At 44.1% G+C, this 72,089-nt stretch overlaps 3 protein-coding genes and 1 pseudogene across 3 annotated transcripts in view; all 4 read left to right on the forward strand.

Annotated features, from left to right (window-relative positions):
* Nucleotides 1-8,103, forward strand: part of adgrg6 (adhesion G protein-coupled receptor G6) — a 62,418-nt gene extending 54,315 nt beyond the window's left edge. The window contains exon 31 of the mRNA XM_076112129.1: nucleotides 7,892-8,103. Coding sequence (XP_075968244.1) covers nucleotides 7,892-8,103 — 212 coding nt within the window. The remainder of the gene's footprint in view (nucleotides 1-7,891) is intronic.
* A 37,042-nt stretch (nucleotides 8,104-45,145) lies between these two features.
* Nucleotides 45,146-49,950, forward strand: LOC142971540 (NLR family CARD domain-containing protein 3-like; annotated as a pseudogene).
* Nucleotides 49,951-50,433: 483 nt separating this feature from the next.
* On the forward strand, nucleotides 50,434-52,843 carry LOC142971562 (uncharacterized). Its single transcript, XM_076112130.1, has 5 exons — nucleotides 50,434-50,805; nucleotides 51,429-51,713; nucleotides 51,791-51,896; nucleotides 52,312-52,504; nucleotides 52,651-52,843. Exons 1-5 carry the CDS (start codon nucleotides 50,434-50,436, stop codon nucleotides 52,841-52,843), a joined length of 1,149 nt encoding a protein of 382 aa, XP_075968245.1.
* A 64-nt stretch (nucleotides 52,844-52,907) lies between these two features.
* Nucleotides 52,908-55,741, forward strand: LOC142971563 (transcription factor E2F6-like). The gene is made up of 4 exons (XM_076112131.1): nucleotides 52,908-52,959; nucleotides 53,095-53,204; nucleotides 53,452-53,584; nucleotides 55,387-55,741. The coding sequence occupies exons 1-4, from the start codon at nucleotides 52,908-52,910 to the stop codon at nucleotides 55,398-55,400; spliced, it is 309 nt and encodes a 102-aa protein (XP_075968246.1). The 3' UTR covers nucleotides 55,401-55,741.
* Nucleotides 55,742-72,089: the final 16,348 nt, after the last annotated feature.

Genomic DNA, 72,089 nt, shown 5'->3' on the forward strand with positions numbered 1-72,089 from the left:
GATACAGAGAAAGAGAGACAGGTGGGGTACGCAGAGAGACACACACGGGTGAGAAATACTTCATAATACTTCATAATACATCATAATACATCATAATACATGCTGTATATTCAGATAACACAATAGTGTTAAAGGTAACGATAGAGCTGATTGTTGAGTACTGTCTCTTTAAATCACAGATGACAGTAAACAATGTAAATATCTAATATGTAATATCTGCTCCCTGGTTGATGTCCGTGTGTCTACTCTGTGTCTGGTGTGTAGAAAGCTCTTCCATCCAATAGCGAGAGTGGAGGACCGACGGAGGTAAAGCTTAAAGCTGATTGGCTGATTGACTTCCTGCTTCCGGCATCATGTGATCCGCTCTGTTTCCCAAAATGTGTTGGTGGTCAAAGCGGATCTGGAGGGTTTCAAATTTAGCTTTCAAACGTTTAATCAGACGATTCAAAAAAGAACTTTGCCGGCAGACATTTTGGGAAAGCAGCCACTGTGTGCTGTGATTGGCTGGTCACTGTGATGTCATACACGGTCACGCTGTCTTGTTCTCAAGCCTGAGGCACGCCGGGGGGGAAGAAGCCATTGACACACCACTAAAGCTACAACTCCGCCCACCCGGAGTGCCCCAGGGTGCCAAAACAAGCGCGCCCCCGACAGACTGCAACCAGCTAACGCCCGCCGTGTTTAACTGTGTAACCGGCTACCGCTGAGCGTCAGTGACTCATCCGATCATCTGGGTTCATTAAGAATTAACACCAAATGTTGATGATGAACAAACGTGTCATTAAATCCTATTTTAGATGAAGGAGATTTATAAACAGCTTTAAGATAATCTGAGCAAAGTAATGAAACCGATCCATCAATGTTTGACATCTTTTCTGTTTTTTCTTCCTCTTTCATTCATTCATTCATTTCATTGACCTGTCGAGCTCATTCTAATGATTTGCATGCTTCATCTAGAATACATCTGCTCTGTAAATCACAAGTCTCTCTTCTCCTTTCAGAAATAATGAGAAACCAAGTAAAATACTACTACTAATAATAATAATAATCTATAATTATGAAGCCCAGTTCTTTATAAAATAAAGATTTAAAACAAGAATGAAATAAATAAAAATAAATGACAACAATAAATACAATATTTAATGAACACATAATAAAACAAATATAGCACCTAGCACAGCCCGTTGCTAGCTGTATTAAAGATAACTAACATGTCGCCCCCTATTGGTCGATGTTAATACAGCTTGGTTATCAACAGCTTGGTGATGTTTTATCATTAAAGCACATGTTTGGACCTGGTGACGCCCCCTATTGAGCCGGTTAAACATAGTTTTACACACCTGGTTCCACCATCATGGTTATCATGAAACACACAAAGCCAGTTCTGTAACCGGACAAACACTTTCTGATTGGTGACGTGCCACGCCCATTTGATTTGTATTTGTAGCGCCCCCTAGTGGGTGACTTGAAGGATACGTTCCAAGTTGTTATTGGAACATTCGTCTTTCGTGACGTTTGGCCCAACGGTTGTGAAGTTAGGTCTGTTGATGTGCTAAGCCACGCCCCTTTAAAGCTCATTGGTCAATCTGGTAGCAATCAGACCAATCATGTCTCAAAAAAAAAATTTCACTCAAAATGAATGGAGCTGGATATCAGGACTAAGTTTTTTCTAAATGTTATGAATCAATAAAGTTACGGTGCAGCAGGTATGACTTTTCAAAGTTGACCTTAACTATAGCGCCCCCATCAGGCCGATTTGGTTCATTTTTGTTGAGCAGCATTTGCACACAACTTCCAATAATTACAGAGAATTTCCCGTATCTATAATGTTTCATCTCACAGGAATGTTCCCAAACATTTCTGCAGAAGAACACTAGATCAACAGAAACACTAAAGGGTGTGAGCCTCTTCGGGGCTTGAACCTCTAAAGTACCAAAGACAGACAGAATACGATGAACTCAAAGCCAGATTCAAAATACAGTGTTTTGCGTTTGTATTTTCAGTCATGCACCTGTGCTGTGTGTGCTTTCGGGAGCCGAGGGTCATAAACTACCGTACCGTTCATGACGTGACCCGTGTTCACAATGAAGGAATACGACACCACGTGTCGCTTTATGACTTGTAATAGCTTCTTCTGGACGACAAACGGAGCTCTGTGGCCCACAGGTGAGCAACGACTGCGACTTGATTTAGCTCTCTCCATGAGATAATAAATCAATAGATGAATCACACCACGTCAGCCTGTAACTGAATTATGTTGTCAAGTCTGGCGAAGCTTCAGAGCTCCGACACCTTTACATGCTGAGATGGGCACTAATGCCCAGTTTGGCCTTTAATCTGCAGCGCCTTGTTCAGCAACCTTTTGAAGCCTTCTCAGAATCTCTGTTGGCCAGACAAACATTCCCCGTCATCGGATCAACAACTCTGCCAAAGAACTGAACATACCTGCTGAATGATTCATGCACCGTGCTCTGAGGCAGCACAGAGCTGGTGACAACAGTAATGTCAGGTCGAGGAGTTCATGAGCCGAGACGCGGTCCAGTCTATGAAACTCATACATCATGAGAGCATACACACATCATGTTATCAGACAGAGCGGCAGTGCAATAGATATATAAATGTACATATATTTGTATGTGAGTCTATGCACTGATCTGATATCATATTATCGTATCATTTAACAACTCGTGTCCTCACTACCCGATCCGTACTGAGCATGTGCAAACCAGTACGACACACCTGTCGAAATCTGTGTTAAAGTGGGCAGGAAGAGAGCTAGTTAAACGTTAGCCGTTAGCTACGTTAGCAGCCGGTGGGCAAGCACAGTCCTGCTTGGCTAAACAACGTAGCTAACAGCTAACGTTAACGGAGGCTACATTCAGTTCATGGACTGTACATAAGAAGTGGACGCAGTCGTGCTGACGTCACTCGTTGGTTCGTGGACTGAGGTATTTGGCCGTCGCCATCTTGTTTTTTTGCAACCAGTGAACAGGAAGTGACCATATCTGGACTGAGGAGGAGTGATGTAGAGACGCCGTATACGTCTCTGGTAGAGACCTGTCAATCACTGTGTAGCCCCGCCCTAAAGCATCCCCTGCTTCATGGTCTGTTTGACTCTAAATGGACCATAATGAGGAGAAACTTTACGCAGGAAATCATACGAACCGTTGTGTGACGATACGTTGGATTATTCTCCCTGTTTGTCGGTACGAGCGACCACGTTTCACAGGACGCTCGGCTGATACACTGTTAATATAAAACGCTTTAAAGTCTGAATTGAAATTTTAAGGAGTCCGAGCAAACAGTGTAAAACCAACATCAGTCCTGTTGTACCTCCTGAACACATGATTCTTTCTCTCTCTTTGTCTGTGCTCAGCGTCAGACTCTCATTGTACACTTTCCAGATGTTTGATGATTCCAGATGTCAGAGAGTCCGTAGTTCATGACCAGAGGTTGACCCTCACTTCCCCCCTCAGCTTCCATCTCTGTCCTAAAGTGCACTCTGGAGTGTATTTGAGGGGAAACACGGCACTAAAACGGGAACAGAAACACCCCGGCCATGTGCAGCCTGGAGCTTAATCAGGGTTAACAGGGAAAAGGAAGACAGGAAGCAGGGAAGTCGTGACCGCGGCCCACGCCAGCAGGATATCCGATCACTCATGTGGCTTCATGTTGCACAGAAGAGAAGCTTGTGAGTCATTGCTGCAAGTTGAGCAACACGCAACTTCATTCCTCTGTTGATTGATTAGGCTCCGATAGCAGGGACGGCAGCGAGCGGTGATGGAGCGTTTGGCTGGACGGTGTGATTCATAATCATATCCTGCTTCACACTAAACGCTGTGAGGCACCAGAGCACCAGACAGACTCGGCTCATCCATTCAGCCTGATTGCTTTGGCTCAGTTTCTATATGAAAGTCCAAACGTGTCAAACTCTGGTGTTGCTCCAAAACACATCGAAGACACGTGAAAAATCTAAAGCTGCAAACCTGAGCTGAGTTCACAGCTGGATGGACGTCTTCCACACGTCCTCACCTTAACAGCAGGGATCCTAGAGGTACAGTGGCGTTGGGTTGCAGATATTAGAGGAGATGAAATAACGTTAAAGATAAGGTCAGATAGACTGAGGAATGTTTTTGGTATTTTTACATTATGTCTGTAAGAGTGATGTCATTTCCCTCAGAATAGATCTTGTGTGTGTGAGAGTCAGACTGCTGTCATCACTTCCATGTATTTATCAGAGCATTCACACCATCAATACAAATCAGCAGCGCGAGGCTCATGTGTCCAAATGTTGGGACACATGCAGGACATCTACTGCTATATGTGGAGATATGATGTGATGACGGTGTATGAGCAGCAATGTGTTTGCATCAGTTGTTTTGAAGTAAATATTGATTCAATGTCCGTAGAATAATGACACCGTCAGTGTTTCGATTGGTTAAGTCTGGCTTTCACTCCGTAGTTCTGTCTGCCACAATCTCCCTGGAGAATACAGGCTTCTTATTCTACTAGTTTTATATTTGCCTTCATCACAGCACTGCTTCCTGCTCTGGACAGCAGCCTGGCTGCTAGCGCTACCGCTAACTAATGCTAGCAGCCAGAAAAGAAATCCGCTGGCGGGAAGTTTTAAATGACTGAACTTCAGGAAGTGAACACAGAGCAGAGAGGAGAGGAGGAGAGGAGGAGAGGTGAGGGGAGGAGAGGAGAGGAGAGGAGAGGAGGAGAGGTGAGGGGAGGAGAGGGGAGGGGAGGAGAGGAGAGGAGAGGAGAGGAGGAGAGGTGAGGGGAGGAGAGGGGGAGAGGTGAGGGGAGGGGAGGGGAGGAGAGGTGAGGGGAGGGGAGGGGAGGAGAGGAGAGGAGAGAGGAGAGGAGAGGAGAGGGGAGAGGAGGGGGGGACAGGAGGGGAGGAGAGGAGAGGAGGTGAGGGGAGGGGAGGGGAGGAGAGGAGAGAGGAGAGGAGAGGAGAGAGGAGGAGAGGGGAGGAGAGGGGAGAGGAGGGGGGGGGACAGGAGGGGAGGAGAGGAGAGGAGGTGAGGGGAGGGGAGGGGAGGAGAGGAGAGAGGAGAGGAGAGGAGAGAGGAGGAGAGGGGAGGAGAGGGGAGAGGAGGGGGGGGACAGGAGGGGAGGAGAGGAGAGGAGGAGAGGTGAGGGGAGGGGAGGAGAGGAGGAGAGGGGAGAGGAGAGGAGAGGAGGAGAGGAGGGGAGAGGAGGAGAGGAGAGGGGAGGAGAGGAGGAGAGGGGAGGAGGAGAGGTGAGGGGAGGGGAGGAGAGGAGGGGAGAGGAGAGGGGAGAGGAGAGGTGAGGGGAGGAGAGGGGAGGGGAGGGGAGGAGAGGAGGAGAGGAGGGGAGAGGGGAGAGGAGGAGAGGGGAGAGGAGGGGGGAGAGGAGAGGAGAGGTGAGGGGAGGAGAGGAGGGGAGAGGAGAGGGGAGAGGAGGAGAGGGGAGAGGAGGGGGGAGAGGAAAGGAGGAGGGGAGGAGAGGAGAGGGGAGGGGAGGAGAGGAGGAGAGGGGAGGGGAGGAGAGGAGAGGAGGGGAGAGGAGAGGGGAGAGGAGAGGAGAGGAGGAGAGGTGAGGGGAGGAGAGGGGAGAGGAGGGGGGAGAGGAGAGGACAGGAGGAGAGGTGAGGGGAGGAGAGGAGAGGGGAGAGGAGAGGGGAGAGGAGGAGAGGGGAGGAGAGGTGAGGGGAGAGGAGAGGAGGAGAGGGGAGGGGAGGAGAGGAGGAGAGGGGAGAGGAGGGGGGAGAGGAGAGGAGAGGACAGGAGGAGAGGTGAGGGGAGGAGAGGAGAGGGGAGAGGAGAGGAGGAGAGGGGAGGGGAGGAGAGGAGAGGAGGAGAGGTGAGGGGAGGGGAGGAGAGGGGAGAGGAGAGGAGAGGAGGAGAGGGGAGGAGAGGAGGAGAGGGGAGGAGAGGAGAGGAGGAGAGGTGAGGGGAGGAGAGGAGGGGAGAGGAGAGGGGAGAGGAGAGGAGGAGAGGTGAGGGGAGGAGAGGGGAGAGGAGGGAGGAGAGGAGAGGGGAGGAGAGGAGAGGACAGGAGGAGAGGTGAGGGGAGGAGAGGAGGGGAGAGGAGAGGAGAGGAGAGGGGAGAGGAGGGGGGGGACAGGAGGGGGGAGAGGAGAGGAGGAGGGGAGGAGAGGAGAGGACAGGAGGAGAGGTGAGGGGAGGAGAGGAGAGGGGAGAGGAGAGGGGAGAGGAGGAGAGGGGAGAGGAGGGGAGGAGAGGAGGAGAGGGGAGGGGAGGAGAGGAGAGGAGGAGAGGTGAGGGGAGGAGAGGAGAGGGGAGAGGAGAGGAGGGGAGAGGAGAGGGGAGAGGAGGAGAGGGGAGAGGAGGAGAGGGGAGAGGAGAGGAGAGGAGGAGAGGGGAGAGGAGGGGGGAGAGGACAGGAGGAGAGGCTGAAACATGTTAATAGTTTAATATTTATAACACCGGGACACTTGTAGACACTTGAACATATGTTATATATTTACAGTCGATTTTAGTTTCCCCCAATTTTTGTAAAAGAAATCAAAGAAATTCAACTTGTGTTTTTATCATTTTATGGTTGATGACATCATAACTGTGTTCTTCTGCACTGATGTTCTAGTTCTCTCTGCTTCTAGTCCTGATGGTTCTGTTTCTAGAGGAGCAGAACCTTATGTTACAGAGAACATCAACACAGGGAGTCACATGTGACGGAAGCGGAAACTGCTTTGAAGTTCAGAAGGTTAATGTGTTTAGAGGATCTGTTCAGCTTCCACCTGTAAGCAGAGCAGGTCTCCAGATGAACACACGGCATTACCTGAGAGCTTCAGGTCCTCACAGCGCTGCAGATCATATCCAAACACAACACTTCTGTGTAGTCGTCTTCCCTCATCAGGTATGCACGCATTCAGAGAAGTGATCTCGGGATCAAGTGGAAAATGAAATCAAAATAAGTGATTATGACTCAGCTGCTGCTGTGAAGCCTCAGCGTGACCTCGGTGATCTATTCGTTGGCTCTGTGAGCCTCTGGAGTCCTGAGGCTCTACTAGGGGACGAACATGTCAATACGAAGAATCAGCAGCAGGACACGAACACGTTACTCTGCTTAAAGTCGGAGGTTAAAACTGAGTCTGTACTCGGCCTCCTGAAACCAGCGCGTCACAGAAAGTGTTGTAATCCGGGCCAGCGTGTGGTCGTGCACAGCTTACATGTGTAGTGTTTATATGAAGACGGCCGGTTCATTTAAAATGCTTTAATAACAGGAAGTCTTAAAGATCTACATTAGAGTAAATATTTATCAGAATATTCAACCGTGTCTTTATAACACATGTAATACGTGACTTGCTTCTCTACAGGGTTTGTATGAAGGTAATAAAGTATTCATGAACATGAGATATGAGTTCACAGATGATTACAGTCCCTCCTCTCTGTAGTGGAGGTTACACCTTCAGTCTACCAGCAGATCTCTGAGTCAGACTCCTTGTCTTTCTCATTCTTCACACATTCCTCACATTTAGTTTGAGTATAAACGCGTCTGTTCATGCTGTCTACACATCTTAGATGTCCCCGCTGTGGGACTAATACAGGATTATCTTACATCTTATCTCTTATATCTTACATCATATTTACAGTTGTCTGCACATTTATTAATCTGATTACACAAACACGGACTGATACAGTCACAGCACTCTCCTCACACACACACACACATGTTATTCAAACCATATCTTGTTTTTCTTGCTGTGACATCTCTATAACGTCCTCTCCTGTGTGTTAATGTGTTAGAGCCTAAATGAACTCTGTAGTAGCGTCTCCACCGAGCGCTGCGAGGACGGCCTGATGCTCGCCCTTCATCCTTTAACTCAATGATTATTGCACCAAGTAATAGTCCCTCTGTGTACCTGTTCTCTTCCCTTCATGCTCCCTGGATGCAGATAAAAGTTACTCCAACCAGACCGGCCCCAAGTGCGTCTCCTCGTGCTCTTCATCATCAGAGGCGGAGCCCAACTCCTCTTCCTCCTCGTCCTCCATCCTCCCCGTCAGCCAGATGATCGACAAGGTGAGGGGCTACTGCTCCACGCGCTCCGACAACTTCTACAAGAACATCATCATGTCTGACAGCTTCGCCCACAGCACCAGGTTCTAGAGCTGTTCTAGAGCTTTGTTCTAGAAGGTGTTGTGACGTCATCCTCCCGGCAGCTTTAGTGACTGTTAAAGGTTCCAAATATGAAGCATAACACTGGAACCTGTCCCACTGTTCTGGAACTGCTCAACATGATATTTAATGCTTTGCTTTTGTTCTGGAACTGCCACCCAAGAACCTAGAATCTTTTGTGTTCTTGAAGAACTCCTGAACCCTCTAGAACCCTCTGGTTCTAGTTCTGGAACTTCCCCAAGTCTTCTAGATCTCTGTCCCAGCCTCAGCCAGAAAGGAGTTCAGAATTCTAACGGGTGCGTTCACACCAAACACAAATTAAACTTTCTGCACAAAGTCAATGTAAACACGATGCGTCGGAATTGACGCAAAGAAGTTGAATTAGCTCCACTGACGTCCTGACGCTGTTGAATCTCAGAAACTCTTGTGTATGAATGTACGAGTGTTTCCTAAGATATCTGGGACTTCCTCAACAAGTACAAAGCAGCACTAGTTAGTTATTTCATCTGGTTGATGAAACGTTGTTGGCGTCGACATGGAGGTAAGCCCCTCCTCCTCCTCTAATGAACAGAACATGGTCAGAAAGTTCCCTTTGCGTTTGGGTGTGAACACAGCAGCTCCTCTGACGTTCCTCCAGAGCAACAGTCACAGAGGTAGAAGGTGTTCTCCCCGCTGTGTGTCTCCTGATTTCATTTCTTTATAGTCATCAACATTCATGAACAGCTGGTTGGTTTGTGTGACAGGCTACTAACTGGCTCAGTTTAAACCAGAGCCCCTGACTCAATGTCTTTGCTTTGTATGAGATCGTCTGCTAATCAAGAGAAAATCTGCCTTTTTCTGCAAAATGTTCAAAAGGAAATCTGTGAACTTGCTGCAACTGACTGCTAAAAACCCGGAGCCCATTACCCCATAATCATGGACCAGGTCCCACCATTACCCCATAATCATGGACCAGGTCCCACCATTACCCCATAATCATGGACCAGGTCCCACATCCTGGTTCCACATCCCCGGGTCTCCTGGTGCATGAGTGTGTGTGTGTGTGTGTGTGTGTGTGAGAGCTCCGCGGTGGTCAGAGAACGGTGATGTGATTCTACTGTATCAAATCAAATTACAGGATCGGACCTGCCAGGATGGACAATGAAGAGGAAATGAAGGAGGGGCAGAGAGGGGAGGAAGGCAGATAAGAGGGGAGAAAGTTCTGGTAGAAATAAATAACTGTAGGTTTTGGTGTTTTTTTTAGGCTGTGATGTTTGTTCAAACTGTTTGTTTGTGCATGTGTGTGTGTGTGTGTGTGTGGAGCCTTATCCCATGTAAATATCTATTCTATGTGCCTTATTCTATATTCTATGTTGTCATCATGTATCCGGAATGTTGCTGATGTTCGTGCCTTCACGGGGTTCTGGAAGGTTCCTCGGCACCGAACATACAAACACACAAACATACAGCTCACCGTCACGCAGGCGGAGAGGCAGAAGGCCTGCGACAGATGAAGCACAGAAGAAGAGTTAGTCTTCATCGTGTGAGCTGCAGACCAGTTGTTTCTCAAACCAAAGAACAACATATTTACGTCACAATGTAATCTACACTATCATAAAAAACAAAGACCAAATGCCAAAGCATATTGTCACATATTATTTTGAATTATTGGAAATATGTTGACTCTGAAAATGTCCTCAAACTTTAAAAGTGTCCAAACAAATGTTGACAAACCGGTGTTTCAAAAATCATAACAATATTTAGCCCGTCTGTTGAGCCGAGCTCACCGCCGAGCTCACCGCAACGGCAGCCAACGTTTAGTAATCATAGAAGTCTCATCTATGGCCGCAGCCTTGTCCAGTGAGGATTCTTGTTCATGCTCGAATATGATTTTTTTTCCAACAGCTTTGTTTTTAAAACAAGTGGCGACAATCTTTCAATGAAGAACATTCAGCGTGATATTATATTATCTCTTTAAATGGTGCGTTTGTCCACAGTACTGAAGAACCCTGTTCCCATGTGGTGTCCAGCCGTGCACATAGATTTGGGTTTTATTCATCTGTGATTTGAGAACTCCACCCAAACACAACGGAGGGAGATTGAATTCCACTTGTGGGGCTTTAATAATCTGAAAAATGGCAACAAAACTCACCACAAACAATTTCCTGAATACTTTGAATAATCTACAGAATCTAGTTCACTTTGGAATCTGCTGACAGCGAGATCTTTGGATTATTCTGAGAAATCAGAACGTTTTATTTTTCATGTTTTATTATTGTAGCACCACAAGTGAAATGTTTACGTTGAATGTGAGGAATCAGAAATGTCAGCAGAGAGAATGTCTTCTGCACGGCTCGACACCACAAGCAGTGAGAAAATGTTCTAAAGCAACAGGCCCGTCCAGGAGCTCCTTTATTCCATAATCACCCAGTTATTTATCAAATATTACAAAAGATTGAGTCATCGGGCACGTCCCCATTATTCCACCACTTCGTGCTGCCGTGAAAGTCAAGACTTAAAGTTCAAACCAGCCTGTGAACAAGACCTGACGCGTGATTGATCTCTTATCTTTAAGGAAGCCAGAGAGGACGACTCTTTTCAAACAGCGTCTCCTAAAAATAAATTCTGTTTCAAACTGTTTCAATCTGCGACAAATCCATATCCCTTGAAACCTTGAGAGAATGCAGTTTATTTCTATGGGACCGTGATTGTTTCAAAGACAGGAGAGTTCTTGAACATCTGCTGTTGCAAGTCACAGTGAGAGTTTGTTCATGTAGGACATCCAGTCGTCAGCGTAGAGATTTATAAGCGTCACTGTTACTGTGAGCTGCAGTAGAACTTTCTCTCTGGAGCTGACCGGATATACTTTTAGTTTAAAAAAAAGTGTTTGACTGCCTTGTTTAAAACTTATAATTTAGCTTCAAACTTGGCATATTAAATATATTTCCAGCACTAAGGAGAACAGTTTGTTTTTTACCCTTTAATTAGAATGAATGGAGGACACCACACAACTTAATTCAACTTTTTTTGGGGGACAATATTTACCTAAATATACATAATATTCATTTTTAAAAGACTCACTGTTGCACTCTGTGTATAAGGCAGTGTTAATATTTATGATACATCATCCAGTTTCATGTTAATAAAAGAGAATAAAGGAATGATGTGTCCTTTCAGATCATTCTAAAATGTGGCGATTTGTCATTTTTAGGCTCGTTTTTCCTCCAAACATGAATGAATCATTTCAGAAGTTAAGTGGAGAGAAGATGAACTCAGCACGGCTTTAAGATGTTCTGTTGAAAAGGTTGTTTTTAAGAAGGAAAGAAAATGGGTTCATTGTTTGTAATATAGAGTTCATCAAGTCTTTATTCTTTTGTCTTTTTCCTTTCTTTGTGCTACACTTTAATTTATTTTCTGGATGTACAGTTTCTCAGCTCCTGTTTTAGTCCAGACGCTCATCCGTACTGAAAGGTGAAACTCAGAGATCCTTTTAGGAATGTTAGGATTTCGGATGACTCATCAAGTGTTGGCTACCTGGACCTCCATCGTCCCCGGGGAGCCAGCGGTGTTCACCAACAGAGCCTCGTTGTGGAGTGGAGCTCACATGTTTACTGACGTCCAAAAGAGCGGGTCGCATCCTTGATGTCCTAAAGAGCGGGTCGCATCCTTGACATCCTAGAGTGCGGGTCGCATCCTTGACGTCCTAAAGAGCGGGTCGCATCCTCGACGTCCTAATGAACGGGTCGCATCCTCGACGTCCTAAAGAACGTGTCGCATCCTCGACGTCCTAAAGAACGTGTCGCATCCTCGACGTCCTAAAGAACGTGTCGCATCCTCGATGTCCTAAAGAACGTGTCGCATCCTCGACGTCCTAAAGAGCGGGTCGCATCCTCGACGTCCTAAAGAGCGTGTCGCATCCTTGACGTCCTAGAGAGCGGGTCGCATCCTCGACGTCCTAAAGAGCGGGTCGCATCCTCGACGTCCTAAAGAGCGGGTCGCATCCTCGACGTCCTAAAGAACGTGTTGCATCCTCGACGTCCTAAAGAACGGGTCGCATCCTCGACGTCCTAAAGAACGCGTCGCATCCTCGACGTCCTAAAGAGCGCGTCGCATCCTCGACGTCCTAAAGAGCGCGTCGCATCCTCGACGTCCTAATGAACTGGTCGCATCCTCGACGTCCTAATGAACGGGTCGCATCCTCGACGTCCTAAAGAACGTGTCGCATCCTCGACGTCCTAAAGAGCGTGTCGCATCCTCGACGTCCTAATGAACTGGTCGCATCCTCGACGTCCTAAAGAACGTGTCGCATCCTCGGCGTCCTAAAGACCGGGTCGCATCCTCGACGTCCTAAAGAGCGTGTCGCATCCTCGACGTCCTAAAGAACGTGTCGCATCCTCGACGTCCTAAAGAGCGCGTCGCATCCTCGACGTCCTAAAGAGCGCGTCGCATCCTCGACGTCCTAAAGAGCGCGTCGCATCCTCGACGTCCTAAAGAGCACATCGCATCCTCGACGTCCTAAAGAGCGCGTCGCATCCTCGACGTCCTAAAGAGCGCGTCGCATCCTCGACGTCCTAATGAACTGGTCGCATCCTCGACGTCCTAAAGAACGTGTCGCATCCTCGACGTCCTAAAGAGCGTGTCGCATCCTCGACGTCCTAAAGAGCGTGTCGCATCCTCGACGTCCTAAAGAACGTGTCGCATCCTCGACGTCCTAAAGAACGTGTCGCATCCTCGACGTCCTAAAGAACGTGTCGCATCCTCGGCGTCCTAAAGAACGGGTCTCATCCTCGATGTCCTAAAGAACGGGTCGCATCCTCGACGTCCTAAAGAACGTGTCGCATCCTCGACGTCCTAAAGAGCGTGTCGCATCCTCGACGTCCTAAAGAGCGTGTCGCATCCTCGACGTCCTAATGAACTGGTCGCATCCTCGACGTCCTAAAGAACGTGTCGCATCCTCGACGTCCTAAAGAACGTGTCGCATTCTCGACGTCCTAAAGAACGTGTCGCATTCTCGACGTCCTAAAGAGCGTGTCGCATCCTCGACGTCCTAAAGAGTGTTTCGCATCCTCGACGTCCTAATGAACTGGTCACATCCTCGACGTCCTAATGAACTGGTCGCATCCTCGACGTCCTAAAGAGCGTGTCGCATCCTCGACGTCCTAAAGAGCGTGTCGCATCCTCGACGTCCTAAAGAACGTGTCGCATCCTCGACGTCCTAAAGAACGTGTCGCATCCTCGACGTCCTAAAGAACGTGTCGCATCCTCGACGTCCTAAAGAACGGGTCGCATCCTCGACGTCCTAAAGAACGGGTCGCATCCTCGACGTCCTAATGAACTGGTCGCATCCTCTACGTCCTAAAGAACGTGTCGCATCCTCGACGTCCTAAAGAACGTGTCGCATCCTCGACGTCCTAAAGAACGGGTCGCATTGGTCGTTAAGAGCGGGTCAGCCCTTACTCTGTTTACATTTATTTAATTTTATTAAAAGTCTTATATTCGCTCCTTCCATCTCACCCATAACCTCTCTGATTTAGTCTCACCCGTCTCCACTCTCCCACTTTCTTATCAGATCAGAGGAAGACAAATAAAGACGGCTTCATTCTGACGCTCCAGCAGGAGGACCATATGTGCCGTATGTGTGTGTTCACTGGACGTCAGGCCAGAATACATACTGTACATAATGAACAGCAGGCCTCCTCTGAATCTGGAACAATGCAGCCCGTCCATTCTCCTCACATCACCTCCTCCGTCCTCCCCTAACATCACATATCCTTCACTCTTCTCTAATGCTGATGAAACGCATACGGACGGCCATCAGCACAATGCATTCAATTATCTGTTTTGAGTTTAGAGTTTAAAACAGCGACCTGATCTGCCTTCTCATAAAACAGTGATGAAGGGAGGGAGGAGGGGTGAGGTCGACCACACATCAGACCTCATAAACCCGAATATACCGTCAGTATAAAGTGTGGTCGGAAGGAAGGGGAGACAGAGGAGGGAGGGAGGGAGGGAGGGTTACACATAATGTAGAGGTCGTTCGGGTAAACAGTCCGTTCCTCAGATTAAATTAAAGTGGAAGTATGGAAGTAACTTTTTCTCTTCACTTCAAGAAGATGAGAAACAAAGAAACTCACGTCAGTCATATTAAAGTGTTTAGACGTTATTTAGAACCTAACTTTCATTTATAGCTGCTTTTAGTCATATTTCTATTAGAAATGGCCGGAGATACTGAGCAGGTCTTTTTTTAATGGATCAATAAAATAAATCAAAATCTGGCCCATTCTTGACTGAACTTTACTGTTTTTCTTTATTTAACTTAACTGTTTCTTTCCCTTCTTTACTCAACTCTACTGTTTATTTACTCAACTTACTTATGTGTTTCTTTACTCCATTTTATAGTTTTTACTGTGTCTGTCCACTGAACTTTACTTGTGGCCTTCGAGGCCCGCTGCTCCCACATCTGAGCTGTGTGTCATTAGTTCTACTTCCCTCATTCACTCAGCCTCAGCTGCTGGTTTTGTGTAACAGCAGCCGTTGCATGGAGGCCACGAGGAGAGCAGTGGTAAAGTGGGCGGGGGGGGGAACGGGGGATTAATATGAAACACACCTGCCGTTATACACTCATTTTGAATGACGCGAAAGCATCTTTGGCACTTGATAATTAGCTGCATTAGTTTCCGACAGAGACTTTTGTATCATACAGAAGCCCTGAGAGGAGTGAGACACCTGGAGGTACGTGGTTCCCACTGGACAGGAAGGGGATGAAAAACTGTCATCCAAATGTTAAATGTAGTACAGTATAAAGTACTATATGTACCTCTGAGGGTGTTATATATATATATGCATATATATATGCATGTATATATATATATATATGCATATATATATATATGCATATATATATGCATATATATATGCATATGCATATATATATATATATATGCATATGCATATATATACGCATATATATATGCGTATATATACGCATATATATACGCATATATATATATATACGCATATATATATATATATATATATATATATATATATATATATACGCGTATATATATATATATATATGTATGTGTATGTATATATGTATGTGTATGTATATGTATATATATATATATATATATGTATATATGTATATGTATATATGTATGTATATGTATATATATATAAGTGCTTCACTTACTGAGGGGAGCTGAGGCGGTTTGGGGGAGTTCAGGACTCCTTTGGTTGTGGGTTGAGGGTTGAGGGTTTAGGTGGGTGTTTGGTATTCAGAGGGACCAGCACCAGAAGCGTCTGCTGCCGGCCTCAGACTGTCAGATGTGGTGTGTTCTCCAGCAGAATACCCACCGTGATTGAAATGCAGCAGCAACAAAGCGAAAGAAAAACACTTCCTGGATCGAAGCCACCTCTCTTAGACACTTAGAAGTAATTATACGAGCCAGACGACCACAGATCTGTTTTTGAACAGAGCGGCGCATGTTTGTGTGAATCTGTGTTTCCAATTATTCAAATGTGAAGATGAGATCTTCAGTAGCAGAAGAAAAAAGTCAGGCCATCCTTTAGAGAGATCACTGTTGTCCATCATGCAGACAGACTATTCAGACAGTGGCAGTATCAGCAGTATCTCATCTCCCTGACGTGTTGACTATGTGTTGACGGTTCTACAGGTGAGAGAGGAGAAAAGTAGTCATCTTTTACTGCTTTATACAAAGTTATTGACGTACTTAAAGTCAAAGTACACGTTGGCGGACGATGTGGAGACCTGGGAGGGGCATCGGAGGCTGAAAATAAACAAAGCTGTTCTCTTTCATGTTTAAAACTTCTCGAAAGTTGGTTTGAAATGATGTGATGCACTGAATTTGATGTATTTAGTGTTTTATCAGATGAAAAATTGGACAAGAATTAGCAGCTAGTGCACCAAGTGGTCAACGTCTCTAGAAGGCTGTTAAGTTTAGAGATGTTCTGAAACCTACTTTTTACTTCCTGAGTCGAATACCTGAACTTACGTACCGGTCGATGTCGAGTACCGATGCGAAACACACAACGTTAAGCAGGTTATAATTCTCTCCCATTATTAATACTTTGTATTGGTGAGAAAAATCTCCTTCAAACAACTAGATTTTCATTGTATAACTGTAAGTTTCTATAATATACTTTTTCAATACTCCTATTTACTGAATAGAGCTTGAACACATCTTACTATAACTCAATGCAGCCTCCGTTAACGTTAACGTTAGCTCTGTTATTTAGCCAAACAGGACTGTGCTGCTAACAGCTAACGTTAACTAGCTCTCCTTCTGTCGATTCGTTGTTGACAATCAGGGAAACAATAAGGTGCCTGAGGGTGTTTGACCACACGTGTGTTTTACTGGTTTGCACATGTGCAGTAGCGATCTGTCAGGATGTATGGATTGGGTAGTTTTTGTTGGTTTGTAGCATAAATGAGCTGATAAATTATATGATTTCTAAATTTAATTTTAGATTATTTTCTTTCAGATGTTTTTCCCCCTCCATGTCCCTTCTGGGACTCCGTAGAATGGACCCTTTTAGAGTATTATAATGTATTTATTATATTAAGGAATATTAAGCAGCTAAGCATTTTAATGTTACAGCTGGTGGAGCACATTTAACTACTTTACGTATTTTAGTTTTGCTTGTAAAATCTTAATCTCTTAAGTGACTGAAGCTCCTTGTTGTTACTTCCAATCTCTGGGAAAAAAAAGGCGTCACACTTTGAGTCAAACGGACGGAAAAAGTAGAAGTGAAATCAAACAAGTGAAGACGATTCAACACTTCTGGACAGATCCTGAGGTTTACTGCTGACTTTAAGGGTCCCTGATGGATGAGGACACGCTGACTTTTAGGTTGATTTGTCTCTTTTTCAGATCCAGTATCTTGAGGCGAGTTTCATAACGTCTGCACCTGAATCACCATGTTACCATGATACAGGAACTAAAGGGTGTTTGTACGAGAAGATGTGAAAGATTGTGAGTTAATATCGCACATTTTTCCTTCTTTTCTTTAATTTCATGGTTATTTTCACCCCCCCCCCCCCCCCTCTCAGGAATGTTGAGAATGTTGATGAGGTGGATTTGCAGAATTAGGTGGTTTTCATACTCCAATCAGGACATCGTGTTCATGGGAGCCACAAACATCTGTTTGTCAGCATGCAGCTGTTACACCTGTCTGTCTGTCTGTCTGTCTGTCTGTCTGCTTCCTGAGGCAAAGATGATGTGAATTGGTTTAATTTTGATTTCCATCCGCATTCTCCCTTCATCTTTTTATTACAAACAAAAGAAAAGAGATTTGGTGTGCTTCATGCGAACCCTGAGGTTAATACATCACATTAAAAATGCACTCAATTCCCAAAGTTCCACCCGTCTTTATGTGGTCAGGGTGGGAAAATATAAAAGTGTGGATAATAACGGATGGTAGAGAATTATTTTCCGCTGCTTTTAGAAAGCAGGATCCAAGTAACAGTTCTGTCGTCCTGCCATCGTACTAACGTACCATCATCACACTAACGTACCATCCCGCCATCTAAACCATCCCTCCATCGTACCATCCTTTCATCATACTAACGTACCATCCCATCATCATACTAACGTACCGTCCCGTCATCATACTAACGTACCATCCCGCCATCTAAACCATCCCTCCATCGTACCATCCTTTCATCATACGAACGTACCATCCCATCATCATACTAACGTATCGTCCCGTCATCATACTAACGTACCGTCCCGTCATCATACCAACGTACCATCCCGCCATCTAAACCATCCCTCCATCGTACCATCCTTTCATCATACTAACATACCATCCCGCCATCTAAACCATCCCTCCATCGCACCATCCTTCCATCATCCTAACGTACCATCCCGCCATCTAAACCATCCCTCCATCGTAACATCCTTTCATCATACCAACGTACCATCCCGCCATCTAAACCATCCCTCCATCGTACCATCCCGTCATCATACTAACGTACCGTCCCGTCATCATACTAACGTACCATCCCGCCATCTAAACCATCCCTCCATCGTACCATCCCGTCATCATACTAACGTACCATCCCATCATCATACTAACGTATCGTCCCGTCATCATACTAACGTACCGTCCCGTCATCATACTAACGTACCGCCCCGTCATCATACTAACGTACCATCCCGCCATCTAAACCATCCCTCCATCGTACCATCCTTTCATCATACTAACATACCATCCCGCCATCTAAACCATCCCTCCATCGCACCATCCTTCCATCATCCTAACGTACCATCCCGCCATCTAAACCATCCCTCCATCGTAACATCCTTTCATCATACTAACGTACCATCCCGCCATCTAAACCATCCCTCCATCGTACCATCCCGTCATCATACTAACGTACCATCCCGTCATCATACTAACGTACCGTCCCGTCATCATACTAACGTACCATCCCGCCATCTAAACCATCCCTCCATCGTACCATCCTTTCATCATACTAACGTACCATCCCGTCATCATACTAACATACCGTCCCGTCATCATACTAACGTACCATCCCGTCATCATACTAACGTACCGCCCCGTCATCATACTAACGTACCATCCCGCCATCTAAACCATCCCTCCATCGTACCATCCTTTCATCATACTAACGTACCATCATCATACTAACGTACCATCCCGCCATCTAAACCATCCCTCCATCGTACCATCCTTTCATAATACTAACGTACCATCCCGCCATCTAAACCACCCTCCATCACACCATCCTTCCATCATCCTAACGTACCATCCCGCCATCTAAACCATCCCTCCATCGTAACATCCTTTCATCATACTAACGTACCATCCCGCCATCTGAACCATTCCTCCATCGTACCGCCCTTTCATCATACTAACGTACCATCCCGCCATCTAAACCATTCCTCCATCGTACCATCCTTTCATCATCCTAACGTACCATCCCGCCATCTAAACCATTCCTCCATTGTACCATCCTTTCATCATACTAACGTACCATCCCGCCATCTAAACCATCCCTCCATCGTACCGTCCTGTCGGCCTGCCATTGTACAGTCTTGCCATCATACCATCATACCGTCCCGTCATCACCCTGCTGTCCTACATCATACCGGGGACAGATGGGAATGAAGATTTTTAATAGCGCATTACTGCTTTACTATTAATGATGATGAAACATCTCAATATATCGCTTTAGCTTTATTTGATTTTGGAAAAGTCTCCTTCAGGGAGATCTTCATCCGGACGAGTCTGAGCATCAGTTGTGTTTGAACTCTTACTCTCTGGAGGACGTCTACTACATGACTGTACATTAAGTCTGTTATTGGAGTAAAGATGCACAGATGTATGTGACTGTTATCACGACGTCTTTAATTGGTTAAGCTTTAGAAGCTGTGAACTGTGGGTTCTGTTCCCACTGGGGTTATCCATACTGACGTGTCGGAGCTCATCTTATTCCTGGAGATGGTTAGCTGTACAAACATAGACGCTGAGCTCACGATGTTGGGAGGAGCACCCGCCTTTACAGATGGCTGCCTGCAACTTATTGAACACCGAAGACAGCAGGAAGGTAGTGTCTCATTAACAGATGTGGAGCGCTTCCTAAAGACGAGGATTTCATTATGACATCAACTTTGTGCATCAAACAAATCCTGAAAATCAAATGAGAAAATACGTGTTGTCGGCCCAGAACCACACGCATGATGGGAAGTTAAAAAAAGAAAGCCGTTTTATGTGATGACAACGCTGCGGTTAAGGTTTGTTTGTGATGCACAAAAACAATTTGGCAATGGAAAAATGATGGTTTCGGTCAAAATGACTTCTCTGCTCAGAGTCGGGGAACAACGGTGGTCACAAAGAAACCACAACTGCTGGAAGGAAAAAGCACCTCTGACGTTTGGATGATCACCACGACCTCCTCCCTCTGAGGACTCTGAGGCGCTTTAATGTTGACAGTCAAGAGTCATGAAGAGCTCCGTCACTTGATCGTAAACATATGTTGTTTTGGGGCATTTGCTGAAGAGATTGACTGGTTGTTCTTTACATTCTGCTCCATGATTATTGCTACATTTCTGTCTTAATTTGATGCCTTTTTCTCTTTCTTACTGGGGCACTTATGACACATACGACTGCTGGGGCGCCATGCATCCAATAAGGGCCCCTCAATGAAGGGAGTGAAAACATTCTAAATGTATAACTTACTAATACTATTTTAATTAAAAAGATGTTACAAAAAATCCCACAAAATTAGAGAATATTGCTAAATGCGGAAAGTTCTCGTAATCCAACCGTAAAAGCTTCTATGGAGCGAATCTGTTGTACGAGTGGGACCAATGATCGGTGGTGGAACCGGCTGCTCCAGCTCAACTTTGGATAAAGTGCGTCACTTTCTCTGACTGTTGCTTCGTCACGTGGATGCATTTAGTTTCTGCTTAGTGAAGCGCAATCTTTGAAGTGATTATAGTTGATCCTGAAAGTCTGAACTAAATATCAAAACAATCCTTTAACAGTTTTAAAGTGTTTCAGTCTGGACTGAAGTTATGTCTCTTCTTTTTGTAGCTTCAGTCGGATGATTTCAGTTCTCAAAGGAGGTTTGAGTTCATCGGTTGTTGGATCTTACTTTGCTCTCCGTCTGCATGTGCAGCACACTTCAGACCATCAGTCAACAAATAGATGCTTCTGGATTTACATGTTTACCAAATGTTGTTGGAGCTCTTTGACTCTGACGTCCGTATAATGGAGACTGCTCTTTCAATGTCAACAACAACAGCTGCTGCTTCTGATCGACCACAATCTATTCTTCAACGGCGGTTCACTGTTTTAGCAAACGCACTCGTCAGGATCAAAAATGTTGCCGTAAAGAAAAAGTTAAATGTTGACGTTTTGTGTTTTTTTTTTTTGCTTTTAGTCGAAACAAGTGAGGTCGTATATCGAGCTACTTTTAGTAAAGGTTTGGAGGTGTAATAACAAGTTTAACAAAGAGCAGGTGGGAGAATCAAACAGGACTTTCACCCTGGAAACCGCTGTTCTTGTCCCAGAAATAAACGCTTGTTATGTAACGTTGCGTAAGAAAGTTGTTACGCTGTTTGGTTATTATGTTAACATGAAGCATGATCTTTCTCTGACTTTAACTTGTTTTGTTGCTTAAAGCTGATCGTTTCACAACGTTAACCACATTTCATTGTGTTTTTGAGAGCGCGATATGAAGCTGATATGAAACGTGTTTATGAAACGTTTCTCCTGTTGACCGGGTTGTAACTCACACATACGTTGTTGTTAAAGTGGGCTGTGCTGTCGATTCACCATATAGAGAAAAGTTATTATTCGGTCTGTTGAGATATTTTGCCCATCCTACGGATATATTTACACTTTTTATCAACACTTTGTAGAGTTGATTCATGTTTTTCATTATTTCTCTTTTAATGTTTTATATTTTTCTTTTCTTCTTCTCACTTTTAAGACTTGAATCATGAAACTGTCTCTTTCCTCCCCCCCCCTCATCTCACCTCCTCTATAATTGCGCTCTACCTCGGGGGCAATGGCAGTGACAGGCTGTTGTTTTCAGCTTCCCTCTGCTCTCTAATTATCTCGCTGAAGACCTGATGTGAAGTCAGACAGCCGGCTAAATGACATGCAGACACTCGCACAAACACTCTCTGCGTTGCTTATTTCCTCCTGAACGAGATGAAGTCACTCTCAGCACCAAGAGAGCTGAAACCTTCACTTCTCTTCAGCAGAATACAAAGTGTGCGTTGTTTACTGACTCCACAAAATGATTCCATGAGTGAGATTCCTGAAGTGTTAATCTAAAGCTTCTTATGGGCACAAAGATCATGTAGCACAACCTGGAAGGACAAATATTACCAAATTTAATACAAAATAATACACATTGTCATGTTGTAACATGGCATGATTAAGTAAAGAGCCAGGATATGGTTAGCTTAGCTTAGCTTAAAGACTAGCAGTAGATGGAAACAGCTCGCCTCACTTTGTCACACCTACCAGCACCTCTGGAGCTCCCTAATTAACACGTATCACGTTAATTATAACCCATAAACAAGCCGTCAGCTAGCTGGGTTTGTAACATATCTGTCTCCATTCAGGACGTGGAACAGTATGCCGACCGCCTTCTTTAAGAGTTTAATCCTGACCATAACTTAAGCAGAGTTTATTTGACTAATCAAAACCATGTCGTGGTTGCCGTGTGCAGATATAAGAAGCGAGAATTAAACAAATGAACCGGGTTTTTGCAGAATTGTTGACTTGATGGGAGACATCCTGGGATGAGGGTCGATGTTTTCACTGTCCGTCTGTCTCAGAAGACGACACAAACGTTCCTCGTCCAGCTTCTCATCTCTCTGAACAAAATCAAATAAGTGTTTTTCCCCAACATGTCGACCCAGTTCCATTTGAAGGAATTTGGTTTGAGTTTGAGAAAAAGTTCAAACAGAAACTTTCCACTTCTTTAAAGCCGGTGCAGTATGAGTTTAAAGTAAAGCAGGTCACGCTTCCTGTCCTGGTGGTGAAACACTTCCTCTTTGCTATTTACTCGTTAGGTAACCGAGCTCATCTGAGAACATTTCACGAGATCTGGTGGAGCAATTTTAGGGAAACCCGAAAAGGCTGACCATAGTATCTGCCTCCCAGATGTTTGGGTTGTCCTCGTTAATCCGATCATGGATCTGGTTCACCACATCGGTCTCTCCCCGGTTAGACTGACAGAAACACAGCGAGACAGCGAGACAGCTTCCCCTAAACGGGCCCAAAAACAGACGGAAGACAAAAAACAAAAAGTCCACCTTTTGTGCTTCTGTCATTTTCCTGAATCAGTGTTCAGAACTTTGTTCCAGATGAACTCAGAACTCCATCAGAAACCCATTCGTCAGGTATCTTCTGCCAAAGGAGCTGAAAGCAGCACACTGAACTGATGGCTGGTGGACAGAAATACGATTCACTTTTCATTCCCCAGCGTCCTCTGTCAACGTCTCCAGTGAGAGCTGAATGAGCAGCAGACGCTCCATTCTCTTCTCTCGCCACTCGACCAAAGCTGCTGTTGAACCTCAACTGTGTTCAAGTACTCAAATAGTTTTTAGATGACGTCTGGATGCATTTAATCTAAATCAAAACCAGTTATTCAATCTCATCAGGTTCACTTTTCAACATCTGCGAAGCTGAAATAACTCAAAAACACAAACATGTTTTATTTGGCAGCCGGATTTAATCTCCACATTCTGAACCTGCAACCTGCAGATAGGACGAGAAGCAGAAGATAAAAAGCCTGAAAGTATGTTTGTCATTTTAACCAGCGACAGCTGTTAACGTTGTAGTTCAACAAATCTGAGTGATTTAACAGAAATACGTGAACTAACTTTAACAGCTTTGGGTTTTGATCAGTAGGGTACATTTGTTACATGACTTATGTAGAAAAAATGTAGAGTTTTAGTTTCACACGACACAGACTCGAGTCTCCTTTGTGAAAGTCCTGTTTGATCATCCACACACCCGGACTCCCTCACTCAGCTAACTCTGATTTAAACATATTTCTACTGAACCTGGAAAAAGTGTGTGTGTGTCCACGACAGAGCATCCGAATGGACTTTAATTGGCTTTGTTTCCGCTGTGCCATCACCTCGTAATGGGCTCTTAAGAGGTTTTGGTCATTTCACGCATTCCTGTGAGATCAGGCTGTTTTCCGAAATCTCTTGTTGCATCTGAAAAAACTTTGCTCTCATCTTTATATTCCAGGTGTTTGGGGGGTTGCAGTAGTGCCGTCACTGAGCAACCAAAACCTGCATGTTGACGATGACGAGGAAGACTTTTACATTACAGTCATTTAGCAGACACTTTTATCCAAAGAGACTTACAATTCAGTATCTATCTACACACCGTAGGCTCAGCTACGGGAGACATTTGGGTTAAGTGTCTTGCTCAAGGACACATCGACATCCGGCTAGTGGAGCCGGGAATCGAACCGCCGATCCTCTGACTCAAGGATGGCCCTGCTCTCCACTTAGCCACAGTCAACCTCAAACCTTCATCTCAGTCCCATTCAGCACAAGACGGAGCCATGTTTCTCCTCAAGAGAAGTCTAGATACCAGATGATCTGATCTGCTACAACATGGATTTGGAAACGATCACTGACATCGGTTTGGATTACAGCGACGTGCTCAGACAGGACACCATTCCTACATCTCATTGCCTCAGACGCACTGGGAGGAATGTGGTCTGGACTCTGCATGGAGACTTCAGAGAAGCAAAGAGTCAGAAGCCAAAGTGATTTGAGATCACAGTGAGAGACTTAAACAAGCACGGGAGCGTCACACGGGTCAGGAGGAGGCCCTGACTAATGACATGCAAGCTGTGGAGGTGTCTCAGCTGCAGACCCAGCCTCCTCCTCCTCCTCCTCCCATTAAGGTACAGCTCCTACAGCTCACATTATCCTCCCTCCGTCTGGAAACCACAGCAGCCTCGGAGCCCCTCCGGATCCGAGCGTTACTCTGGCTCTGCTCCTGGGTGGTAAACCGGTTCAGGTCTCTGGATCCAGTGGACTTTTTCTTGTGAACTTTTGTGTTGACTGAACCTTCACAGGCTCGGGAGTTTGATTCAGTGGTGTTGTTCGTATACACATCTTACTTCTGGAGAAAAGGGAGTTTTACGTGAGACCCGAGTCTCTTCGGGCAGATTTTTATTTATTTTTCATCACCTGGACTCACAGGATGGACTTACTCACTTACTTGTGTCTCCTCACCACGACTCTGATGTTGACCCACCAGCATCAAGGTAAACCTTCCTTTAGAATACGTCCGTGGAGCTTTAAGTTTAAGTCTTCTACGCAAACGTAGCGGAGGAGGCAGAAAACCCTCTGGGCTTATTGGAAGCCAACTTCTGAATAAAATATCACAACGTGATAGAGAGCAGAAGATGAATGTACATAAAATAACAAAGTATTACTCCTGTCGGGATGTGAGTAGAGAAGTTATCTCCTGGGATGCTGAGGTGCTGTATCTTTGCTATCAGCTGCTGCAGTTTTGCATTTAATTGGGTTGATGTTTTATTTGGATCTGCAGTAGCGTCTTGATTCTGGAGCAAACATTATTACCTGAGCTGATTTTCCTCGTGGTTCTTAGTGGTCGACCACCTGTTGGGCTTCTTTTAGCTCCGTGTTCCTCACATCTGCTTCTGTTGGGATACGCCTGCTCCTCAGAGGATGATTCTTTAATGATGGGTCACGTTTATCACTCTGGCAAGTTCCTCATCTGTGAGGACGGACGCAATAGTTGCAGACATTGATGCATCTTAATGACTTCAGTCATCTAGTGTCCTCCAGCTCCTCCAGCTTTGCAGTTAAATTAACTGAATTTCTGGTAATAACTTAAATCATTTTAAAGTGTCCAATACTTTGGTTTACAACTAATTATCTGCAAATCTGATCTTCCCACAAGCCTCATCTGTACTCTGTGTTAGGCAGCGAGTAGACTCGTTGGAGATGAGCCAGAATCGATCACAATGAAACACACGCCGATACATTCGTGTCCAACGGGATCCCGACCTGCAAGTTCTGTAGAAAATAAAACATATTTCTGTGTAATTGTAATATTTAATTAACACTAGATTGTCGAGTCTCATGTTGTGGTGTGCAGGTTTAATCTGCTAACAAACACATATTGTGTTGTTGAAATAAATAATGAATAATAAATGTAATTTATATAGAAGTTAAAACTAACAGCAATTTAATAGTGTTTATATATATCTGAAGATGGTCTGTAAACTACCATAACAGGATGGAACTTTATTCTTTTAAGGCTGCTGGAAACAGTTCTCTTGTTTGCCGCTTTGTGTCATCGCCTCCTGCTGCTGCCGCTCATCTGGAACTTGCCTGGATGTTCTCGAGTTAACGCTCACCTGCTAAACATCAACGTGTTAGCATTTAGGTCGGAGAACCGCTGAGCCGATGTACAGCCTCACAGAGCTGTGCTGTGCCTGAGAGCTATTTGGGGAGTTTACTCAGGAAGTGCTCCCTGTTTTTACAGCCGGCGAGGAGTCTCACCGTATTTGCCCGTTAATGGTTTGAGCCGCTAAAGATGGATGAGAAGAGGAACCGCTGAAAACTCAAGATAGAGAGAGAGTAAATATAGTACATTTATAGAACATAACAAAATAGAAGCAATGTCCATCTAAGAAAGCAGAGGTTGCAGAGGGGTTTGATCGTGTTGTTTATTTGTTCTTTAGTCTGTTGGAGTGTGTTGAGACCAGGAGGTAACCTCTGATTCTGCCAAGTTGAAGTCGATTCTCCATGTGTTTAAGCTGCATTCTCTCTAGTGTCCACCAGGGGGCGACTCCTCTGGTTGTATAGAAGTCTATGAGAAAATGACTCTACTTCTCTCTTGATTTATTACCTCAGTAAACATTGTAAACATGAGTTTATGGTCTCAATCTCTAGTTTCAAGTCTTCTTCAATACAGCATGATGTTCATTTAGTACATTATGGTCCATTTAGAGTCAAACAGACCATAAAGCAGGGGATGCTTTGGGGGCGGGGCTACGCGGTGATTGACAGGTCTCTACCAGAGACGTATACGGCGTCTCTACGTCACTCCTCCTCAGTCCAGATGTGGTCACTTCCTGTTCAGTGGTTGCAAAAAGTCAAGATGGCGACGGCCAAAATCGCTGTTCTAGAGGCTTGATGAGTCATCATCACAATTTGACCCGGTCAGTGGCAGAGACAGTGTCAATGTCTTGGCATGTTAACCTCCCCACACAGGTTAATGGTCACATACTGGATGTGGTCTGGACCTCTGGTGGTTCTCCCTCCAACACATGGTATAGATTCACACGGCTCTCCCCTGACCTCCTTCTCTAACGGAGGTTGAGCTCACCAACCAGAGACCTGGTGCCAAAATGAATGAGCGTGAATTCATAGATATCCCACAAAATCAATTTGTATGTAATCCACGTAATCATGAATCAGGAAATGTAAAGACTGCAGAAACACACACAGGAAGGGGGCAAACGAAAATGAAGAAAGACGTTTATTTTGAAAAGACAGTCTTCCTGTTTGATCCTCCACACTCCGTCCTGGAGCTCATCACCGCTACTCTTCAGGCTGCCAGTCAGACATCACATTTGCTCTCCTCATTCGTATGGTCTCTCTACCTATCGGATCGTCTGTACTCCACCTATCGGATCGTCTGTACTCCACCTATCGGATCGTCTGTACTCCACCTATCGGATCGTCTGTACTCCACCTATCGGGTCGTCTGTACTCCACCTATCGGGTCGTCTGTACTCCACCTATCGGGTCGTCTCTACTCTACCTATCAGACCGTCTGTACTCCACCTATCGGATCGTCTGTACTCCACCTATCGGATCGTCTGTACTCCACCTATCGGGTCGTCTGTACTCCACCTATCGGATCGTCTGTACTCCACCTATCGGATCGTCTGTACTCCACCTATCGGGTCGTCTGTACTCCACCTATCGGGTCGTCTGTACTCCACCTATCGGGTCGTCTGTACTCCACCTATCAGACCGTCTGTACTCTACCTATCAGATCGTCTGTACTCTAGTTATCAGATCGTCTGTACTCTAGTTATTTTACCTTCAGTTTCCCGCTGTTGCCTCACATTACGACTGAAGCAGCCAGTGATTGTGTTTAATAATATTTATTTTTAAATATAAATTGACAATATGAAAAAGACAAATTCTGGCCTGCAGATATTATAAGTCTCTGGCTTTTATTGTGAAAGGTAAGAACAGAAGGAGGGGTTCTAGTCTGCGTTTCTTTTGTCACAGTTGAAAGCAGTGATGGAGTTTGCTGCCTTGGTGGTGTTGTAGTTTCACGTCACCATCATTCATCATAATCATCCCGTTCCTCACAACGTGATTGGTTGACGACTTTATTCTCGGTGTTAACGATGAGGAAAGTCGACCCCGTTCCAAAAAATGTAGAAGAATTCTTGTGGGAAAGTATTCACGAGAAAAGCAAAAGCTATATTGACGTGTGGATTAATCACACACACAGAAAAACAGAAACGTGATGATGTTTTTTTTAAACTGAGCTGAAGTTGTTTCTACTTGTTGACCTCGTCGGTATGAAATGTGACTCATTTCCTCCCGTTCACCTCTGAGCTGCTTATTACCGTCAGAGGGGGTTATTATCAGAGAGCATGCTGCTGGGCAGATGTCTCCTCCGTCTACTTACCTGATGTCCTAATATCTTCAGTTGAGTTGCTTTTATTTTTCCACGCTGTGACATCCTCTGTTGTTCTTGCTCCGCCTCCTTCACTCCTTCTTCTGTTTGTCGTGTTGAAGCCACACCAACAACACCACCAGGGTTTCTTTCTTTAATAAGCACCCAAATAAAACCTCCAAAATGTCCTCGATGTCACCACCTTTTAAAACCTTATTTCATCTTCACAACAGTTAACACACTGCAAAGACGTATATTTGTCTAATTACTAGTCAAAATATCTCTTAACAATTGATTTAACAGTGAGACAAAAGAACAATGCATCTTCAATATCATAATTGACACACATTTCCAAATACTAGTGAAATATATATATACAGTATATATATATATATATATATATATGTGTGTGTTATAAATGTCCTGATACAACGATTTCTATGATATCTTACGAAAAGTTACTCAGAGTTTTGCTACTGAAGTCCAGCAACACGTGTCAATTTCTGCTCCCTACATGAATACAGTCTTTTCAAAATAAACCTCCGTCTTCACAGGAAACAACTTAGTTAAGTTTAGGCAACAAAAACTACTTAGTTAGGTTTAGAAAAAGATCGTTGTTTGGGTTGAAATAACTACTGAAGTGCCGTTACTGTTTGTTGAACCCCATTCACCTCCCCTTCCTCCCACTCTGTTTGGGTTTTTGCTGTCTTCATACTTCCTCGTTCATGATTAGGTTGAATAAATACAAAATTATTTTGTGGGATATCCATGAGTGACGGCACATTATTTTAAAGGTAGCACTACGAACCCTGGAGGACACCAGCCTGGAGTTTTACCAGCTACTTTCAAGACCTATTTTTATTCTTTAAAGGCGTAAATATTACATCTTATTTCAAGAAATCTAACCAAGCTCATCTATTTTTGTTCTATTACCATTTTCTTTAATTATTACAACAAAAAAATCATAGTTTTTCCTTCTTTTTGAAGTGGATTTCTTCCAGCGTATCATCATTATGAACGTTTGTCCGTTTAACCCCGAAACAGCAGAGCTGTGGAGGTCAGATCTGGTTCCTACAATGCAGCGGGTTCCTCAGGGATTGTTGATGGAGAGGAGAGGCATGTCTTACTCGTCTTACTCCCTTCAGCGCCGCAAAGATTTTTCCAGGATTCAAACTGCAGACCTTTGGGCTTAAAAAGCTCCATTTTAAGGGCCGACCGTTTACATTGGCTGCCTCATCCCTCTGCACCTTTATTACCTCCCGGAAACTGGAGTCCACCGAGGTTAGAACAACACGATGTATGTGAACCGCTGGCCGGTGTGTCTAAACTCCTGACTGTGTTCTTAAACTGCCCACACGATCCCTCCGCATACCTTCGGTAACTCTCAACAGGTTCGTGTGCACGCTGATAAGGCTGAAGGAAGCAAATGTTTTCTGGGAGGCGTCTACCTGAAGAAGCGAATACTGCCAATCCAAGCAGCCCGCTCGTGGATTAGGCGCCTGATCCGCTTGTATATTGTCAGATATTGTCAAACCCTGTGGAGCCTGTGGGCTTTTTCATAACGGGGCGAGAGATTGAACTTCGGTTTGGCAGCTTCCAACAATCCACGAGCCTGAACAAGGGATCGGCTCTGACCACATTTAGTTGTTGTTTTTTTTGTGTTTTTTTCAGGAGCCGCAAATGCAAACTAACACAGACGTTTGCATGAATACATGAGCACATGTACACAATGTATGTGAGCTTATACCAGCACTCACACAGAATACATAAATGATGGAGAATGCATTGCTTTGAGAAGCTGCCTGGAGGATTGAACGGGTGCCAGTACCGAAAAAAAAGGGAACCTGACGTTTAGGAAAAAGTCGAATGTAAATGTCTATTCAGTATGATTCATTGCCTTTAGCAAGGAAACAATAACTACCAGTCAGGGCCCCGTTCCTCGTACGTGGCTAACTGAGTTAGCCGGATACTTTTCAGGATAAGATGACGTAGATCAGGCTTTTCGGTTCCACGAAGCAAGTTTGGCAAAATCACCATGGCAACACATCCATAAACTTGAACCTGCTCCAGCGCAGGCTAACTGAAGGTAGCTGGATAAGCTGTCACTCCCCCGGAAAACATGGCAGCTCCTGTCATATACGGTAGTCTAATGCGCTTGCGCATCTACCGGGGCTTATACGGGAGTTCCGGAAATGCATGTAAAGTGAGACACACGGTGATCCATTAAAACCAGCTGAGCAAACTAAGAAGCCTCTATTGCATTAATGTACAGCTCCCTTCCTCAGAGATCCACTGATGAAGGAGGATATTAGTTAGATTAGTGTTTTATAGGGAGAGAGTTCTTCCACATCGCCAAGATCCGTTATCACATCATGATGACTTCCTATACGAGCGCTATCCATTCTGCCCACAAGGAGTCATTTATTTACAGAGCTTCTGGAGCATACATTGAACACCACACGCTGCAGCCGAGCATTGACTCTCACACACTGGATGCAGCCTTGAGCTGTTCTGCGAGTGGTACATTGTTGTTCAGTGTCGGCGATGCGGAGAACATGGGGAAAGCTGCTGCATGCCGTGCTGTTGGTGAAGTTTATTAGGCGCTTAATAAACTTATGGATGTGTTCATTACATCACCATGGCACATATTGTACTGACTCAGCATTCTGAGTAATGTGTGTGTGTTAGTGTTTACTTGCTCTCATGTCCTCTTGATGGCTGCGTTGCATACATGAGGGTTAAAGCACTCATAATGATATGACAGTGTTATTAGTACACCAGCATATCATTACTGTAGAACATGATGAAGGTGGACTCATGATAAGAACAGAGAGAATCACACTATTTATCTTCACTGCTTCAGTTGATTGAATGTCTGATGATGAATAATACACACACACACACACTGATCCGCCCACACACAGATTCACACACACAGATTCACACACAGATTCAAACTGCTAGTTCTATATGGTGATCTACACATACATGTATACACACATATATAGTACATGATACATGAGGGCATACAGTACATATGTCCTCATATTAATGAGGATCAGTTAGATACTCTTTGGGCTTGTTTTTATCTTATTCTGAAAGAGTTGAGATCATTATTGTCGCTATAGATCTCATTGGATGATGCATTCATGAAGCCTACTGCCAGCAGCTCATTTAAAGACATATCATCTGATTGATTGGGGTGATGAGGCATTAAAATGAGCCGATACATTTACAACACTTACGCATTTAACGTGTCTGTGATATTCTGCGTGCTTCTTGTCTAGCCCTCGCAGCGGTGGAGGTGTTAGATTTAGCCGTGATTATGGTCTTGAATTCCTCATATGCGTTCATGATCATCTCCTGCTCGTCAGCGGAGTAAAAAGAGGCTCTTTCTTTGACTTTATTTAACATTGTACTGTTAGAAAATCATGGTTTCGGTGATCGACGCTTCCCCCTTTTGAAGTAGGACGGGCACGCGCAATTATCCTGATCATGATAGTCTGGTTCCAATTAACGAGACTGTTTGAGAGGATCAGCCTTGGAGAAACCAGATAGCCTGATGTCAATCATCTCGTTAATTTAGGCTGCTAACAGGACATTTGATGGACTTAGTTGAACCACGTACGAGGAACGGGGCCCTGTTGATGTGAAGCAGCTTCACCTGTGTGATCAGACAGCTGCTGTCTGATGAAGAACACGATGATGATGATGAAGATGAGAGAATAACGGAGCTACTGATCAACATGAGGCTTCTCTTTGTTTTTTCCCCAACGGTTCAGAGGATGATTATAATGATGATGATGATGATGATGAAAGCTACAAAGAGGTCACAGATCATGAAATGATTTTAAGGTCTTTGCTCTGCAGGGTTGCACCCTCTAGTTTGGGAGTGAGTCGCACCCCAAGGAGGGAGTTCAAGTGGTGGTGAGGTGGTTCAACATCTGATCAGGATCCTGTTTGATGACGTTGAGACGTTGAGACTTTATTAAAGATAACGTTTCGGTAGAAAAGAGTGTTATAAATACTACCACGGCATTGAGCCGAGTCCTCGTCAGTAAACTGATCAGGATCCTCCTGGACTCCTCCTTTTTAGAGGTTTTTGCGGGGGCACATCTAGGGGCCTCCGGGGTTTAGACCCGGAACACGTTGAAGAGATTACGTATTTCGTCCGGCTTAGGAACGCCTCGGGTTCATCAGGAACAGCTGGGGAAATGTTTCTGGGGAGCGGTGACGATGGGAAAACCCTCCTAAAGCCGCTGCCCCCGAGACCCGGATAGCAGGAAGTAAAAGGACGGATGCAAGGTTCTGTTGGACCACAATCCACTGATCAACAGGTCGACTCCTGCAGGTCGAGGGTTCACCTGATCTCCATGAACTGATGTAACTGCAGACGTTTGTACTCCAGCGAGTTTCTTCTTAATTAACTGGCTCAGTAAAGGAAGTCTTGGTCCAGATGTGAGCTGGCTGAACCAGAACCCCCCCCAGAAATATGTAGACCCTCACAGGCTGATCTGTTATCAGAGACTGAGGGTCACCAGACCGACGGTCGGGTTCGAAGACGTTAAAGAGTTTTTGTTAAAGATAAAGTTACTTATTCAGAAGGAAAGAGTATAAAAAATAACTGATATTTCTACAGACATGTTGAACTCAGCTGAAGGTTTTTTGCTGTGTAATTTGAGCGAAACTTCTGTCACATAAAACTAAAGTATTTCAGTGTTCACATGTCTGCATGATTGTGTAACGTGTTGTGGAGTGAGATCTAAATAGAGGTGAAAGAATAAAGCTAAGAGAAGAATAACCTGGTAGAGTTTGGGCTTGTGGAGAGTCTGTACTCACTTTAAAGTCACGTGTTGTGCTTCTAAACTGATGATTTTCTTCCTTCAGTCAACGTCTCAGACGAATAAAATGCTGCTGACGTGAGGAATGCCATGTTTAAAGTTTGATTTTCAAAGACTCACAACGTGTTTTTACTTAGAAACACTCAAATGTGCCGAGTTGAATAAACGTGTGACGTGTTTGTGAAAGCGACGGCTGCATTATGAAGCCTGATTCCGTGGTTGAAGAGAGGCCACGGGTAACTCGCCACATCCCCGCAACGAAAACACTGAACTGCTGCTCGGCTTTAAACGGGCTGATAATCACCAGCTGCAGGTTCAACCCCGACGTCCTGACCTCACGTGGGGTCAGCATCACACACAGTTGAAGCTACTGCTGCTTGGAATCAGACTCTCATAACGAAGAGAAAAACACACAAGATGACTTTGAGAAAAGTGAACTCTGGCTCTTTGTGCACAGAAAGGAAACCCTGTTTTCTGTGACTGTCGGCGCTGCCAAACCAAAGCCGACTGGACTGAACTGAGGCGTGTTGTGCTGCTGCTGAAGAGAGCGCTGTGAGTTTTAATCCATTTGCTGTGGAGATGTCACGCTATTCATCCACGGCCGTCGCACGTCCTCCAGAACACACAAACATCACCCTCACGCCACATCCTGGTACCAGGAGCTCAGGGCTCAGTCCACAGACATCCAGACTAGTTCACCTTGTCTGAATCCTGAACCATGTCGTCCCAAAGTCTCTTCTGTTCTGTTCTTTTAAACGGGTGGGATGTGTTCGCTTCAGGATCTGGTCCCTCAGTACCAGGATCAGAGACCGCTTCATACTGAAGACCACCAGACTTTACCTCGATCTACTTTACTTACTGTTTGAAAGTATTGTTTCCTTCTCTGATTTATTAATAACATCCTGTTTATTCAGTTGATTCACTTGTATTACTGTCTGCCACGAATGGATGTCTTTATTTAATATTTCATTATATTCTGCCTTAAACTAATATTATGTTTGTGATTCTCACTTTGCTGTCATGTTACTTTCCCTTTATATACATACTATATATGTATATATATATATATATATATATGTATATATATATATATATATGTATATATATATATATATATATATATATATATATATATGTATATATATATATATATATATATATATATATATACGTATGTGTATATATATATATATATATATATATGTATATATACGTATATATATATATGTGTATATATATATATATATATATATATGTATTTATATGTACTGTATGTGTGTATATATAGCATATACTACAGTGTAGTGTTGAATATCTGACTCTTTGGTACCAGCTCTCCTTTAGGTTTCATGAGCATGTCTATCAGTTACTCTTCTTATTGTTGGAAACACACTCAGTGTGTGGAGCCTCAACAGGAATAACAACCTGACGGCTTTCATTCCCCCTGGATCAGTGTCTGTCTGTCTGTCTGTCCTCCTGTCCTCCTGTCCTCCTGCCTGTCTGTCTGTCTGAACACTTTGCTTCAGACTCAGATGTCTCAACAGCTACAATATGGATCAGATTTTGTATTTGGTTCAGATATTGGTGAAGGAGATCCACAGGACTGTAATCTAAACATTAATCCTACTGGTATTCCCTTTATCTGGAGGAGGTCCTCTGGTGCAGCTCCTCCACACGGCCCCACTGCACATTCTTTTTAAACTGAACCCTGAATGAAAACGTACGATACTTCAAAGTTTGGTTGGTTTACACAGAGTAGACATTATAAAACTACCAGAGAAATATAATCATTATCATACCTAATAGACACTAACCACCCTCTTCCACTTGTGCTCCCCAGCCGCCTCTCTCACAAGCCCCACAGCGGAGGAGGGCCCCCTGGCGCAGCTCGCCCACACGGCCCACCGGCGAGACAAACGCTGCTCCTGCGAGAACCAGAAAGACAAGGAGTGTATATTTTTCTGCCACATCGGCATCGTCTGGGTCAACACGCCGAGGTGAGTCCGTCTGAGCGTCGTGATGAATTTGAGTTCAAGCGCGACGACAAAAAACATGCTCCAGCTGCTGCTGCAGGGAAGGGAGGAGAAGGGAGGAGCTCACATAAAACCAAGAGGAACTCCCGCTGGTCTGCAGGTCAGAAGGTTTCAGAGGAGGAACGTAACAATCAATCATCACACAGAACAACCTGCAGACCTTTAGACGTAGGGAGGAGCTACAGAACCTCCTTGTTTCCTGTATTCTGGTGACTGACGATTACAAAATAAAAGCATTTTTACTTTTATAATATATAAAAGGGATAATATTCTCAACGCTTTTAAATATTGAATAATTGTGACCTCGGGAGCGTCAGGAAGGTTATTAAGTCAATATTTTACCACAGTTTATATGAAACACATTGAGGATATAAATGACATATACAGTCAAATAATGAACAGATTAGATTCAGAATGTGAGCTTCGTTGTGAACTGACGTTTTAAAATGTATCCGTGACTCTTGTTCGTCTGGATATTAATCAGTCTGTCAATAAATCTGAGACTGTTGAGTTTTCAAATAAACCAAGATGGCGACGGTGAAAATGCCAAACTCAAGGCTTCAGAACGTCAGTCCACAAGCCAGTGGATGACAACATGCTGACCCTGACTTCTTATGATAAACAGTGACGGACTCACACAGACTCACTGTGGATAGAACTGAAGAAACCTGCTAGTCTGTGAATGTTTGAACTCTAAATGTAGTGTTGGCCAGCACTGTAATAGATTACATGAAGGAGCTGGAGGGTGAATCCCTGCTGTGAGCTGTTCATATCTTTAAATTGGAACCAGACTCTCTTCACAATCGGTGGCAGTTAACTTCATTTCGGTTCAGTGTGCACAAGCAGTGAGTGAGCAGCTGGATGTGAGGAGCTCATAAGAAAGAGCACATTTCCTAATGGAGGGTAGTTCCTGTTTGAACCCGTTTAACACGAAGCCAACAAGGAGACCACAAGGACTCTGAAATCCCTGTGGTTGGACCCTGATCTGGACCGCAACCAGTTAACTCCTCACAGCCGGCCAGTTCACATCAAAGTGTTGATTTTCGTACTTTGTATTTGTCATGTGGCAGTAAACAAACACAAAAACCATGTTGTTGAAATGTAAATTGGGTTTTGATGTTAATTTCTACAGTTTGATTCTCGTGCATCCAAAGTATTCCAAAAACTTTAACCAACCTGTGTGGACTAACTGTGCCGCTCATGTGAGTCACATTCCAGAAGAAACGGCTTCCTTAGATGAGCTAAACACGGCTCCTGCAGCGGTGGGACCCGCTCACTTAGGCTGCTGGTCTGGTCTAAACATAGCAGTGTGGTTGAACCTAATCTCCCTGCCTTCATCATAAAGACGCTTTAAACAGCACTGGCAGAGCCCACCATCACTAACTACACCACCAAGCCCTGAAGCTTCAGGGAAGTCCTGTCCTCCTCTGCAGCCTGTCCTGCAGACTCCATTTTGTTTTACATATTAAATGATAATATTAGTGATCAGTGCAGCACGTGTTCAAAGTCTGATTTAATCCACTACAAACATAAACTACACGGGGAGCCTAGTTAATTCCATCCATCTATAGCTTCAAAGCTTCATAGCTTTATAGCTCTATAGCTCTATAGCTATATAGGTTCATAGCTCTATAGCTTTATAGCTTTATAGCTTCATATCTATATAGATTCATAGCTTTATAGCTATATATCTATAAAGCTATATAGATATATAGCTTCATAGCTCTATAGCTTTATAGCTAGAGCTATATATGAAGCTATATAGCTATATAGCTATAAAGCTAAATAGCTATAGAGCTTTATAGAGCTTCATAGCTTTATAGCTTCATAGCTACATAGCTATATATTGTGGCGATTGTGGCTAAGTATATAGGCCATCTTTCAATCAGAGGGTTGGCGGTTCGAACCCCGGCTCCGGCTCCGCTAGTCACATGTCGATGTGTCCTTGAGCAAGACACTTAACCCCAAAATTGCTCCCGTAGCTGTGCCTACGGTGTAGAAATGTGATAGACTCTGAATTGTAAGTTGCTTTGGATAAAAGCGTCTGCTAAATGACTGTAATGTAATAGCTTTATTGCTCTATAGCTATATAGCTTCATAGCTATATAGCTTTATTGCTCTATAGCTATATAGCTTCATAGCTTCATAGCTTCATAGCTTCATAGCTATATAGCTTTATTGCTCTATAGCTATATAGCTTCATAGCTTTCGAGGTGGCAGCTGCTGTTCCTTCATCACCATGAACACACTCAGTAGTTTATTCTGACTCAATCCAACATACAAATACTCACCAAATGCGGATTAATCCGCCGCTGAAAATAGTCCCCAACAACTGCTCTATTTCTTCCTGTTTGTTTGACTTAAAAACTACAGAGACCAGCTGATGAAACTATATATTTGTGTTTTTAAATATTCACGTCTTCAGTAGGAACCAATGGGCTTGAAGCTGAGAGACACAGACAGGAAGTGAGTCTGTCTCTCTCTCTGGAGAGCTGCAGGGATGACGTGTGTTTGTACTCCAACAGGAAGTCTCTTTGACTCTTAAATTTCCAACACGGTGTCAAAGTGTAAAAACAACCGCTTGAAGCGATTGTTTGTTTGGAGCTGCTGGACTCCAATAAATCTGAGTGCAATGAGCTCTTCAGCACTTAAATCTGCTGTGTTTCAACATCAAATGTCTCTCTGTGTGTTTTAGGAGAGCTTCATGTGGTTTTTATTTAAAGCAACAGACTGTCAGCACTGGGCCGGTTCTGGTTCTGGTCTTGTTATGCGGTGTGTTAACAATAGAGAAGCACTAAACTTTACATCCACTTCTTCGCTGCTATTGTGTGCCAGAGAAAAACAAACTGTTCAGTTCTTTCAGGGTCAATGTTATCGTTGAAATCCACTTCTCACAAAGGTTTTCATTTCATGGATTTGTTTTTGCAGATTTTCACCCTCACGAGCGTAAAAACTAAACATTGAAACCAGCCGGAGGTTTGATTCTACGAGCGTCCAAACGGACTGAGGTCCAAACCAAAGACAGCGAAGCGTCCTCCGGCATAACCTCGCTCACCTTCGACCAACTCAAACAACAGCAGATTATTTAACATCCGTCACGTGGGACAAAGATTTATCCAACAGCCGATTCAGCCAGACGACACGATTACAACGTTTCTTCATCTTTTCTACAAACGTTGTTTTAACCTGAAGCTCTAATCTGAGTTTGACCCATTTATAGGAGAACCTGAACACATCGCAGGCCATACAACCGCAGAACCCGCGTTTAAGAGTGACGGACAGGCAGACATGAGGACAGACAGACAGACATGAGGACAGACAGACAGGAGGACAAACAGATGTGTCAGCCGGAGGAGGGAGACGACGGTGACTTTAGTAGAGATGAATGTTCTACAGACGTGGTGCTGTTCAGCATCTTCTCCCGGTGGTCTAGTTGACCCCTCCATGAATCCAGCTCTGCACCCTCCATCACCTGCAGCCGGTCCAGATCCGACACAGCGGTCCCACCGGCTCCCCCTGATTCACTGCAGAGCACCGAAAACATGTTTCACAAAATATCAAACTGTTTAGACGAGACTTGATTCTGCATGTTGAGGACATCAGTGTTCATGCTGGAGCCCAACGCGTCACTAATTCCACTTGGTCACACGATGACGCTCCTCTACGGTCGCAGTAAACCAGGTTAACGTACCGGGAACACATCGTATTTAGGGTTAAAATAAGTACATGAAGTAAGTAAAACATAAACAAGGTATCATAAGTACAGAAAACATGTAACTTCTAAATAGCTCAACAACAACAGACCTCGCCATCTTGTTTTTTCAGACAAAAATGTTCCAATTAACTTTGATAAAGTGAAAGTGTTAAAGTTAAAGTTAAAGTAGTGAGATGAAAACACGGACGACTCCCAGACCGGACACCAGACCTGACACCAGACCTGACACCAGACCTGACACCAGACCGGACACCAGACCGGACACCGCCGTGGTACCGATCACACTGACTCCTCAGGGTTCTGTCTTCCAGCCACGTGGTTCCTTATGGGTTCGGTTCCGTCCGACTGAAGCGGGAGCTCGGACGCTGCCTCTGCTCACACACACAGGACAACGAGTGTGTGAGCTTCTGCTCCCTGCAGACAGAGTGAGGACACACACACACACACACACACACAGCTGATGTTCTTTATCCCTCCTTCAATAATAACTGTTAACAGAGAGAGAAACAGAATCATTCACACCACATGTTTATTTACACGTGAAACAGTTTCACTGAAGAGATTCTGACTTCCCTTCAGTGGACGTCCTCAGTGTCACATGACAACCAACACGTTAGGCTAGGTTTAGGCAACTAAAGCGACAGTTAGGTTCAGGCAAGTAAAGCGACAGTTAGGTTCAGGCAACTAAAGCGACAGTTAGGTTCAGGCAACTAAAGCGACAGTTAGTTAGTTTATTGTGAAACTCTTGACACTGAAACAGGAAGCTCTTCCTGTTTGAATCTCAGCTTCCTGTTTCTTTGACCAATGACTGATGATTTCTTCTCTTCTGATTCAGCTGTTGCTCAGAGGATCTTTGTCTCTCTCCGTTGAACCGCTGAACAGAGTTTTGTTCTCCATGTTCTAAACTAAAGAACGTCTATTAGTGAAGACACTTTCTACAAAATAAAAGATTAACTCTTATTCTGTAAACAGGAACACAGACTGATAGAAAACATTCAAACTGTTTCTCTCTTCTCGTCTCTTCTTCAGAGAGCAACATGCTGCCATGAAGAGGACGACTGACAAACAACTGAAGAGATACAGAGCTGCATTCTGGGAAAAAAGGAGCCGACACGCACTGAAACACCAGACCTGAGGTGTGTGTGTGTGTGTGTGTGTGTGTGTGTGTGTGTGTGTGTGTGTGTGTGTGTGTGTGTGTGCGCGTGTGTGTGTGTGTGCGTGTGTGTGTGTGTGTGTGTGTGTGTGTGTGTGTGTGTGTGTGTGCGTGTGTGTGTGCGTGTGTGTGTGTGTGAATTCACAAGAACAAGTTGTTAGTTATGTTAAAAAATAAAGTTGTTAATTTTCTAGAAAAAGTCGTATTATCTCTGCTGTCTCGCTGTAGTAACAACTACTTTATTCTACTCATCTTTTACAAATATTTAAACTCTATTGTAAAATTACAACTTCATTTTTGAAATAACTATTTTGTAAAATTAGGACTTTATTTTGAAATATGAGATTTTCAGATTAAATTACAGTTTTGTCTTGAATTATGAGATTTTCAGATTAAATTACAGCTTTGTCTTGAATTATGACATTTTTCTGTTTATTTTCAACTTTATTCTTGAATATTACAGTTTGTTTGTAAAATGTAAGCTTTAAATATAAATATGTAAACAGGAAAACTTTATTTTGTAAAATTGTAACTGTTGAAAAACATAATTGCAACTTCCTCTTCAAATATTCTGAATTTATTTTGTTTATATTATATATATTTATACAGTGGTCTGTATACTCTGTTCTTCACAAAGAATAAGCTCTTATTGTGACAAGTATAATGTGAGATGAGTGGTTTCTAGCTTTAACATTTCTCAATCAGAACACCATGATACATGAGTAATATCTTTTATTTGTGTCGTATTGATGCTTTAATTATTCTCCATCATGTCAAAGTGTCTCTGGACAGACTTTTGATAATATTATGAACATGACAAACAGATGATATGAAGTCTGATAGAAGATAAACAACAATCTACGACCTGGACTTAATGTTTTATTTGAGCACAAGGATAGATAGTATTAAACAACTCTAACTCCCAGGAGGCTTAGCGGTGGAGTCAAAGCCTGATGGGAGTTGTAGTTCTGTATCCTGCATCATGTCAGACTGGATGCATGAAAGTAAACGTTTACTGAACTTCCTGAAAACACCTAAAGAGTGAAATCATCTAGAACTGGAATTAAGATTTAAATGAAGTAAAACAACTTTATTAGGATCATAAACACAGACGGGATCACACGGTAGACACAGATATGACCAGTTTCATCTAGAACCCAACCAGTGGGTTCTAGATAGAACCCTTTTGTATCCCACGAGTTTCATCTGGAACCCACAGAGGGGGTTCTACTGAGAAGCCGTTCTAGCAGGAAAAATACTGAATATTTGACTAAACAGAATATGATCAGCTGACGACGTTTGGTTGGTCATCGCAGCTGTGAGCGGTTCTCTGCTCGTGGAACAGAGCTCTTGGTTTCTTTTAGTCCGTCTGTAAAATAGCTTTTTGTGAGATGTTCAGAGCTCCAGCCTTTTAAAATGTTTAGCATCGTATATGTTTGTATGTTGATTGTTTTATTGCCGGATATTTATTATTGTTAAAGATTTTTAAATTACTTAAGCACATTAAAAACAACCACTGAATGCCTAAATGTATACTTGTGTTCATTTTCCGACGTACCTACATCCTGTACAACATGTTTAAAGGGTACTAAAGTACTAATACCACACTGTAAAAATACTCTGTTACCGTAAATGTACTAATACCACACTGTAAAAATACTCTGTTACCGTAAATGTACTAATTTAACACTGTACAAATACTATGTTACCGTAAATGTACTAATACCACACTGTAAAAATACTATTATTACCGTAAATGTACTAATACCACACTGTAAAAATACTCTGTTACCGTAAATGTACTAATACCACACTGTAAAAATACTCTGTTACCGTAAATGTACTAATTTAACACTGTAAAAACACTCTGTTACCGTAAATGTACTAATACCACACTGTAAAAATACTCTGTTACCGTAAATGTACTAATACCACACTGTAAAAATACTATGTTACCGTAAATGTACTAATACCACACTGTAAAAATACTCTGTTACTGTAAATGTACTAATTTAACACTGTAAAAATACCCTGTTACAATAAAAATGATCATACCACACAGCAAAAATACTCTGACATTTAAAGTAGTAATACCACACTTTAAAAATACTGAGACATTAAACATGCAACATATTTGCATAATGTGATCCAAACGGCTGCTCTTCAGCTCATTGGGTGGTCATGTAGCGCCCTCTAGTGGACACGGTGATACCGGGACATCAACCGGATCGGGACTCGGTGGTGAGACTGGTTTCCACGTCACAGCTGGTTCAGGATCCACTTTGCATGAAGACAGGAAGACACGCGCAGCTCCTCCTCTCCAGTGTGTCCTCCTCACGTGAAGGTGTATGGCGGTACATACACCTTCACGTGACCAGTGAGTGGACCTGAGGTGAGTGGAGCAGGTGAGGACCCAGCAGAGGAACGAGGACGTGTTCGATCATCACTGAGTGTCTTTACCTCTGAGGACCGTCTGAGGAGCTACAGGAGGGTGTGTGTTTGTGATGTCATAGTGAGGCTGTATGAGGTACTTCTACATCCTCGGTGTATTACTACAGTAGGTGTACTGCTGTGGAGGTATTTGAATGTGAGTTGTATTTAGAGTATTATCACCTCTGAACTGAAGCTGTGATCTCTACAAACACACCAGACTCCACCACTAAAACACGGATTTATCTTTATTTATCTAAACAACCATCGATACTTGAAACAATATAGATTCATTGTTTATGTGTCTATAATAGTGTTGCGAGGCTGTACAGTAAGAGCTGGTAGTAGAGGGGTCAGGCTGTCACATCCCTCTCTCTGGCCAATCACGGGACGCACTGTACACCTGCGTGCGTGCCTGTGATTGGGAGAGAGGGGGGGGGTCACCTGTTCCGGGAACAACGAAGAAGAGAGTTGATGAAACGCTGTACGAAGACCACTGATGTTCGCTGGAGTTGCTCGACACTATTGTTGACGGTTTGTGTTAATAAACCTGTTGCAAGGACGTCACTCTGTCTCCGACTCGTAAGTGGAACATTATTAATACGTTTGGCTGCAGCCTCCGTCCGCATGCACCTCGCGGGAGCGCGCACAGCGGAAAGCGAAACTTAAAAGCAGACATTGAGCAGGTACGCTTTAAAAACGACATCATGTCCTCTGTGAGGTTAATTTATGAACATTTAGAGTATTACATGTTTGATCAGACATGGAACACTCTCCTCGTTAGAAGCCGGTAACTCTCGGCAGGTCATCAGGTGTCCCTCTGCTGAATGACGTCACTGCGGTCAGGTGAGCCGTCATCATCCGCGGAACGTCGGTCACGTCAGTCGTAATGCTCGTCTATTGGTGGTGCTACGGTACGGGTGCTTGGAGAGCCCAAAAAGCCCGGAAATAGAGCTATACTTGATCAATAATTTGCCCAAGTTGATATAACAAGTCAAAGACATTATTTTGTATATTATATGAAATCCAATGATAATAAAATCTGAAGTTACACTGCTGTACTAGCTTTAATTGAGATAATAGTAATAATAATTAATAATAATCTTTGATCTGTAATAGAAACATGTCCTTCATTGGTTAGCTAGGATTGGAGTTCTGTTCATGATGACCTCATACATGTCCATGTCAAATGTAATGTAATTTTACTGTACAGTGTTTGAGAAAATGAAAGGGAAAGTTAGCTCAAATGGCATTCATATTCATAATTTCCCCATATTTGGCAGGTTATAAAAACAAATCCATAAGAGGTTATATTAACCTTTCACTGGATTGTTGTTCACGAGGATCCCTACTATGTCCATGTCTACTTTCATGAGATTCTGGGAAGGGAAAGTCAGCCTAAAATGACATTTTGATATTCAGAATTTCCCCATCTTTGACAGGTTATAAAAGTAAATCATTTTGTAGGCTGTGCTTGCTCCCGTGAGGTGTACGCAACAACCGGAGGTGTGCAGACCTCCATGTACTGTAGGTAATAGTCTGTGGTAATAATACACTGACTGTGGAGAAGTACTTCATACAAACACACTTCCAAACATCACAACTAATTTCTAAATGAAAGGAGCTTTAAGGATGAACCTATAACTGTGAGTGTTTACTAGTATAGTGTCAGACAGGTTGGATCTAGTAGTTAGAAGTAAAGTAATAAATAACCAGACACATTCTATTGGCTCTTAGTTCAGCCCAGTGTACTAGTTCAACTAAATGTATTCTTACAGCGTCAGATCCTCACAGAGGTTATCTTGAGACACTTTCTCAACAATGAGGACAATAAGATCCATCGTCATGAGAACAACAAGGACCCAATAACTTTAAGATCAAATCCTGAATCTGATGCAGACTTTTGTTAAGAACAAATTAAAGAACAAACTGAGGAGGACATTGGTGAATGAGCTCTTTGTTCTTAAAACTATGACAAAAACACCTTATCTCTGTTCAACATATAATATATTATTAATGACACTAATAGTATATGTAACCCTCATACAACGGCAACACGTGTCAATTTACGCTCAATACATGAAAACAGTCTTTTCAAAATAAACCTCCATCTTCACAGGAAACTACTTAGTTAGGTTTAGACAACTAAACTACTTAGTTAGGTTGAGACAACAACACTACTTAGTTAGATTTACTAAAAGATGTTGGTTTGGGTTAAAATAATTACAGAACTACTTGGAAGTTATGTGACAGATAAGTAAACTTATCTTCTGGTTTCACTCGGAACACAAATAGCGGTTTCTTGGTTGAAACATTGTGTGTTTTGATCCGACCTCCATCCTACATGACCTACATCACTCTTTATACTGTCTGCTTCACCATTATTTTGATTATGAATTGATTTTCATCTGATACATACAAATTACAGTGCATTACTTTTTGCAGGTGAAGCTACTAACCGTGTTTGATAACAGCCTTGGTTCTGATTCACACACTTCTGTCCACAAAGACGACGCTAATTGCATCAGAAGTGCATAGAAAGAAGTCGAATAATTCTACTTTATAACTCAATCTTTAAAAAAATGCCGTTTTTGTTTTCAAATCCAGAGTAGTATTTGTTCTCGAAGGTTAATATTTATTTCGGTGTCTTCTAAAAGGACTGATGGAGAAAGATGAAGAGGTCCTCCTCAACACTTTGGAGCATCTAAAAGCGGAGGAATTAAAAACGTTCCAGCGGTACTTGCAGCCGCAGTGGATCCCAGAAGGCCTCCTAGCAATCCCAGTCTGTCGACTGGAGAATGCAGACAGGATGGACACGGTGGATCAGATGGTGAAGACCTACTGCACAAACATCATTAAGGTGGCAATAATGGTTTTGGAAAAGATGCGAAGGAATGATCTGGTGGAGAAATTATCAAACACTAGATCAGAATCTACAGGTAAGTTGTTAAAAAAGAGGGACAAAAACATGAGATGCATATCACAAAGATACAACCGAAGTAAAGATAATTAATGTGCCTCATAAATCCTCCGTATATCCTTATATTCCTCAGAAAATCCAAAGGGATCCAACGGAAATATTATACCAGTAAATTAAAGCACTATCTCATTTGTATCATCTCTTTTTTTTATTCATTCAGAGATTGCCAACTGTCAACAGCAACTCAAATCCAACCTGAAGAAGAAGTTTAAGTACTTATTCGAGACAGTCGCAAAAGCAGGAAAGGTGAAACTTCTGAACCAGATCTACACAGAGATCTACATCACAGAAGGAGGGACCGGAGAGGTCAACATGGAACATGAGGTCAGACAGATTGAAACAGCATCCAGGAAACCAGCAACACTGGAAACAACCATCAGACAAGAAGACCTCTTTAAAGCCTCACCTGGAGGAGAGGAACCAATCAGAACAGTGATGACAAAGGGAGTGGCTGGCATTGGGAAAACAGTCTTAACACAGAAGTTCACTCTGGACTGGGCTGAAGACAAAGACCACCAAGACATACAGTTCACATTTCCATTCACTTTCAGAGAGCTGAATGTGCTGAAAGAGAAACAGTTCAGCTTGGTGGAACTTGTTCATCACTTCTTCAGTGAAACCAAAGAAGCAGGAATCTGCAGGTTTGAAGAGTTCCTGGTTCTGTTCATCTTTGACGGTCTGGATGAGTGTCGACTTCCTCTGGACTTCCACCACAATGAGATCCTGACTGATGTTACAGAGTCCACCTCAGTGGATGTGCTGCTGACAAACCTCTTCAGGGGGAAACTGCTTCCCTCTGCTCGCCTCTGGATAACCACACGACCTGCAGCAGCCAATCAGATCCCTCCTGAGTGTGTTGGTATGGTGACAGAGGTCAGAGGGTTCACTGACCCACAGAAGGAGGAGTACTTCAGGAAGAGATTCAGAGATGAGGAGCAGGCCAGCAGGATCATCTCCCACATCAAGACCTCACGAAGCCTCCACATCATGTGCCACATCCCAGTCTTCTGTTGGATCACTGCTGGAGTTCTGGAGGATGTGTTGAAGACCAGAGAGGGAGGAGAGCTGCCCAAGACCCTGACTGAGATGTACATCCACTTCCTGGTGGTTCAGTCCAAACTGAAGAAGGTCAAGTATGATGGAGGAGCTGCGACGGATCGACACTGGAGTCCAGAGAGCAGGAAGATGACTGAGTCTCTGGGAAAACTGGCTTTTGATCAGCTGCAGAAAGGCAACCTGATCTTCTATGAATCCGACCTGACAGAGTGTGGCATCGATATCAGAGCAGCCTCAAAGTACTCAGGAGTGTTCACAGAGGTCTTTAGAGAGGAGAGAGGACTGTACCAGGTGTTCTGGGTGTTCTGCTTCGTCCATCTGAGTGTTCAGGAGTTTCTGGCTGCTCTTCATGTCCATCTGACCTTCATCAACTCTGGAGTCAATCTGGTGGCAGACACATCGTGGACCGGACTTTTGACCTTATTGTGGTCTAAAGTCTTCAGAAACAAACCTGAACTAACACATATCTACCAGAGTGCTGTGGACAAGGCCTTACAGAGTCCAAATGGACACCTGGACTTGTTCCTCCGCTTCCTCCTGGGTCTTTCACTGGAAACCAATCAGACTCTCCTACGAGGTCTGCTGACACAGACAGGAAGTAGCTCACAGACCAATCAGGAAACAGTCCAGTACATCAAGAAGAAGATCAGTGACGATGTGTCTCCAGAGAAAAGCATCAATCTGTTCCACTGTCTGAATGAACTGAATGATGGTTCTCTAGTGGAGGAGATCCAACAGTCCCTGAGTTCAGGACGTCTCTCCACAGATGAACTGTCTCCTGCTCAGTGGTCAGCTCTGGTCTTCATCTTACTGTCATCAGGAAAAGATCTGGACGTGTTTGACCTGAAGAAATACTCTGCTTCAGAGGAGGCTCTTCTGAGGCTGCTGCCAGTGGTCAAAGCCTCCAACAAAGCTCTGTAGGTGGAAGAATCACTGGATATATTAATTAATTCAGGCATTTTGTTTGTGTTAATCTCTAATTCTTCTCAGGTTGAGTGGCTGTAACCTGTCTGAGAGAAGCTGTGAAGCTCTGTCCTCAGTCCTCAGCTCCCAGTCCTCTAGTCTGAGAGAGCTGGACCTGAGTGACAACAACCTGCAGGACTCAGGAGTGAAGCTGCTCTCTGCTGGACTCGAGAGTCCACATTGTACACTGGAAACTCTCAGGTCAGTATTCAGACCTTTTTCTAAACAGATTATAACACTGTTTAACATGGTAATATATCCACAATGTTTAAGCTTTCTCTGTTTACATGATTGTGTTACTAGTTGCAGACCTAGGGTACGTCAGGATCTATAGCCAGACTAGATCAATGTCTAAACAGGTGCTCTTCCCTTTCCTGTTGCAGAGAGGGAGTGAGAAGCAGTTGTTGGTCATTCTGGTAGCTTCAGGTTGCCGCGTGGTGTCATGGTATGCAGAAATGAGTCAGTTGGTTAGTTAGAGAGTTGCCCACTCTTGGCTAGGTTGTCCAGGTGGCAACCTTCCAAAGGCTAATGGTGAAAGTCTTGAACGGCCTGCAGGGAGACATCTGTCGATCTAGATGACATAATTGTTTAATCGTCATCTGTATCAGTATTTTGAGTGTCTTTGGATTGTCAATGATTGTTAATCGGACAATCAACCTCAAGAAATCTAGATTCTGCATGCAGGAAAGTTGATTTATTAAGAGCCTGCAGACAGTTGATTTTTATAAACTAACTAATAAAAGTGTTAAGCAGATGATCAGTATGTTATTGACTTGTATGTGACTGAAACTATATCTCCAGTCTTTCAGGTTGTCAGGTCACAGGTGAAGGCTGTGCTTCTCTGGCCTCAGCTCTGAGGGGCAACCCCTCCCATCTGAAAGAGCTGGACCTGAGCTACAATCATCCAGGAGACACAGGAACGAAACTCCTGTCTGCTGGACTGGACGATCCACACTGGAGACTGGAGACCCTCAGGTATGAGCAGACAAAAGTCAACGCTTCAGCAGAGTTAAGAGTCGACCATACTCAGAACTCTGAATATGAGTCATAAGGTGCATAATCCTCTATCTAAACCTGGTAGTTTGCACCTCTTAATAAACTGAATACAATTTGGGTGCCTTTCCCAGTCCCACACAAAGTCACTTTACTAATACCAGTGTGCGAAATACTCGGTGGCAATCGGGAGGGGGGGGGTCCAGACTCAGAACGTAATATACAAGATTTGCACTATTATACACACTTTGCACTCGCATCACGAAGGCTGATATCATTAAAAAATAAGGCCACTCACACAACGCAACAACACAATAACTATGTCCTGCAACAGAACAATAACAATCCAGGTTCTGGATTAAAGATACTGGATCAAAATTTGTCCAAAGGGGGTCGGTTTAGGTCCACATACAGACGTGAAGACCGACTCGCTTTGCAACCAGTTGCGTCTCTGGCAGGTCGTTTCATTTATGGTTGAAAATCGTCTCTCGCACTAACTGATGGGCATTAGCAAGCTTTTAAAAGACATTTTAGTGACAATTGCAAGTAACAAATAATTGTCTTATGGTTTAAAAAAAACAGAAAATGTTGCTGTTGAGGCTTTCAGGAGGTCTGAAGTGTCAATTCCGCACGTTGCTGCCAACACAATAACTCACTTCCTGCTCAGTACAGTTATTAAATGTCTCTGTTTTTAAAGTATGAAATAAGACGATAGATGTCTCTGTTTGTTCCTCCAGTATGGACCATGGTGGAGAGCACAGACTGAACCCTGGCATGAGGAAGTGTAAGTGTGGAGTCAGTTTGCCGGTGATTTTCTTAAAAGAGACAGTCAGTAGTTCTGATATTTATATATTTTAAATGATATATCAACAAGTAAAACCATAGAGCCTTCAGTTGTCTTCTTCTCTCCATCAGACTCCTGTGAACTCACACTGAACCCAAGCACAGCAAACAAAAAACTCAAACTGTCTGACCGCAACAGGAAGGTGACATTGGTGAGAAAGGAGCAGAAATACCCCGTTCAGCCAGACAGATTTGACTGCTGGGACCAGCTGCTGTGCCGTAACGGTCTGACTGGTCGCTGTTACTGGGAGGTGGAGTGGGAAGGAGTGGTTCATGTGGCAGTGAGTTACAGAGGAATCAGAAGGAAAGGAGACGGATATGACTCTAGGTTTGGAGGGAACGATCAGACGTGGATTCTCTACTGCTCTGACAGCGGTTACTCAGCCTGGCACGATAACAAAAAAACAGACCTCCCTTCCTCCTCCTCTTCCTCCTCCTCTTCCTCTTCCTCCTCCTCTAACAGAGTAGCAGTGTACGTGGACCCTCCTGCTGGCACTCTGTCCTTCTTCCGCGTCTCTTCGGACGAGCGGATCCACCTCCACACCTTCAACACCACATTCACCGAGCTCCTCTATCCTGGGTTTGGGTTCTTGAGGCTCGGTTCCTCGGTGTCTCTGTGTCGTCCATATTAGGGAGAGTCTCAAACTCAAACTGCTGACTGAAGGCAGACAGTCCGCTCTGTACACCGTCACTGACGACGCTGACATGCACCAAATATTCACGTTTTTGCTCATACCTTCAAACACCAGTGCAAACAGTGAACATGAAGTGACCATATCTGGACTGAGGAGATTCTTACACTGTGTGTGAACTAGAAGAAGAAACAATCATTTGTTTTTAACTGTATGTTTACTAGAATATTTTTGGGTGGATGTTCAACATTATATAAGAAGAAAAACTGGTAACGAGAAGGAAAAAGATATGATGTTCTTTGTACCGTTATTTTTTTAGGAAAATTCCACATTCACAAGAAGAGATGGGCTCCAAACCAGACTTTGAACATTTTTTATCAAGAACTGAGACAATATGGCACCACGATAAGAAGACAGTAACAAATTTAATTTAATTTAATTTAATTTGATTTGATTTGATTTGATTTGATTTGATTTGATTTTATGTTATTTTATTTTATTTTATTTTATTTTATTTTATTTTATTTTATTTACTGCTGGTCTGAGGTTTGTTTGTACAAATTGTTAAATTCACTTTTTTCTTTCAGAAAAAAAAAAACACCTGGTAACTTCTCTAACCTTTCTTTGCTGTACATCCGGGTCACAAACTCATCTATTTCCGGTGTTAGACATAAACAAACCGCACACGTGCGTCGTGTCAGCTGTGGATCGTTAACGGTCTGCCCCCCGGTTGTCATGGTGAAGTGCGTGGTCTCCACGTGTCCAAACCGCACGCTGACGGTTAACCGACTTAACTTCAACCGACCACAGAAGAAGAGGTTCTTCAACTTCCCCAGAGACCCGAGCCGGGTCAAGGTACAGACGGACGAACGAGGCTAACCCGGGTTTAGGACGCCGTTACCCGGATGTCTCTGTCTCTTTCCACCGGCTAACGATGCTAATGTGTTAGCCTAGCATCGCGGATGGATCCCGTAGAAAAGTTCAGTGGTGCGGCTGAACTTTAAAGGAGGTTTTGCGGTTAATGACAAACAAATCTTTAATGTTTTAAATATTAAATATTTATATATATATATTTGTATTTTTATAAATATAAATATTTATTACTGTTAAACCACAACTGTGTTCAATAAACACATTCAGGTTGTAGTTCTTCTTTTTGGCTAATTATATTTATTTATTTTTATATTAAATTTTTTTATATTTATTTATGACGTCATTGCAGGTTTGAACTAAGTCACAAGGAAATGTGATGTTTTTTCAGTTTACTGAATACATTTTGACAAAAACAAGACCTCTGATGACGCCACCTTTGACTCTGAACTATTTTTTTAGGCTGAAATGTTCGTTTATGAACCGGAATGATCAACAAACAGCCTGAAAATGAGAATAATAACTGCTGGTCAGCATCGAGGTGTGTTTAGCGGTGACCTTCATCATCGATTAGTCTTCCTGATGAACTGATCGGTGGCTTTGTTCAGGTGTGGCTGGCAGCGCTGAGGGAGGCGGAGCTTCAGGACTCCAACGAGCAGCACTTCATCTGTGAGGACCACTTCCTGCCGGAGGACCTCACCGCCAACGGGGTCACCGGGGGCGCCATTCCCATCATGCCCCCTGACCTGGACCCTGGGGGGCCCTGGGGGGCCGAGTCCTCCGAGGAAGAGGAGCAGTGGGTCATCGGAGACTGTGAAGAGGAAGAAGAGGAGGAGGAGGAGGAGGAGGAAAGTGGAGATGATGCTCCTCCTTCACCAGATCAACCACAGCAGGTCTGGAGACTCTTTTTCTGCCCTAAAATATAGGTTACATTTTATTTCCAATCTTGAAATCTGTTTCTGATTTCCAGAATCCAGGTGGAGGTCTGGAGAATCCAGGTGGAGGTCTGGAGAACCCTCTAGAGGCCGAGAGGACCAGGAAACAATGGAACCAGTCTCAGGGATACAGCAGACGGGGTGAGTGCTGTTGTTTAGTTTCACATAACTCCGTGGAATGTGAACACACAGAAGTGAAACACACGTTTCTAAATTCAGCGTTACTTCCTCTTCCTGATGAGGTCGTTACAGCTGATGTCCGTCCACAATAAATGTCCATGAAGACACTTAGGAATCAGAGAAAGAAGACGTTGCAGAACTCCCCTAAGAGTTTCCTTCAGCATCTAATACATTACAAATGTTCAGAAACTTTATCTTTGTCTACGAAACGCTTCATCCAGAAAATGGTGAAAGTGAAGCGTCACAAAGTCCTGAAACCAGCTGATTGTTTTGCTCGACAGTCCAAAGAAGAATGAACCAGCCGATCTGAATCGTAACCTGTTGATACAGAAGAACTTCCTGTTCTTAAAACATGGAGGTGTTTATATATCTTCAGGTGCAGGCGGGTCTCTGGGGCTGCTGACTCTGCGTTTCCTGGAGCTGCTGCTGGCGGCTCCGGACGGCGCTCTGGACCTCAGGGACGTCGCCGAGATCCTGCAGACCAGCAAATGGCGAGTCTACGACATCACGCACGTCCTCAACGGGTTCGACTTCATCCAGAAGGAGTCCACCAACTGGGTCAAGTGGATGTGAGTGTAAAGGAGACGCCGTCCTGTTTTCCACGTCTTAAAATCAGCTCTCAGCTGAATTAAATGTACAGAATAAGATTACTCAAGCATAGAAATACAGGAAGAATCTCCTTAACAAGACATTAAAGCTCTCCGTCTGTTCTCAGAGGAAAGATTCCGATCTCCTGCTTTCTGAGGAGGAACCTGCAGACGTTCCAGAGAGAGCTGGAGAACCTGAAGCAGGTGGAGGACCGGCTGGACGGCCTCATCAAGATCTGCTCCCAGCAGCTGTTTGACCTGACGGATGACGTGGAGAACGCTGCATATCCTTTACCGGCAGAGACACGTAGAGACAGGTAGACGTAGAGACGTGTAGACGTAGAAGCACATAGACGTAGAAGCACGTAGACGTATAGACGCGTTGATGTCGAAGCGCGTTGACGTACGTCGAGACGCGTTGATGTACGTCGAAGCTCGTTGACGTACGTCGAGATGCGTTGACGTACGTCGAGGCGCGTGGACGTAGAAACGCGTTGACATACAGACACGTAGAAACGCGTTGACGTACCTAGAAACAAGGAGGTATTTTCTTTAACGGCGCTTCACGTCAGCCTATGTGACCCACGAGGACATCAGACGGCTCAGATCCGTCCAGCAGCAGACCGTCATCATCATCCAAGCTCCAGAGGAAACCAAGCTGGAGGTTCCTGCTCCACAAGAGGTAGAGAGAGACAGAGAGACAGACAGATTAATTCAATTAATTGACAAAACATTGAGTAGATTCATCAATAAAGACATTAGTCATTGTTAGTTGCAGCTCTGATTTAAAGATCTAACTTCCTTTCTATATAACGATGCAATCATAATGTGGACAACATTAACCTGTCTGTCTGTCTCTCTGTGTGTCTGTCTGTCTCTCTGTGTGTCTGTCTGTCTCTCTGTGTGTCTGTCTGTCTGTGTTGATGCAGGAGAGCATCCAGGTCCATCTGAAGGGGGGGAGGGGTCCCATCGTGGTGCTGACCTGTGAGATGGGGTCAGGAGACCCCGGCTTCTTTCAGACACTGGAGGAGAGCCGGGTCAGGACGACTACGCTGCTCACAGGTAACCCGTTAGAGGACCAGGTCTACCAGTAGAGATCCAGACCAGCAGGAGAATCTAGTTCTTCTGCATCCCAGTTTAGATCTTTGTGTTGTGGACACATGAAGTAATTAAACACTCGTCTTAAAATTAATTATAACTCCGGTTTTAGGAAGAACGTTTAAGCCCTCGGTGAGGAAGAGCTTCTGATTCACAACATTCCTGTTGTAATCATAAGAAATGCATTGTGGGAAACAGTATTGCACTAGCAAGAGATCTGCAAGGTACCATAATAAATACTCATTTCTGAAGGTAAAATGTACTTCATGTCTGTTTCCTTGCTTCTCAAATTCTGTTTGTTTGTTTGTTGTAACAGTTTCATACAGATCAGAAAACACATCTAACCTGCAGCAGTTTAACCACATTTAGTCTAGAGATCACGTTTAGTCTAGAGATCACATTTAGTCTAGAGATCACGTTTAGTCTAGAGATCACATTTAGTCTAGAGATCACGTTTAATCTAGAGATCACGTTTAGTCTAGAGATCACGTTTAGTCTAGAGATCACGTTTAATCTAGAGATCACATTTAGTCTAGAGATCACATTTAGTCTAGAGATCACATTTAATCTAGAGATCACGTTTAGTCTAGAGATCACGTTTAGTCTAGAGATCACGTTTAGTCTAGAGATCACGTTTAGTCTAGAGATCACATTTAATCTAGAGATCACGTTTAGTCTAGAGATCACGTTTAATCTAGAGATCACATTTAGTCGAGAGATCACGTTTAATCGAGAGATCACGTTTAATCTAGAGATCACGTTTAGTCTAGAGATCACGTTTAATCTAGAGATCACGTTTAGTCTAGAGATCACGTTTAGTCTAGAGATCACGTTTAATCTAGAGATCACGTTTAATCTAGAGATCACGTTTAATCTAGAGATCACGTTTAATCTAGAGATCACGTTTAGTCTAGAGATCACGTTTAGTCTAGAGATCACGTTTAGTCTAGAGATCACGTTTAGTCTAGAGATCACGTTTAGTCTAGAGATCACGTTTAATCTAGAGATCACGTTTAATCTAGAGATCACGTTTAGTCTAGAGATCACGTTTAGTCTAGAAATCACGTTTAGTCTAGAGATCACGTTTAATCTAGAGATCACGTTTAGTCTAGAGATCACGTTTAATCTAGAGATCACGTTTAATCTAGAGATCACGTTTAGTCTAGAGATCACGTTTAGTCTAGAGATCACGTTTAGTCTAGAGATCACGTTTAATCTAGAGATCACGTTTAGTCTAGAGATCACGTTTAGTCGAGAGATCACGTTTAGTCGAGAGATCACGTTTAGTCTAGAGATCACGTTTAGTCTAGAGATCACGTTTAATCTAGAGATCACGTTTAGTCTAGAGATCACGTTTAATCTAGAGATCACGTTTAGTCTAGAGATCACGTTTAATCTAGAGATCACGTTTAATCTAGAGATCACGTTTAGTCTAGAGATCACGTTTAGTCTAGAGATCACGTTTAATCTAGAGATCACGTTTAATCTAGAGATCACGTTTAATCTAGAGATCACGTTTAGTCTAGAGATCACGTTTAATCGAGAGATCACGTTTAGTCTAGAGATCACGTTTAGTCTAGAGATCACGTTTAGTCTAGAGATCACGTTTAGTCTAGAGATCACGTTTAGTCTAGAGATCACGTTTAGTCTAGAGATCACATTTAGTCTAGAGATCACATTTAGTCTGGTTCTTTATGAGCTGCACAGATGTGATGCTTCAGTGATGAACCACAGTCAGTAGTTCTTATTGTTGTCTTCTGTTTCAGGTCAGAGTGCGTAGTCCAACCAGCAGGAGGCGCTGCTGAGACGACGGCGTCATAGATCTGCAGGTACCAACCGGTCGAGAGTCAAACACACGACACACGGAGATTCTGACTGAATGTTAAATCAGATCTCCAACACCCGAATCATCTCTTTATTTAACTGTGACTGAGAAAAGACTTTTAAACGATGAAGGTGAGGATGTCGACAGGTTTATATTTTGGTGTGAGAGGTGATGAAGACGAGTCTTTATATTTCATATTCTATCATTTTGAATCACTTTGCTGTTTTTGTCTTTTCGTTGTGTTTTGGTGATAAAAAATGTTTTTGCTAATCAATAAAACAATAACTTGTATAAGAGCTGAAGGTTGCTGGTTTGAATCCCTGAAGCAGAAGAAAAGTGGTCAAAACGTCACAACACGGTGCAGTTTGATGTGGCATTAACAATAATAATAATAAAAGTGATCATTAATGGGTGAATGGTTTAGTCATAATCTGGCTGCTTTACTTTTTTTGTACATATACTTTCTTTTTTCCAGTATTTTGAAGTAGAGAAAATAATCATTCAAATTTTTTATTTCAAGTAAGGATCTAAAACAGATGTTGCACATGTAATTTAATGTTTTAGATTATGTTAGTTTTAATAATGTCTCCTATGTGTTCATTAAAATAGTGTTCATAGTGATATCAGGGGCAGCAGACAGGGGGCAGCAGAGAGCCGTACGTCTGTTCACCAGGACTCTGAGGACGTAGCAGCAGAAACGATTATTATTATGATTAATAATTATTTATTTACTTCAGTGTGTCTGAGTTTCTAGAGTCAGTCAAAGTACTAATACCACATTATATAAACACTTCATTACAAGTAAAAGATATTTCCTTTTTATAAATATAGAGTAGAAGTTTAAAAGACTGCTTCACCGTCACTGAGCTGTGGTCTAGTAAATCCTCCTCCTGCTGGTCCTGGTCCAGCTGGTCCTGGTCCAGCTGAAGGACCCCGCCCTCCTGCTGTCAGGACGGGAAACACGAGACTCGGAACACACAGATTGAACTCAACAAGTGAACGCAGCAGAGAGGAGACAGAACTGGATTAGTTCCTAACGTCAGCTGTAGGTGAGTCTGTTTCACTCTCCTGATCTATTCTATCGACGGCCGATCGATTGATGGTCTATCGACGGCCGATCGATTGATGGTCTATCGACGGTCTATCGATGGTCTATTGATCGATTGATGGTCTATCGACGGTCTATCGATGGTCTATTGATCGATTGATGGTCTATCGACGGTCTATTGATCAATTGATGGTCTATCGATGGTCTATTGATCAATTGATGGTCTATTGATGGTCTATTGATGGTCTATCGATGGTCTATTGATCTATTGATGGTCTATCGATGGTCTATTGATGGTCTATCGATGGTCTATTGATCGATTGATGGTCTATCGATGGTCTATTGATCGATTGATGGTCTATTGATGGTCTATTGATGGTCTATCGATGGTCTATTGATCTATTGATGGTCTATCGATGGTCTATTGATCTATTGATGGTCTATCGATGGTCTATTGTAGGGCGGCAACAACGAATCGATAAAATTCGATTATTAAGAGTTGGCAACTAATTTCATTATCGATTCGTTGTGTCGCGCGATTATTACGCCACTCAATAAGTCGCACCATTAACCATGGAAAGAATAACCTCTATTTCTCCTTAGTACGTGTTGTGGAAGTCACAGATATCCCGGGAAACTAAACGCCGTCATGTCTGGTTCATAACATTGTCCAGAGGAGCTCTGTGGATTTTATCGAGCTGTATTCACTGTGTCTAGTGAGCCACAGGTCGCTGTTTACTACAGCTGTATGAACACAACATAAACTGATTTGGCTGTGATTTAACGGCAATAAACCGACAAAAAGGGACTCCGAAATAACTACGTAATGATGCCGATTTGTAGGCTACTTGTCTTCTCAATGGAGCTCGGATGGATCGGTGCTAGGCTAAGCTAACATTGTAGCAGCTCCACCAACACTCAGAATAACGTCATGTAGACGTAAACACGGCAGCGTCTATTCATTGTTTGTACCATATGGTTTACACACACACATGTATACACATAGTTTGGTCTCTATTGATATGAGGGATCGTAGAGCTCTGGGTGAACACAGACGGCTACAGGATTTATTTCCTGATTCAACAGCGGCAGGAAGTCACTGATGACAGGAGGAGCATCTCAACGCTGATAGGCTATCGCGCTGGGGCGAAGTCATCCAAGGTGTGGGAGCATTTCACACTAAATAAATCGAAAAAGTGTGTTAATTGCAAGATATGCAAAAGCGACATGGCATGGCACGGGAGCACCACGGTGATGATTCAGCACCTAAAACGTAAACATGTTGGAGTCCTTGATGAGGAGGAAGGAGGTCAACAGCAGGGCTAGTCACTACAGAATCCTACTTTTGTTCCGTGTTGAAGTGAGGAACGTAACGTCCCTCCAGCAGCTCTTCTGGTGCTGGTGTTTACTCGTTATCCAGCTTGACAAGTTAGCGTTAGCTCGTTAATAACAGTAGTAAAGCAGGGGTGGTATAGTTTGCAAGACTAAAGACACGTTTTTATTCACTCGCCTTTTTTGGCCCATTAATGTCCGATTCATCGAAAAAATAATCGCCAGATTAATCGATTATTAAAATAATCGTTAGTTGCAGCCCTAGTCTATTGATCTATTAGGTGTCGACCCACGAGTGTGTTTGTCCACATGTGAGGAGGACGTGTTGCCTTCACTGGAGCTCTGGTAGTTTTAGCGTCTGTTTAACGGTGTTTGTTGTGGTTCTATCAGACTCTGGCGATCCTCATGGAGACGATCACGTCTTTAGTGAACTTCAGGACTTCTGTAGAAACGTTTCTGTTTGTTTCTGTCTGTTGGCAGAATGCAGCTGGTTACATAACGTGAGCACGGAGATGACATGCTGCTGTAAAGAGATTCAAACTGGGTTTGGACACCAGTCTGAAGGCTCTATTAGTGCAATAGAATATTCATAACTGTTTTTAATTAGTGTGTAGTAACCTGAAACTCAGAGGTGTTCTTAGAAAGAGACATATTATTATAACTCCACAGAGTCCATGTTGCTACGGAAGCCCAGAGCGGACAAAACAAACACTGACTGCAGAGGTAGCCAACACGGTGCCCGCGGGCACCCTGTCGCCCGCAGGGACCACGTGAGTCGCCCGCAAGACATGTTCTAAAAATAGCACTAGTCACCATGGAGCTCCGTCTAAAATTGTAGTTGCTGTTCTTTTTTAATCAAAAACGCTTGCATTAGTGTAGATTTTAAAATGACAATATTTCTTGTCATAAGAGAGTTGGGTACCCGGAGGCGCACGGCGGACAGCCAGGACGAGGCCGCCGCACCGCACTAGGTTTTCAGGTTCCGAATGGCGGGCGCTTCCCGTTGGCGCCAGACGCGCGCCGCGAGCGCACCCCGTCATCAGGTCCGTAAATCCTCGGAACAGGCCGCGGGGCAACAACTCAGGGGTGGCGGGGGAAGAGGCGAGGCAACGCCATCCGACCGAAAAGGCCCAGACTAGAGGTTTGAACGCGGGCGCCCGAAGACGCTCGCGCGCCTCGGAGGGTTGGATCCCCCGCTCGGCTATAGACGAGACTCGTTACTAGTTTCTTCATGGAGAAAAATGTACCGTTAGAAGTCAGTAGTCAGTTGAAACAGATTAACAGAAATAAAAGTTGCATGTTTAAATATGTATGTGTAGCTATACCATCATTGTTGTGGAAATCATTATTAATAATTATTGTGAGGAATAATTAACTGACGTGATCAAACAGTCTCTTCACATATATTATTATTATTAAAAGGTGATCTGTGCAACTTTGTTATTCAGGAAGTTTGTATCAAATCAGTAGCCCTTCGTACTACTCGGTACCCTTGAAGTAGCTCTCAGTTTCAAAAAGGTTGGTGACCCCTGGTCTAGAGAGAGACTTTCTGTTGTTGACTGAAGAAGAAGTGGACGTCGTCATCATGACGTCACTCGTTGGTTTGTGGACGTTTTGAAGCCTCGAGTTCGGCGTTTTGTCCGTCGCCATCTTGGTTTTTCACAACCAGTGAACAGGAAGTGACCATATCTGGACTGATGAGGAGTGACGTAGAGACGCCGTATACGTCTCTGGTAGAGACCTGTCAATCACCGTGTAGCCCCGCCCTAAAGCATCCCCTGCTTTATGGTCTGTTTGACTCTAAATGGATCATAATGTACTAAATGAACATCATGCTGTATTGAAGAAGACTTGAAACTAGAGATTGAGACCATAAACTCATGTTTACAATGTTTACTGAGGTAATAAATCAAGAGAGAAGTAGAGTCATTTTCTCATAGACTTCTATACAACCAGAGGAGTCGCCCCCTGGTGGACACTAGAGAGGATGCAGCTTTAACACGTGAAGCTTTGGTTGGTTGTAATATGCAGAACAGATGAATCGGCAGGATGTGGTTTTGATTTAACGAGCTGTGTGGATTCCTCCGTGTGAGCATGAAGTCCAGCAGCTGTGTCTCCATTAAAAGGACACCCTGTTGATTGAGACGCATTAAGAGATAAGTGGAGTCCTGCAGAGACCCAAAACCACCTCAGGGGGGGCCGTTCAAGACCTGAAAGCCCAACACACACACACACACAGAGAGAGTGAGGGGTTCTCTTATTGATCCCCTCAGTGATCAGGGGTCAATAAGAGAACCCCTCCTTATGTCTCTGTTCAAGCTCTCCAGATGTCGGACAGTCTATTTATTTATTTTGTATATTTTTATGAAAGATGGTTTATTTTCCCTCGATATGAGACGGAGTGGGAAGTGAGGAGGATCAGTACGGATCAGTACGGTCCGTTAGACCACTAGTATCTTGAGAGTCGGTGGAGCTGAAGGTGTTTATTCACTTCTGCAGTTTGAGATCGCTCGTGTCTGAAAGACGCTCTGCAGACTCCAGACGAACTGTTCCTCTAAACCTGGAGCCTGAAGAGGATCAGTTATCAGAGTCCTCTTCAGGAAGTCTTTCATCAGAACCGAGGGGTTCAACCCGTTAGTGGGTCACAGCTGACTCACCTGTCACCTTCTGATTCGGTCTAAAGGATCGAATATCAGAAGAAGAACATTTTGTTTGAAAGCAGCTGAGTCGACTTTTACTTTTGAGGAGAACGGCAGCTTGTTTCTGTGACTGCAGTACAACACCTGACAGGCTGTCAACACACACACACACACACACACACACACACACACCGGCGGTGTGTTTTTCCTCTCGTCATGGCGGGCAGGAAGCCCAGCGAGGCCGCGGCCACCACCACAGAAGAAGAAGAAGAAAAAGGCCTCAGTGTTCAGCTAGAATGTGTGGTGGATTTTCTACCTCATTAACCTCCATTCTCTCTCTCTGTCTCTCTGTCTCTGTCTGTCTCTCTCTCTGTCTGTCTCTCTCTCTCTCTGTCTCTCTCTCTCTATGTGTCTGTCTCTGTCTCTCTGTCTCTCTCTCTCTATGTGTCTCTGTCTGTCTGTCTCTCTCTCTGTCTCTGTCTCTCTACTCGGATCTGACTCAGCAGAGCTGAACTCATCTCTGGCTGATGATTGGATCACATTTTCCCCACTTTAGATTTACTGTGACGTTTACACTCTGAGGACTAATAATCAACGACAGTATATAAGAAGGTCAAAGGTCTCAGCCAATGAGCTGTCGTCTCTGTGAAAGACTCCAGTTTTGTTTTTTAAATGTATGAAAGGCCTTTTACTTTGAAGCAACTACAAGTCTTTTATTGTGAAAAGGCTGGAGGTATTTTACTGTGAAGAGGCTGGAGGTCTTTTATTGTGAAAAGGCTGGAGGTATTTTACTGTGAAGAGGCTGGAGGTCTTTTATTGTGAAAAGGCTGGAGGTATTTTACTTTGAAGAGGCTGGAGGTATTTTACTTTGAAGAGGCTGGAGGTATTTACCTTGAAGAGGCTGGAGGTCTTTTATTGTGAAAAGGCTACATGTTTTTTTTACTGTGAAGAAGCTAGAAGTCTTTTACTGTGAAGAGGGTGGAGGATTGTAGTCATCCTCTACGGCTCGTTAATGTGCAGATATTTTATAAACTTGTGGTTTGTTGTTGTGGACTCAGCTGAGCTTCAGGCTGCTGAATTTAAAGCCTCCAAAACACCTCAAACGTCACTTCAAAACGTCTTTAATGGAAACATTTTTTACGCTGGAGGTCTTTTATTGTGAAAAAACTAGATGTTTTTTAGTGTGAAGAAGCTGGAGGTCTTTTATTGTGAAGCAGCAGATAGGCTTTTATTGTGACGGTCAGTTGGACTGAATGTGAGACACTTATCTTCATTGTGTATTTAAGGAGGTTTGAGACCTTCTGTAAATGTTCAGGTTGTCTCCTCAGCACCACGTTAAAGGTAGTCTTTCTTATAAAAAGCCTCATGTGGAGCTCTTCCCCTCCTCCTAAAGTGGATTTGTTCAAATTGCAAATCATATCCAGTTATCCCGTTTCCACAAATGCTGGGCACATCTTTTCCAGCCCTGCCTCCAGCTTTCCTTCCTCGGGGAGGAAACGTCTCTCCTGATATGTTGAGGTTTTTATTTCCACAGTGCAGCATGTTGTCGCCCTGCTGGCTCTGTTTCGGGGAGTTTTTCCGTTGTTGGTCAGTGTTTTGCTGACGGTGAAGCTCCAAAAACTTATCTGTTAACTTTCACAGTAAAAGTCGTTCGGTTTTCTGGAATCTAACAAAAGTATGCATTGAAGCAAGATAAGACTTCACGGGAGCTATATGTCTCTTACTGTGAAGCAGCTGATGTAACTTAACAGTGAGAGAAGCAGCTTTAGGGTCGAGCAGCAGGAAGTCCTCTTACTCTGAAGGGGCTCAAGGGTTTCTTAGCGTGAAGCAGTGGGGAGGCTTTTGTTTTAAAATGTATGAAAGGTCTTTTATTTTGAAGCAACTTCAGAGCTTGTAAATGAGCTGAATGTGTTTTACTGTGAAGTGGCTGAAGGTCTTTTATTGTGAAAAGGTTAGATGGTTGTTTTTTTAGATATCAATCTCAGCCAAATTGTCATTTAATGTCAACAATATACTTTGATCCTCCTCATTGAGTTCATGTACAATAATAACACAAAAGAAGAACAACCTGCAGAGCTCCGTCATGTTTTCAGTCTGTAGCCTGCAGCCGTAAATGTGGGAACAAATCACCCTTCAGATAAAAAGAGAGCTTCCTATGGTTCCTCTTGGTTCCTCTTGGTGTTCTCTAATGTGAGACCACAGGGTTTAAAGGATTGTTTTTACGTGATGTTTGTCCCAGAGAAACCACACATGCTTGAGCTTTTGACTTTGTTCCTGCTGTCTTTTATTTTGGACGTCGTGTTTCCTGTTGGGTGACGACAGGAAGTGTGTGACGGGATGTTTGACCCTTCAGAGGTGTTCTGGAAATCAGCACATCCTGTTCGTGCGTGCGTGCGTGCGTGTTGACGTCATGTTGTTTAAAACCAGGGTGAGATGTTCCTGCTGATAGAAGCTCCGGGTCGTCCTGAACTAAAACGATGAACTTCTCTTCTTGTTTACGGAAGACAGAAAAGACTCTGATTGGTCGTTCTTCGTCACATGACATGCGGTTCCAGAAGTAGAACTATTTTTTTATCTCGGACCGGCCCTTTAAACAGGTGTGTTTGCTCGGACTGGGCCGTGTGTCGGCTTCTCTTTGGTCCTCTTCGGGGTTCAGAGGTGTTTCCTCAGCCTCGGTCCGGCTGCTCGGTCTCATCAGCATCATCTCGACCCACTAAAACAACTCCGTCTTTTCTCGTCCACATCGTTGACATTTATCTGTAAAAGCTTTCACATTCCTACGAGTCGGTACGAACCGCCGAGAGCTGCTTCCTCTTGTGTTCCTCTCAGGTGAAGCTCGTTCACAGCTGATCTGACAACTTTAATCATGTTTAAATCCAGACAACAAGGGAAACATTGTTCTCATGACGTCCTGAACCTTTAGAGAGGGTAGAGGTTGTCCTGTGACTGGTTGAGCTAAAAAATGACAGAAAATAGTAAAAAAAAAATGCTGATTTCTTCAAATGAATTCAAATCAATAATTAGATGTACGAGAAGAAACACTTGTAGTCTGTAACTATCTTTTTATATGATCCATTATTTATAATAATAATAATAATACACTTTATTAAAGTAGCACTTTTCAAAACAAAGTTACAAATTGTAGATAAAAGTGAATTCAGGCCACAAACTGTTCAATATTTATAACAATATGTTTTTAATGTTTTAGTGATTAAGTCAATAAAATGGTTAAAAATAGACTTTATAAGAGGATGTCTTCACGTTGGTGAATAGTTTAAATATCAGATGAAACCAGCTGATCAGAACATTTTTGGCGCTTCTGCTTGAAAAAATGAAGAAAATAAATATTTAATAATAATTTTTCAGTCAGACCGTACATTGAATTTAAAATGTTTATTAAAATGTCTCCAGACTGTTGTCTGTCTGAGTAAAGGTCAGGTTGTGATGCCTCAGAGGAACAACGTGAACCACACGGACCAGCTGACAGCAGACTGAGAGATAAAGCACCAAACACACCAAGAGAACCTCCAGGAACAGACTCAGAGAGCCGTTGACTTCCATTCATTCAATCCATGCAGCGCGTACAGAGGAGATACATTCTTCTTTGTGCTAAGCTAAGCTAACCAGCTTCATATTCATGGAACAGGTGTGATGGTAAACATAAATGGTTTTGTTGTTTTCCTGCAAATCCTCAAGTCAGTGTTTTACTTTACGACAGCGTCCGTCTCAGCGTGGCGACACGGCGACGATCACAAACCAAGATGGCGACGGTTAAAAACAACCGAGAAAACAACGGCCAAAAAAACAAAGATGTGACGGAAGAAAACTAAGAAATGCAGAAGTCGAGGCTTCAGAAGGACCTCAAACGTCCCTTAAAGAAGAGACGACACGTCCTCCATCCAGTCTGAGGTCTCGGGGGCCCTTCAGCAGCATCTGCAGCCTGAATGAAAGGACCAACGCCGGGCACTCGTCTCTGCTTTTTCTCTCCCCCCACACACACACACGCACACACACTCAGACTCACACACTCTGTTGACTCTGAAGGACAAAAGAAGAAGTGTGGTCACACACTCTCCTCTCACTCTTCACTCAGAGGCTGTGGTTGGATTCTGGATTCACGCTTGTTGCAGACCGGTTAGTCTCATGCCCCCCCCCCCCCCCCCCTAAGCTGAAGACCTGGGGCCTCTGGGTGCCTCTGGGGGGGGTCCCTACAATATGTTACTTAAAAGCCTTGACTTTTAATGCAGAACATTTACATTCAGACGGATTTAAAGCGCAGCGTTGAGTCTGACGCAGCCTGGAGTCTGCAGCCTGGAGCAGTGAGGCTGACGGTGGGTTTCAGTGACTGGTCCAGGGTCTGTTTCTAAACCCTGACCCGCTGAGGACTAACTCAGGCTTATCATCTCCTGCTGGTTAAACCTAAACTACATTTGAGCCGAGCAGCCGCGAAACAGGACCCCGCCCATCTACTCACGGTGCCGGGACAAGGACCCCAGTCAGCTGGGACAGGAAACAGACCCCCCCCCCCCCACCTACCCCCCCGCCCAGCCACACTTCCTCAGATGGGGGAGAGTGGCTGCTGGTTCCTCCTCCTCATCGAAGCTGCTGCTTTGTGCGTTCAATTAGGGGGGGGGGGGGCACTTATTTTGCTTCTTGGTGTTTCCCTGCAAAAACACAACCCCCCCCCCCCACCACCACCTTCTGCTGCACAATCACCCCCAAAGACAGAAAGTGAGAGTTCATGACGGAGCTTCTTCTCTCCAACACGTCTCATCGTTCAGTTATATAGTTATATATTTATTATATATTATTTATATATTTATTATATATTTATTATATATTTATTATATATTATCATTCTAGTAAACTGAAGACGTTCAGGGACGTCTCTGTGGACAGACTAAACTAAACGTTAAATACAAAATAAAATGATTCAGAAGAACATCCATCCATCCATTTTCCACCGCTTATCCGGGGTCGGGTCGCGGTGGCAGCAGGCCAAGCAGGCTGACCCAGACTTCCCTCTCACCGGCAACATGTTCCAGCTCATTCTGGGGGATCACGAGGCGTTCCCAGGCCAGCTGGGAGATGTAATCTCTCCAGCGTGTTCTGGGTCTTCCCCGGGGTCTCTTCCCAGTTGGACGTGCCTGGAAAACCTCCAGTGGGAGGCGTCCAGGAGGCATCCTAATTAGATGCCCGAACCACCTCAGCTGACTCCTTTCGACGCGAAGGAGTAGCGGCTCGACTCCAAGTTCCCTCCTGATGACCGAGCTCCTTACCCTATCTCTAAGGCTGAGCCCGGCCACCCTACGGAGGAAACTCATTTCGGCCGCTTGTAGCCGCGACCTTGTCCTTTCGGTCACGACCCAGAGTTCGTGACCATAGGTGAGGGTAGGAACGTAGACCGAGTGGTAAATTGAGAGCTTTGCTCCCTCTTCACCAAGACGGTCCGCTGCAGCGCCTGCTTTACTGCTGCAGCCGCACCGATCTGCCTGTCAATCTCCCGCTCCATCTTACCCTCACTCGTGAACAAGACCCCGAGATACTTAAACTCCTTCGCTTGAGGTAGGCACTCCGTCCCCACCTGGAGGGAGCAATCCACCGGCTTCCGGCAGAGAACCATGGCCTCAGATTTGGAGGTGCTAACTCTCATCCCCGCCGCTTCACACTCGGCTGTAAACTGCCCGAGTGAATGCTGGAGGTCATGATCCGAGGAGGCTAACAGGACCACATCATCTGCAAACAGCAGAGAGGCGATCCCGAGACCCCCGAAACTGACGTTCTCCACCCCCAGGCTGCGCCTAGATATCCTGTCCATGAAAATCACGAACAGGACCGGTGACAAAGGGCAGCCCTGGCGGAGGCCAACACCCACCGGGAACGTGTCTGACTTATTGCCGAGAATGCGGACACAGCTTTTAGAAGATGGGAACCACCACCCCGGTCTGCCATTCCATGGGCACTGATCCCGACCCCCATGCGACATTGAAGAGGCGTGTCAGCCAGGACAGCCCAACTATGTCCAGTGCCTTCAGCATCTCAGGGCGGATCTCATCCACCCCAGGCGCATTGCCACCAAGGAGCTTTTTAACTACCTCAGCGACCTCTGCCAGGGATATGGGTGAGCCTCCCCCTAGGTCCTCAGGCGCTGCCTCCTCTGCAGAGGACATGTTGGTCGGGTTTAGGAGTTCCTCAAAGTGCTCTTTCCACCGCCCGACGATGTCCTCCGTCCGGGTTAGCAGTTCCCCCCCCCTGCTGAGAACAGCCTGGGGTAAGCCCTGCTTTCCCTTCCTGAGCCGTCGGATGGTTTGCCAGAACCTCCTTGAGGCCAACCGAAAGTCCTTCTCCATGGCCTCCCCGAACTCCTCCCATGCCCGAGTTTTAGCATTCGCGACCACCGCAGCTGCAGCCCTTCTGGCCTGCCGGTACCTGTCAGCTGCTTCAGGAGACCCCTGGGCCAACCAGGCCTTGAAGGTCTCCTTCTTCAGCTTGACTGCTTCCCTCACCTCCAGTGTCCACCACTGGGTTCTCGGGTTGCCGCCACGACAGGCACCGATGACCTTCCGGCCACAGCTCCTAGCGGCCGCGTCCACAATAGAGGCTTTGAACATGGTCCACTCGGATTCCGTGTCCCCAACCTCCCTCGGGATGTGTGAGAAGTTCTTCCGGAGGTGGGAGTTAAAGACCTCCCGGACAGGGTCCTCCGCCAGACGTTCCCAGTTTACCCTCACTACACGTTTGGGTTTGCCGGGTCTTTCCAACCGGTTCCCCTGCCATCTGATCCAACTCACCACCAGGTGGTGATCAGTTGACAGCTCTGCTCCTCTCTTCACCCGAGTGTCCAAGACATACAGCCGCAAATCAAATGATACGATTACAAAGTCATTGATCTCCGGCCTAAGGTGTTCTGGTACCAGGTACACTTATGAGCCACCTTATGTTCGAACATAGTGTTCGTTATGGCCAAACCGTGGCAAGCACAGAATTCCAATAACGAAACACCATTCGGGTTCAGATCGGGCAAGCCGTTCCTCCCAATCACCCCCCGCCAGGTTTCTCCGTCATTGCCCACGTGAGCGTTGAAGTCCCCCAGGAGAACTATGGAGAACAAAGATGTGTTTATAGATATATCATAAAGATAACAATTTAGAATATAATAATATATGATAATGAGCAGGTTTTATTTTGAAATCAGACCGACTGAAATGATTGAATCCGTCCAGTGACGTCACCGTAGTCATCTTAGTTTTAACGGTAATATAATATATGTTTATATTTAAAACTGTATTCAAACAAATCACACGTGATTCAAGTGTTTTACAGAAGATGAAGAGAAATAAATAGAATGTGAATAAATCCTCAGAGAACAGGTGTCATTCCTCCACACAGGCTCACATTCATCATATTCTCTTCATTTAATTTCTCATGAATTCCTTCAATAAGTCGGCCTCACGCCTGCCCTGGGGGGGAGGGGAGGGTCTTTGTTGGTGAAGAATGGGGGGGGGGGGGGTCACCCATGGAGGAGGTCCTGTTGGTCGGCAGATGGCCGATAGAACGAGAGGACAAAAAGTGGACGGCAGACTTTCTCCTTCTGAGCGGCAAGACACAAAACAAGAGAGGACAGAGGAGGGAGGACGGACAGAGGAGGGAGGGGGAGGAGAGAGGAGATAGGACAGAGGAGAGAAGGGAGGAGGGAGGGGGAGGAGAGAGGAGGGAGGATAGAGGGGGAGGAGAGAGGAGAGAGTCAGTTCAACCTACTGATGCGTTGAAACCTGTTATCAAATCAGAGTTCATATTCTCATTTATTCTTTCATTCTTCTTCTCCTCCTCCTGCTCCTCTTTGTTTCTCCTTCTTCTTCTCCTCCTTTTTCTTTCTCTTGTTCTTCTCCTTCTGATTCTCCTCTTTCTGTTCTCCTACTTCTTCTTCTCTGCCCTCCAGCTGTCAAGTTCCCCCTCCCTCAGCTCCTCCCATCTTGTTTTAATGAGCGAGGTCAAAGGTCAGCGGTGCATTGTGTAGCCGTGGTCCACCACCCCCCCCCCAGCTCTGACCTCTCTGGGACAGGATGGGCGCGCCCCTCCCGTTCTGATGATGTCGTTGATGTTGAACGCAGACGGCCTGAAGTCACAGGTTGGATTCCCAGGTCTACCTCACCTCACTGTGTCACGTTTACACGACTCTGGAACCCTCATTCAAAGAGTTCACAACCGATTGGAATTCCTGTAGTAGAAGTATAGTAGTAGTAGAAATAGTAGTAGTAGAAATAGTAGTAGTAGTAGTAGTAGTGTAGTAGTAGTAGTATATGTATAGTAGCAGTAGTATAGTAGTAGAACACAACACACTGACTTTCCATTTAAATGTTTTCCTTGTAAAAAGCTACTTTAAGCCAAGTTTAACTTTAAGCTGCAGTTTTTTTTCTGTTTTTAGTAGTTTGACCTCTCAGAGCCACCGTACAGAAGTGATCGAGCTCTCAGCAGCTAATCGATAGCTTCTTGCTAATCCCATTTATTCGTTAGCATGATCTGTTGAGCCCACCTCATTTTACGCAGATTTGTCTCGTGTAATAATTCAACATTACATTACATTACAGTCATTTAGCAGACGCTTTTATCCAAAGCGACTTACAATAAGTGTATTCAACATCGGTTTTCGAGAGAACAACTAGTCACCAGAAGTAATAAGTGCATGTCCTTTCCTCAAACAAGCATCTAAGAGCATAAACCAGAGCCAACGTACAGTGCAGAAACAAACGAATGCAATAAGTGCCACAAACTAATATGAAAACAATAAGTGCAATAAGCTAGTATGAATACAATAGATGCTAAGTAAGTGCTAAGCGGAAGGGTAGGCCTTCTTGAAGAGGTGAGTTTTCAGCCTGCGCCGAAAGATGGGCAGCGACTCTGCCGTCCTGACGTCAGTGGGGAGTTCATTCCACTACTGTGGGGCCAGGACAGAAAACAGCCGCGACCGGGTCGATCGGCCGCAGGGACCTCTGAGCGACGGGGCAACCAGTCGCCCCGAGGCAGCAGAGCGAAGAGGTCGGGCCGGGGTGTAGGGCTTGACCATGGCCTGGAGATAGGAAGGAGCTGTTCCTTTCACTGCCCTGTAGGCTAGCACCAGAGTCTTAAACTGGATGCGAGCTCTTACAGGGAGCCAGTGTAGAGAACGGAGAAGACAAGTTGTGTGGGAGAACTTGGGGCGATTGAACACCAGGCGTAAGTGTGCAAGATTTCTGTGTAGCGGATTTTAATCGGATGACGGATTAAATAAACGCAGAAGAAGAAAGACTCGTCTCTGTCTTCAGGGCCTTTTGTTTGAACTCAAACTCTCGCGGGTGTTTTTTTGGTCATATTTTGTCTTAAAGTTGTCATCGACTCGTCTCGTTGGTGTTTGGTCTCATGTTTAAACTCGGACTTGTCTCAATATTCAGAACATCTCATTTCATTAAGTTTCAGCTTTGAATCTCTTTAGATTCCTTTTAAAGAGTCGCTGATCGACAACAACCAAAGTATTTTGAAATCGGCTTCTTCTCTGTTGGTTGACATTTAAAGATGTCACCTTTTCCTTTTCTTTTCCTAAACATGGTGTTAATCTATAATGTCTGTAGTCTCTCTGTATGAAGCTGAACGCCTCAAAGAGCTCCTCGTGATAGACGCTTTATTTAAAAGAAGAAGGAAACGACAGAAAGGAAATAAAAAGAGAGAAAATTACTCAACATTCCAGAAAACCAAAATAAACACAAGACTGAGTGAAGGAGCAGAGACGTCATGGAGGAGGAGGAGGAGGAGGGGGGGTTTATACAAAAGCAAAGTCTGTGTGCTGAAGCTCATGAAGCCCCTCCCTCCTTCTGTTCTCCCCCAACAGATGAGAGGGGGCGAGCTACATAGAGAGAGAGAAGGGGAGAGAGAGAGAGAGAGAGAGAGAGGGAGGGAGGAGAGAGAGAGACATAGAGAGAGAGAGAGCTTCAGTAGTGAGAGAGAGAGAGAGAGAGAGCTTCAGTAGTAACCAGAGAGAGAGAGAGAGAGAGAGAGAGAGAGAGAGAGCTTCAGTAGTAACCAGAGAGAGAGGGAGAGAGAGAGAGAGAGAGAACTTCAGTAGTAACCAGAGAGAGAGAGAGAGAGAGAGAGAGAGCTTCAGTAGTAACCAGAGAGAGAGAGAGAGGGAGAGAGAGAGAGAGAGAGAGCTTCAGTAGTAACCAGAGAGAGAGAGAGAGAGAGAGAGAGCTTCAGTAGTAACCAGAGAGAGAGAGAGAGAGAGAGAGCTTCAGTAGTAACCAGAGAGAGAGAGAGAGAGAGAGAGAGCTTCAGTAGTAACCAGACAGAGAGAGAGAGAGAGAGAGAGAGAGAGAGCTTCAGTAGTAACCAGAGAGAGAGAGATAGAGAGAGAGAGAGAGAGAGAGAGAGAGAGCTTCAGTAGTAACCAGAGAGAGAGAGATAGAGAGAGAGAGAGAGAGAGAGAGAGAGAGCTTCAGTAGTAACCAGAGAGAGAGAGATAGAGAGAGAGAGAGAGAGAGAGAGAGAGAGAGCTTCAGTAGTAACCAGAGAGAGAGAGATAGAGAGAGAGAGAGAGAGAGAGAGAGAGAGCTTCAGTAGTAACCAGAGAGAGAGAGAGAGAGAGCTTCAGTAGTAACCAGACAGAGAGCATGAAGGAGCTGCTGAGTCTCTGAAGACCAAAACACAAACCGGTAAAACTCTTTATGATCGATAATGACTTTTGATCTGTTTGTTATCAAACACTTTATTTGGGCTTTTAAGAGTCAAATCTACATCAGTGGGTAGTTTGTAGATTTTCATGTTTCTGTGATTTCCTTCAACGTGTGCCTGACGCTGGTTGAACTGAACAGACTCAGAGTGTTTGGATCAGTTTTAGTTTGAGCTGCAGGAATAGACACAGAAGTAGTGATTGTAGTATTATAGTAGTAGTAGTAGTACTAGAAGAAGTTTTAATTTTAGTTTTAATTTTTAATTTTAATATTAGTAGTAGTATATTAGTAGAACACAACACACTGACTTTCCATTTAAATGTTTTCCTTGTAAAAAGCTACTTTAAGCCAAGTTTAATTTTAAGATGTAATTTAACTTTAAGCTAACTTTAACTTTAAGCTGTATTCTAACTTTAAGCTAACTTTAACTTTAAGCTGTATTATAACTTTAAGCTAACTTTAACTTTAAGCTGTATTTTAACTTTTAGCTAACTTTAACTTTAAGCTAACTTTAAGCTGTATTCTAACTTTAAGCTGTATTCTAACTTTAAACTAACTTTAACTTTAAGCTGTATTCTAACTTTAAGCTAGTGCTGGGCAAGTTAACACGTTAATTTCGCGTTAACGCATTCATTAATTAACGCCGACAATTATTTTATCGCGCGTTAACGCATTTTTTAAATTTATTATAATTCTTTTTTATTTTATTTTATTTTTTATTTTTGAAAGACGAGACAATACATATACATCACAACAAGAGGATGACAAGAACAGTGGGATAAAAGCCAGCAAACATCCTATAGTCAGGTGTGTGTGTGTGTGTGTGTGTGTGTGTGTGTGTGTGTGTGTGTGTGTGTGTGTGTGTGTGTGTGTGTGTGTGTGTGTGTGTGTGTGTGTGTGTGTGTGTGTGTGTGTGTGTGTGTGT

Source organism: Anarhichas minor, unplaced genomic scaffold, assembly GCF_050575085.1.
Source record: "Anarhichas minor isolate MPS153535 unplaced genomic scaffold, ASM5057508v1 ptg000047l, whole genome shotgun sequence".
NCBI lineage: Eukaryota > Metazoa > Chordata > Actinopteri > Perciformes > Anarhichadidae > Anarhichas > Anarhichas minor.

What these genes read in the sequence shown, in the direction of transcription:
- LOC142971562 (XM_076112130.1), top strand. Translation starts at nt 50,434, where the DNA reads ATGTTATTTTATTTTATTTTATTTTATTTTATTTTATTTTATTTTATT. An exon ending in CACCAGATCAACCACAGCAG is followed by an intron (nt 51,714 to 51,790) that starts GTCTGGAGACTC and finishes TCTGATTTCCAG; the next exon opens with AATCCAGGTGGAGGTCTGGA. An exon ending in ACCAACTGGGTCAAGTGGAT is followed by an intron (nt 52,505 to 52,650) that starts GTGAGTGTAAAG and finishes GTCTGTTCTCAG; the next exon opens with AGGAAAGATTCCGATCTCCT.
- LOC142971563 (XM_076112131.1), top strand. Translation starts at nt 52,908, where the DNA reads ATGTCGAAGCGCGTTGACGTACGTCGAGACGCGTTGATGTACGTCGAA. An exon ending in GTTGATGTACGTCGAAGCTC is followed by an intron (nt 52,960 to 53,094) that starts GTTGACGTACGT and finishes GCTTCACGTCAG; the next exon opens with CCTATGTGACCCACGAGGAC. An exon ending in AGGTTCCTGCTCCACAAGAG is followed by an intron (nt 53,205 to 53,451) that starts GTAGAGAGAGAC and finishes GTGTTGATGCAG; the next exon opens with GAGAGCATCCAGGTCCATCT.